This window comes from Tenrec ecaudatus, chromosome 6 (genome assembly GCF_050624435.1).
Source record: "Tenrec ecaudatus isolate mTenEca1 chromosome 6, mTenEca1.hap1, whole genome shotgun sequence".
NCBI classification, from domain to species: Eukaryota; Metazoa; Chordata; class Mammalia; order Afrosoricida; family Tenrecidae; genus Tenrec; species Tenrec ecaudatus.
Window position 1 is genome coordinate 76,920,696 of NC_134535.1, and position 72,089 is coordinate 76,992,784.

At 37.9% G+C, this 72,089-nt stretch overlaps 5 protein-coding genes across 5 annotated transcripts; all 5 read right to left on the reverse strand.

Annotated features, from left to right (window-relative positions):
• Positions 1 to 28,420: 28,420 nt before the first annotated feature.
• On the reverse strand, positions 28,421 to 29,395 carry LOC142450918 (olfactory receptor 6C2-like). The gene has a single exon (XM_075552853.1). The coding sequence runs from the start codon at positions 29,354 to 29,356 to the stop codon at positions 28,421 to 28,423; it is 936 nt and encodes a 311-aa protein (XP_075408968.1). The 5' UTR covers positions 29,357 to 29,395.
• Positions 29,396 to 32,677: 3,282 nt separating this feature from the next.
• LOC142450919 (olfactory receptor 6C2-like) lies at positions 32,678 to 33,649 on the reverse strand. The gene has a single exon (XM_075552854.1). The coding sequence runs from the start codon at positions 33,611 to 33,613 to the stop codon at positions 32,678 to 32,680; it is 936 nt and encodes a 311-aa protein (XP_075408969.1). The 5' UTR covers positions 33,614 to 33,649.
• A 3,258-nt stretch (positions 33,650 to 36,907) lies between these two features.
• On the reverse strand, positions 36,908 to 39,742 carry LOC142450920 (olfactory receptor 6C2-like). The gene is made up of 2 exons (XM_075552855.1): positions 39,726 to 39,742; positions 36,908 to 37,868 (listed from the first exon to the last, which is right to left on the reverse strand). The coding sequence occupies exon 2, from the start codon at positions 37,841 to 37,843 to the stop codon at positions 36,908 to 36,910; it is 936 nt and encodes a 311-aa protein (XP_075408970.1). The 5' UTR covers positions 37,844 to 37,868; positions 39,726 to 39,742.
• A 15,025-nt stretch (positions 39,743 to 54,767) lies between these two features.
• Positions 54,768 to 55,762, reverse strand: LOC142451463 (olfactory receptor 6C2-like). Its single transcript, XM_075553255.1, has one exon. The coding sequence runs from the start codon at positions 55,737 to 55,739 to the stop codon at positions 54,768 to 54,770; it is 972 nt and encodes a 323-aa protein (XP_075409370.1). The 5' UTR covers positions 55,740 to 55,762.
• Positions 55,763 to 69,866: 14,104 nt separating this feature from the next.
• LOC142451465 (olfactory receptor 6C2-like) lies at positions 69,867 to 70,805 on the reverse strand. The gene has a single exon (XM_075553256.1). It carries the CDS (start codon positions 70,803 to 70,805, stop codon positions 69,867 to 69,869), a length of 939 nt encoding a protein of 312 aa, XP_075409371.1.
• Positions 70,806 to 72,089: the final 1,284 nt, after the last annotated feature.

Genomic DNA, 72,089 nt, shown 5'->3' on the forward strand with positions numbered 1-72,089 from the left:
CAAAACATCCCTGGTGATTACATTCAAGAGACATTAATGTATTTCTGAGTAATAGAACTTGGCAAAGAACAAGTAACATAAGTTTCAGGGTAAAGGGTCCTTGGAGACAAAAAGATAATAAAGTAGTACCAGACACATGGGAAACAAGATATGGTATTATTTAAATTACATAGTTAATTAAAATTTTTATACACCTACTGAAGAATAGGAATATTTAAAATTCTTTACTATGTCATTGTAATGTTTTATTACATTATACGAATTATTTATTAACTCTGTCTAATTTTACTCATATGTGCAATATATATATATGCAAGCTTATATAGTTATAAGAGACATCTTCTTATATTACAGACAATATTTCCAACCTTTGATTTATTCAAATACACTATTACTGCCATTACCCACAAATACATAAATTTTGCAATTATATTTTTTAACTGGATACAAGAAATGCTTCTATATATTTAAATACATCTTAATTTGTTATATACTATATATTAATTCTTTCAAATTTTAAGCTATCAGTAAAGTTATTCATTTGATTGTCTATCCTTCATTGAAACATTGCTTGAATTAAATTTCTAATGTTTTCCATTTTTCATTATTATTAACTATTCTATTAAAAGTCTCCAGATACTGATATTTCACATAGGCATCAGTGTCAAAATAATTTATAAAAGTGAAATTCATAGGTAAAAAGTATTTCATACTAACAAATGCTGGTTAATGTCAAAAAAGACCCATAGTATTAGCTTAGGTCAAGCATTTAAAATAAATCAGTTAACTAATATTTTATGTTCAGGTCTATTCATATTTTATTTTAATATGTTAATTATATATTTTAAGATGATGCATAATTTAAAATATCATCGATGACTTTTGAGGTATAGAAATGCCTTTATAAACCAAATCTATCTACTTTTTCAAAATATTTTTCTTTTACTTATTTGAGAGAAGTGCAAGCCTTTTGATTGTGTCCTTGAAGGCTTTTTAATTTGGTTGTTCATCGGGGTTTAAATGAATGGGTTCAAAGTAAGAGAAAGAAGAAATGAGGAGCAAAAACATGTTATTAGCACACACTTCGTCCTTTGCTGCAGGATTCATATAGATGAAAATGCATGTTCCATGGGTAGCAGAAACCACACTCATGTGGGAAGAACACATTGAAAAGAGGCCTTTTTTCTTTACTGCACAGAAGGGAATCTAAAATTGTTATGATGATACCACCATGTGACAGAACTATATAATTAAGAGTCCTATTCCGGGTCAGCACAGCCCAGTTGATAATGTCTGTTCCATGAACCACTGCTGTGTATGTGGTTTTCACAAGCAGAAATGAATCACAGCAGAATGGTCAATCATATTACAGTCACGAATTTCTAGATTTAAGCCCAGGCTAAGGGGTGGCATTATTGCACATAAACCAGCTACCCTGCAACAGATAATGAGGATGCTACATCCTGCTGCTCATGATGATCACTTAATGGAGAGGTTTGCAGATGGCCACGGAGTGGTCATAGGAAATGGCAGCCAGGAGGGAAAACTCTTGACTGTACAGAGGTCGGTAAAAAACACTTGGACAACGCAGGCATTATAGGTAATGAGCTTGCCACGTGTTGAATTATACAAATGTATACAGAGATGAAAAAGATTTCTAAAAAGAAAAATAAAAGTTAAGAAAAAGTAATTAGGTTTTTTTCAGGTGAGAATCTACAAACATGAATGTGATGATTGTCAGGTTCGAAATTACACACCATAACATGTTGATGAGAAGAAGAAAGAAGAAATCAGAACCTACAGCCAAGGGTCATTTTTCGGTCCCAGATGATTGTTCCTCATCACTGACTTCTGGCTTCTGTCTAATCTGTATGTTGCAATCAGAAAATAATTTTTACAACCTGAATCATATTTAAGGTGATATTCTTCATTAGCCTTTTGTATGTGTTAGTTTCATCTTTGGTTAGGGTTTTAACATGTGATTGCTGATGAGGTATAATTTTATAGATAACAAAAATATCCTTTGATGCTCAAGAATTCTTCACTTTTCACAAACGAAATCCTTCCAAGCTTCTTTTCCTTCTTTAAACAATGCTAATATACAAGAGACAATTCTGCCTTACTATATGGGCTCTAGAGCAGAACCTGCTTCTGGAATGGAGCTCTTTACTGACTCGATATTATATTTACTGCAGACTCTTGGTCCTTTTACTAATAATCAATAGTATCTTGAATCTACAATACAAAAATGTTCAGATTCTAAGTTTTTGATATGCTACTCCACAATTTTCACAAGCTATAATTATTTATTTTACTGATAGATACTGAGAAGTTTCCAGTATACATTCAATATCTCGAAGTTTCTTACATTCACAATAGAAGAGCATTGCTCTTTCAGTACCTAGTTTGCTTTTTTAAATTTTTTGTGTGGGTATTTTGTTTTGTTTTTAAATAATTTTATTAGGGGCTCGTACAACTCTTATCACAATCCAAACATGTATCCATTGTGTCAGGCACATTTGTACATGTGTTGCCATCATCATTCTCAAAACATTTCCTTTCTACTTGAGGTCTTTGTATCAGCCCTCATAATTTACAAATTATTATTTTTTCTGTCTTGTTTTTAACAAGAAGTTTCACTCCACTTTATTCTTGTGTTTCTTACCGAGATGAGGCAGAGTCGGCTGTGACTGTTTTCCCAGCTCACAGTTACCAAGACAAGGACGAAGCACTGAAGAATGCTCATCATTTTTCTGAAAGTTATAAATTTTTAGCAAAGTTAATCTCTCATATAACAATGAGAAACTATATGGAACAATTTTTTTTCTTCAGCCTGATGACCCACTTTTGTTTCATTCCTGGCCCCACCTACTACTGGCTGTTCTTTAATTACAGTGAAATGCTGTCAATTCTTTTAAATTTTGGGCATTGTTCAATCTTCAAGTTTTGTGTTTTATACCTTGGATATTATGACTTATTATATAATGGAGGTTAATGTATTTTTATAAAATGTACTGTTCTATTTATTTTAACTTTCAAATAAAAATTTTAAAGAATACAGTTCATTTTGAGATTTTAGTATTTCAGTCAAAATGATGCTCAACACATATTTCTATACATATAGAGATAATTTACTATTTTTAATTTGTAGTTGAGCCAAAGTTTCTCTCTTTATTTCTTATGTTAATTCAGAGAAAGAATTTCTCATATATCCTATGCATTAAAAATCTCCCAGACAATAACATTTATCTAAAAAAGACAAATAATAGTATAATAAATGACATCTCCCCAATCTTTTAAAAATATATTAGGAAATGTTATTCTTTTTTTAAAATGATTATATTGAGAACACTTAAAATGCTTATTACAATCCATACAACAATTGTATAAGGAATATTTGTACATATGTTCCTATCTTTCTTTTCTAGCCAGTTACTTTGTATTGAGCCCTTGGTATCAGCTCCTTTTTTTTTCTTTTCTCCCCCACCCACCCTCACTGATAGATCATAAATTATCATTTCCATGTCTTACACCGACCACTATCCCTCTTCCCCCATGGTTTCCATTGTTCTTTCCCCTGCAGGGGTTTGTGTATTTGTGTGTCAATCAGTTCCTCCTTCTTCCGCCCCCTCCACCTTCACCCTTCCAATCTGGTATCTCTCTTCCCATTCCTGCTCTTGGGTTGCGTGTGACCCTACCTCTTATCTGTTATCTACAGCTGTGTATATGCTCTAGTCTAACCCGAAGTGAGAGGCATCACTGGGGTCATGGTGGTAGGGATTAGGAAGCCTCAAGGAACCAGAGGAATATTGTGTGTTTCATCAGTGCTTTACTTCACCTTGGTTGACCCATCCTTTCCCTGTGACACCTCTGTGGGAGGATGTTCCATTATCTCCAGATGGGCTTTAGGTCTCTGCTCTGATCCCCCTCATTCTTAACCATATGATTTTGTTTGTCTGATTGCTAAGGGTCTCTTAATGCTTGTTACCTGGTCCTGATGACACCTCATGCTTGGACAGGCTGGTGTGCTTCTTCCATGTGGGCTTCTTGTTTCTCTGCTGGATGACTGCTTGTTTCACTTCCACCATTTAAGACCCCAGATGCTATATCTTTTAATAGGTGGGCACCCTCTGCCTTCTTCACCACATTTGCTTATGCACCCATTTTGTCTTCAGTGATTGTGCCGGCAGAGTGAGCATCTCAAATTGCCAATTTGTTAGAACAACTGGTTCTTGGGTTGATGGCGGGAATGAGCAGAGGCCCAAAGTCCATCCACTGCCTCAGTTTATTGCCATATAAATACATGTACATATGCCAATACTTCTATTTTTATGGATTAATGTAATTACCGACGGACATCCCTATGCTCATGCTTCTATCCATAGTTTTGCTTCCTAGATCCTTCCTCTGTTTTCTTTTACCTTTCTTCTGCCCCACCATAATGCTCACTCTATTTCTGCCTCATAGTACTTTTTCAGCTAGATTGCTATGGGGTCAATGCTCCTAGAATCTCTATATCCACCTCGTTATTGTTGTTTTTTTTTACTCACTAGTTGTTCTGTCTATGGCGCTGTTTGCCCATCGCACCTTTCTCCCCACTCCCTTTTCCCCGAAATCCCTCCAGGACCATTGGCCCCATTGCTTTCTCCATGAGCTTGCTTCCTATGGCTGTCTTGTGTAAGTAGGCATACTAACAATGGCATAGTCTAAACAAATAGAAAACAAATGGTTGACCCCCTAAAAAAAAGAGAAGGAAGAGGGAGAAAAATAAAAAGCTCAAAACAAAACAGAAACAAAAAAAACCCCAAACCGTAACTAACTCCTCCTCCCCCCAAGAAAACACAACCACTATATATATATATGCATGCTTCCAGGTCTGTCCACTGACCTTTATGGCTATCTCCCCACTGGTCCTGGGGGAATTCCAGGAACTGCCGTTCCTATCCTGAAATCTATTTTTAGGAGCTCTTTTGGGGTTTTGTGGCTTTGCTTTGCTCCCGTTACTGATCTGTTGTGTTCCCTTCTTGGTTTACCCCACTGCGGAGGGTTCAGACTTCACTTCCTCCATGCGGTGTGTCCCCAGTATTGTCCTCTGGTACAATATGCTCCAAAAAGGGGACAACATGCGGTGAGCTGTTATTGGCCCAAAAGTCATCTCTGTGCCTTAGCAGTTACGTGCTGATATGTTGTCCTCCAGGCTTGGTGTGTCAATATGGGGTCTGGAGCGACCATTCCTTTCTCTTTTTCCTTCTTGGTTTCCTTCTTTGTGGATGTGATATGCCGACCCCTCGCCCCAACCTGTAGGATTAGTGTTGTTCTCTGTAGAAATACTTCTAGGGAGGGGTTCAGTTTACCTTAGGCTGGAGCCGACCCTGTAGCCCAATCTTTTCCTCTTCATGGTTACATTGCCCTTGTGGTCTGGTGCATTGTGTTGGGGTCTATATATGAATTCCCAATTCTGTGAAAACATAACCAAGTGCCCTATTCCCCCCGCCCCAGTGCCATCTTCTCACTCTCACACCCCTTTTTCTCCCTCCTCTCTCCCCGCTTTCCCCTAATTTATGTTGGATTAGCATGTACCTCCTTGGGTTTGGTCTGACCTTCACCTGACTGACTGCACCTCAATCTGTACATTGTGAAATAAGTGGCTTTTCTTCTATACCTACTGTTATACTTACCTCAGAGAACCCATGTTGTACTTGGCCTTTTGTGATTGGCTGACTTCATTTGGCATAATTTCCTTCAACTCTTCCCATGAAATGACGTTTCATATGATCATTGGTGCTTTTTAGGGACATGTAGCACTCCATTGTGTGCATGTTCCAGAGTTCACTAATCCACTCTTCTATCTATGGAAATTTAAGTTGTTTCCAGCTCTTTGTGATTATGAATTGTGCCACAATAAACATTGGAATACAGACAACTGGTTGTGGTCTATTTCTTACCTCTTCAGGGTATATGCTCACTAGAGAGATAGCTGGGTCATAAGGTAGATCAATTTCCATTTGTTTTAGAATTGCCAGATTGCTTTCCACAGAGGCTGTACATATCAACACAACAACCATCACTGGAGGAGCGTTCCTGTCTCACCATACCTGCTCCAACATTTGTTGCTCTCTTATCTTCTGATTTGGACTGACCTCAAGGATGTTAGATGGCATCTCATGATTGTTTTAATTTGCATTTCTCTGATAAATAATGATTGGGAGAATTTTCTCATGTTTATTGGCTATATGGGTCTCCTCCCTAGTGAAGCTTCTTTTCAGTTCTTTTGCCCATTTCCTCAAAGAGATAACTGTTTTCCAGTTTTTGCAGGCTATGACATTATTGTAGATTTTAGTGATAAGCCCTTTGTCTGTTGTGTCATTGCTAAAAATCCTCTTCCAATCTGTAGGCTGCCTTGTTATCCTCCTGGTTAAATCTTTTGATGCATACAGGTGTTTTATCCTTAGGAGATCCCACTCATCAATTTTAGGTTCACCTATGTGTGTACCTTTCCCGATTGCAGTTAAGTGTATGTATCCCCTGGGCGGAAGTTCTTAGGTTTCTCCTGAATCCTTCATTGATGGTCTTGATAGTTTGGGTTTACCTCTAGTTCTGTGATCTATCTTGAGTTTGTTCTTATGCATGGGGTGAGATGTACATCTTGTTTCATTTTTCTGCATTTGGATATCCATTGTTTTCATCGCCACTTGTTAAAGAGGGCATCTGCCTCCCACCTGATGCTTTTGGAGCCCTTGTCCAAGATCAATTATCCATATGCTGGTGGTTTTCCTTCTGGGCTTTCTGTTCTTTTCCACTGGTCTGAGTGTCTGTCATTATGCCAGTACCACCCTGTTTCAATCACTGTTGCTGTGTAGTAGGTGTTAAAATCAGGTTAAACTATTTCTCCAACTTTGTTCTTCTTGATGATTTCTCTGAAAATTCTGGGCTTCTTCCCTCTCCATATGAAATTGGTAGTCGATTTTTTCCAATTCTTTGAAGAAGATCATTGGTATTTGAATCCGAATAGCATTAAACTTATAAAGTGGTTTTGGTAAGATTGTCATCTTTACTCTGTTGAGTCTTTCAATCCATGAGCATGGAACATTCTTCCATTCGTGGAGGTTGAATTTGGTTTCCTGTAGTAGGGTCTTGTAATTTAACTTGTATAGGTCTTCAGTATTTTTAGTTAAATATATTCCTCGGTATTTCAATTTTTTTTTTGCTATTGTGAAGGGAATTGCCTTCTTGATCTTATCTTCCATGCTCCTGTCTGATGTATACAGCAATCTGATAGACCTCTGTTTGTTGATCTTGTACCATGCCACTCTTCCATATTCCTCTATCACTGTGAGTACTCCCATTGTGGAGCTTTTTGGGATTTTCAATATACAGAATCATGTCGTCTCCAAATAGTGATAGTTTCACCTCCCCCTCTCCCAGTTGGATTCTGTTAATGTCCTTCTGCTGTCTAATGTTGTTAACTAGGACCTCCAGTACTATATTGAATAAAAGTGGGGACAAGGGGCATCCTTGTCAGCTACCCTTTTTCAGTGGGATTGTTTACATCTTTTCTCCATGGACTATGATTCTGCCTGTTGGCTTTTCATCACTAGTTTGTATTAGCTTGAGGAATGTAGCCTCCATTCCTATCTTCATGAGTGTCTTAATTAGGAATTAGTGTTTGATGGCAAATGTTTTTCTGCATCTATTGATATTGTCATATGGTTCTTATACTTTTTCTTATCAAAACGGTGTATAATATTGATGGATTTTTGGATGTTAAACTATCCCTGCATTCCTGGGATGAACCCTACCTGATCATGGTCGATGATATGTTTTATATATTTTGAATTCTGTTGTCCAATATTTTGTGAAGGATTTTTGAATCTATGCTCATTAAAGATATCCATCTGTAGTTCTCTATACCTGTGGGATCTTTGCCCTGATGGGGATCAAAATTATTCTGGCTTCGTAGAATGAATTTGGGAGGTTTCTATCCTTTTCTATGCTGTGGAATACTCTGTGGAGGAACAGTGTCAACTCTTCCCTGAATGTTTGGTAGACTTATGCTGGTGAAGCAATCTGGTGCGGGGGCTGCTTGTTAGTAACTTCCTGATAACCTTATCCATTTCTTCTTTTGCTATGGTTTTGTTGAGGTTCTTGACCTAATCCTGGGATAATCCAGGAAGGGACAATTTTTCCAAGTATTTATTCATGTCTTCCATGTTTCTGAATTCATTAGAATACAGTCCTTCATAGTATTTTGTGATTATCCTTTTAATCTCATTGGGGTCTGTTGTGATTTCCCCTGTTTCTTCCCTCATCTTGGCTATTGATGTTTGCGCCTTCCTTTCTTTCGTTAGGTTCACCAGCAGTCTGTTAATTCTGTTGATCCTTTCATAGAATTAACTATGTGCTGCATTAATCTTTTGCATCATTCTTTTGTCTTCCCACTGATTTAACTCGGCCCTGATTTTATTATTTCTTTTCTTTTGCTGTTGGAGGGGTTGTTCTGTTGAGACTGTTCTAGTTGCTGGAGATTTTGTGGTACCATATCAATCATAAGCTGCTCTTCTTTTTTCATATATGTATTTACTGATATCAGGCTTCCTCTGATTATTGCATTTGCAGTATCCCATAAGTTTTGATATGTTGTATTCTCATTCTCATTAGTTTATAGGAACTCCCCAACCTCCTCTCTAATCTGGGCCAGTTCCCAATCATGTTGCAGAAGATTGTTATTCATCCTCCAATTGTTTGCTCTTGCTTTTCTGGATGTCCTTTTGTTCATCTCCAGCTTTATGGCATGGTGACCTGAGAAAGACATCCGGATAATCTCTATTTACTGAAGCTAAACTTGTGTCACAGCATGGGGTCTATTCTTGAAAACAAGCCATGTGGACTTGAGAAAAATTTGAATTGTTTTGCGTTTGGATGGAAAGTTCTATAAATGTATATCAGATACAGTTGCCTAATTGTATTGTTTAACTCTATAGCCTCCTTGCTGAGCTTCTTTCCCAGTGATATATATTTCTCTGGTCACAGTGTATTAAAGTCTCCTACTAATGTTGATTCTATGATTTCTTTTTTCATCTTTTGAATAGTTTGACAAATTTCACCAATCCATTGTTATGGGCATAAATATTTAATATGATAACAGGTTCCTGGTTTACTGATCCATTGAGCATTACATAGTGCCCCTCTTTGTCTCTTTTTATGGTTTGAACCTTGAGGTCAATTTTGTCAGAGATTAGGATTGCCACCCATGCTTATTTTCAGTTGCTGATTGCCTGGTAGACTTTCCACCAGTCTTTTATTCTTAGTTTATTTTTGTCTGTGTGCTTAAGATGTGTCTCTTGCAGGCAACAGATTGTTGGGTTATGTTTTCTGAGCTACTCCACAAGCTTTTTATTTTAATGTAATAATTGAGTCCATTGGATTTCAGAGTTATCATAATCTGTGGATTCATTGTTGTCATCTTGTGCCTTGTGTTTTGGGTGTTTTCCTATCTCTCTTCATAAAAGTGTGCTATGTTTGTAGGGGGGACTTATTTTTGTCTTTTTTTTCTCATAAGGCGTTATCTTGATAATTGGTGGCAATTTGGCTTCTGGATGGAGTTGTGTTATATGGTGTTATCCTGCTTGTGTCTGGTGGATGCTGATACTCTGACCATAGTGAGTAGGCCAGTATCTTCCACAGGATTGGGTGTCTTACAGCATATTGTTTTAGTTTTTCTTTGTCCTGGAAGACCCTTATCTCCCCATATATCTTAAAGGATAATTTGGTAGGGTAACGGATTCTTGGGCAGCCATTTTTTTCTTTCACATTTTGGAAGATGTTGCTCCACTCTCTCCTCCTATTCATGGTTTCTACTGATAATTATTACCAGAGCTCCCTTGGATGTGACCATCTTCCTTTCTCTTGCTGTTCTTAAAATTTTTCTCTTGTCCTCAAAGTTAGATAGTTCCACTATTACATGTTATGGTGAGTTCTTCTTGGAGTTTAGTCTAGTTGGTGTCCTTTATGCTACCTGTATGATTATTTCATTCCCATTCATTAAGATAGGGAAGTTTGCTTCCAGAAAATCTTTCGCTAATTTTGCTGTAGACTTGATTATAATGTCCTGTTCAGGTAGACTGTTTATTCGAATATTGTTCTTCTTAATAACATCTGTCATTGATCTCAGGCTATCTTCTGCCTCTTTTTATTTTCTTATTTGATTCTTTCTGTCGTTTGCTAAGGTCTGTTGAAGTGTCTTTGAGATCACTGATATGGTTCACTGCCTGCTAAAGTCTAATTGCAAATACTGTGATCTTGTGTATAGCTTCTGCTACCTTGTCCATGATCACCTGTATTTACCATTGGTGCATGGATTTTATGTCTTCTATTGTGAAGTTCATCCACTCAATTGTGGACTCCATCTCTTCTATCATTGCATCCTTGTTCTACATTGCTTCCCTCAGCTCCTGTATTACACCAAGCAGCCCTCTGAAAATGTCATTTTGTAGTACATGCACATCTGATTATTCTGAGAGTTTTAACACTGCGATTGTGTTTTATTGATCTGTTTTTTATTTCTTGAGAGTGATTCAGCTTGCTGATGCTTCCTTAATCCCTTTGTGGAGGTAGGCACCATGTTTCTGGGAGACAGGGGCCCTGGGATATTTCTCTGTGTTACTGAAAGGGTGCTTTCAGGGAGCTAATTATAGTCTATTATAGAGGTGGGCCAGTCTGCTTGAAGGCAGGGGTTACCCAGCAATTCAGTGGCCAGAAATTTTGAGCAGTTTCAGTGACTGGAGTAGGGTCTGGGTCACTGAGACCCTGGGTTCTGGAGCTAGGTAGTAGTGGGTGAGGAGTGCCTTCTGGACCATGAATGAATGTTCCTCTACTCCTTGCTGGCCTGAAGAGACTATGGGGGTGCAGAGATTTGCCAGGCTCCTCTGGCTTACAGAAAGTAACACTGGGATGTGTGTTGCTTCGCTTGGCCCCATGGGGACTTGGTGAAATGTGCTCAGTCCTTGGCGCTCTGGGTAGACAATAGGAGGAACCTTAACTTGGAAGCTGAATTGCGGACACATATGGGGGGAATTGTGGCAGGAGGAAGCCACTCTCTTATGTGAGTTCCTTGAGTGGACAGCTGCTCTTTGTGGGTCTAGCTGTGACTGTGAGTGTCTTGACAGGGTAGTTACCTAGATCCTGACCTAATGACCAGGCATCGGGAATGCCGGTGGTGGGGAGGGGCTATTGGTGAGTGGTGGCTGCAGTGGTGTGCTGCAGCATCACTGTTCGCTGGGTCGGGAGAACCCTGGTACAGATCACAGTACTCCCAGACCTTCAATGTGCTGGGTAGTCTCCCGGGGGGGAGGGGGGAGTGCTCTGTGTTGTTTTGGGAGCCCTTTTACTCACCAGAAGCCTCCCAATCATCCTCCTGGCCGCCCGAATCACCACTCGCCTCAGAGCTTCCAGCATGGGTTGCTTACCTGGGCGCCATCATGAATCGACTTCTCTCTAGTAATTGTAATTTTTAGAAGTAAATTTATAAGGTAGAGGAAAATATGATCTAGATTCTACAAAGGGAATTATAATTTGATAAGACATATTTTATCATACATGACTGTAGTATTTTAGATTTCCTTTCGGGTATTTTAGCACAGCAATATTAAAACTGCAATGTGAAAAATAATGTATTTATAAAGACCTTAGTTTGCAGTTTCAGCAGGAAATACAGCTGCATGTAATTCCCATTTCAAGAAACTGTGTTGACTTCCTTACAATGGGCTAGTACTAATAGCAACCCTCTAATACTGGCAATAGTCTTACTATGTCTATCCTAGAAAAGCAAAGAAGTTATCTCTGAATACTAGGGGAGTATCAGAAACTCATCCTGATATATGGAACCATCAGAACAAGTTCCATGTATCAGGACTATATCAATGAGATGGTACTCTAATTCAGCAAGAGAGAGAGAAGGAATCTTACACTATTACGTGTAAGGTATTTTTTCCTGTGTTAGCTGGAAATGCCATTAATTAAAAAACAAATCTACATTTAGGAGTCATTAATGAAGTTCTAATCATGAATTATGGCACACATGAAAAATTTCAATTATACTTCATTTAAAGTGCTTGGTCCTTTTAATGCACTATCCATTTTCTGAAATTTTAGCATTAAACTTCTGGAGTTCTATTTTAGTTTTGTATGGTTTCCAATTTTTCATTTGTTTTTATCAATTAGCTCTTATAGCATTTTCTGATTTATTCTCAAGTCCTGTGTGTTTTGCTTCATAATCTGCAGCTTTCTTATTCTTTCTCTAATTCATTGGCAGTATCTGAATGTGATTCTTCAATATTTCATTGGTATTTAATTCACATATCACACATTTAATAGTTCAGCCATATTAAGAATAATTGTGTAATTATAACCACAATCAATTTCAGAACATTTTCTTCTTTCATGTGCTCATTGTTGTTGTTTCTATTTGCTTCCAAATTCTATTGTCATGAGCCTTAATGCTTATTAATCCATTAACTGTCTATAGATTTACCTTTCCTGGTTTTTATTAAAAAAATCATTCAGAGTGACTTTCGGGAAGATGGCAACAGACTGACACATACCAGAGGGACTCTGCAGTATAAGCCCAGAAGAGTTGCTTAGAGGGAAATTCAACACTGCTGGAATGCAGAAGGAGCATTATAAATATAAGTAGGCACAGCCCCACAGGTTATGAGGGCATGGGGGCTTTTGGCTTACCTGAGTGGAGGCCGGCTGGGGCTTGACCTTGGCCCCACCACGGTCTTTGCTGAACCAGGACCATTTGGAGCCCAAGAGCTGCCTTTGTCTTAACACAGCCACGGTTTTCCGTCATCTGCATCAACCCAGAGACTGGACCATTGCGGCTCCACAGGTAGGGATCATGGCTCAGCTACATTGTTGCTTTTGTTTCCATCTCTTCTCTCTGTCTGTCCACAATCTTGGAGGGATGTGCAGAGGATTTTCCTCAGCACAGCCACTGCTTACTGCCACCACCTTGGGGCAGGGACTAAAACCTTGCAGTTCTATTGGGGGGATAGGGACCCAACCACATTGTTGTTTTTGTTTCCTTGTCTTTATTACATCTTCACACAGACTCAGTGGGCTGACTTTTTCATTTTATTTTCTCCTCTTTGTCTCTTTTCTATTTTCTCATACTCCACTGCGGACCTCCAGTCTACTCACACTAGCCTAGGGAATTTTTGCCTGGACCAGACCCAGCTAGGTGAGCTCCACTGTATCAAGATAGCCTGAGGCTGGTGAAAGCAATTCTGACTCCCACCAGGGTATTCTCTGCCCAACTTCTTAACTGGGAATTCTTGCCTTTGTGCCTGGAACCCTAAGACAGATTGGCCAACACTTGTCAACATTCCAAGCTGATGCAGGAGCCTCTTCCCAGCCTCCATAACACCAAAACAGGATACCCACCAGCCTTCTGTGGCACTCCTGTGAGAGGTAAGGCACATCAGGATAAAGTGGTAGTTTAATTCCATAGTGAAATTAGTTGTAGGCAGTTCAAAGGGACATTCCTACAAATCTCCGAGAGAGAACCAGTGCTCTTTGACTTCCTGGAAAATGACACCTGGATCCTCTAAAACAAAACAGCACAGAACAAACAGCCATCAGCCCCAATGACTGGAATGAAAAATCAGGATAAACAAAAGGCAATGGCAGAAGATGTCAATAACATAACAACATGCATCAGAGAAGCAGACACTGAGCTGCCACAGAAATAAATTTTCAGAATGCTGCTTGTAGTCATACAGGATATGAGGGAAACAATACAGAAAAACAAGGTAATGATAGAGGAGATAAAGACCATACACCAAAGGGAAATACAGTAGCTTAGGGACGAGATAACAAAAACCAGTTGCACAAACATGGACCTTGAGAATCAACTGGAGGAAGCAGAGAACCACATCAGTGACTTGGAGGACAGTCAAACAGACTCTAAAAAATGCGAACAAAAATCTAATAAGATCATCAGAAAAGCTGAAGAACACTTAAGAGCTATGTCTGATGCTATGATGCAGAACAACATTAGAACTATTGGCTTACCAAGGAAGACACAACAAAAAAGTCATTTGCAACAATAATGAGAGAATTCTTGGAGGAAAACATCCCAAGCTTAATTAATGAAAACCAGGCAACAATTCAGGAGGCTGAAAAAATACCAGCTAGATTGAATCCCAATAAGTCACCAAAGCACATGATAGTTAATCTATCCAACTTTGAGGAAAACAAGAAAATCATGAGAGCAGCTAGGGAAAAACCAGCAATCACATATAAAGGTTCCCAAATAAGAACATTCTCAGACCTATCAGAAGAAACTATGATGAACAGGAAAGAGTGGAGTAACATATTCCAAAATTTGAAGGAAAACAATACAAATGCAAGAATACTCTACCCAGCCAAATTATCGATCAAGATAAATCGAGAAATAAGAGTCTTCCTAGACAAGGAAAAAATCAAGAATATGTTAGAAGAAACCCAGCCCTACAAAAAGGAACTGGCGACCCAGTATGGGCAGAAGAACATCACTTACTAATCAGAAATAAAAGACCGCCACATAGAACAACCTACCCAGAGGGCAATAAAGAGATAACATACCCCAAGATAGCATTGGCTTAAGGATGGAAAGGCTTCAAGAATGATACACACACACACACACACACACGCACAACACACTAATGAGAAAAGAAAGTAGGAAAACACCCAACACAAATGGTTTAAGATGACATCATAGAGTCCGCAGATGGAGATAATAACCCTGAAAATCAATGGCCTGAACTCGGGCATTAAAAGACTGAGACTAGTAGATTGGCTTAGCAAACACAACCCATCAATCGGCTGCCTACAGAAGAGACATCTCAAGGCTACAGACAAAAATAGGCTGAGAATCAAAGGCTGGAAGAAGGTATATCAAGCAAACAACAATTCAAAAGAGCAGGGGTTGCAATCCTAATCTTGGATAAAATTGACTTAAAAGCACAAACCATAAAAAGAGATAAAGAGGGACACTATATAATGCTCAAGGGAATAGTAGACAAAAAAGTACTAAGCATTGTAAACATATATTCCTGAATGAGAGAACCACTGAATACATCAACCAAACATTCCAAAAGATGAAAAAATAAATTAGAGCCTCAACCATTATAGTGGGTGACATCAATACACCACTGTCTGCGAACAATCACAGGAAAAGAAACTCAACAGGAGGCTAGAGATCTAAACACTACAAGTAGACAATTTGACCCGATAGATATTTACAGAGCTTTTCATCCAAATAAAAATAAATTCACATTCTTCTCAAGTCCACATGGCACATATTCTAAGATAGACCACATGCTGGATCACAATGCAAATCTAAATAAATTTAAACACATTGAGATCATATAAACCTCTTTCTCTGACCACTGTGTGATAAGGTTGGAAATCAATAAAAGGAAGATAAAGAAAACATGAGAAAATAATTGGAGGATGAATAACTCTCTACTGCAAAAGGAGTGCATACTGGCACAGATCAGAGATGAAATTTGCAAATTTCTAGAAACCAAAAAGAATGAGCACACGATGTACCAAAACTTATGGGACACAATAAAGGTAGTTATCAGAGGAAGTTTCATAGCAACACATGCACACCTGAGAAAGGAAGAGAGACTTATGCTTGGTATGCTGGCACAAAATTTACAACAACTAGAGCAGAGTCAGCAGGACAATCCTACTAATAGCAAAAGAAAAGAAATTATAAATATCAGGGCTGACATTCAGGAGAGGGATAATAAGAAAATTCTGGAAAAAGTAATGCTGCTAAAATTGGTTCTTCATTAGGATAAACAGAATCGAGTGACCACTGGCAACCAAAGAAAGGAAGGAACAAATTTCAATACCAAGAAAAAGCGATGAAAGAGGGGACATTACAACAGACCCTAATGAAATAAAAAAGGATAATTACACAGTACTACAAAGGATTGTACTCCAATGAATTAAAAATTTTGGGCGACATGGACAAATTCTTGGAAAAACAATCCCACCCAAGACTCTCCTGGATGGATGGCAAGTATTTCAACAGACCCATTGCAATAGAAGTAATAGACAAGGTTATCAAGTGATTATCAATAAAAAAAATCCCCTGGACTAGATGGCTTCACCTGAGAATTCAACCAAGCATTTAGGGAAGAACTAACATCAATCCTACCCAAACTCTTCCGGAACACAGAAAAAGACAGCAAATTCCTGAACTCCTTCTATGAAGCTAGTATAACTCTGATACCCAAACCGGGTATCAAAATCCATGGTGTTGGTACAATGACAGACACTCAGATCAATGGAAAAGAACTGAAAACCTAGAAATAAAATCATCAGCATACAGACAATTGATGTTTGATAAGGACCTAAAAATATCCAATGGGAAGCAGATGCACTCTTTAACAAGTGGTGGTGGAAAAAATGGTTATGTACCTGCAGAAAAATGAAGCAATACCCTTATCTCACAACATGCACAAGAATAAACACAAGGTGGATCACAGACCTTGAAGTTAAACCCAAAACTATTAGGTCCACCAATGAGGGAATTGGGACCAACTTGAGAACTTTGGCACAGGATATCAGAAATTGGGAAGGACACAAACACAGAGGATATAATACAAATTGAAAAATTCGATATACTGAAGATAAAACACCTGTGTACATCGAAAGAATTCACCAAGGGAGTAATAAGAGAGTCCACGGACTTGGAAAACATCTTTAGCAATGACACATAAGACAAAGGCCTTATTACTAAAATCTACAATATTCTACTAGCTTCCAGAAAGAAAAAACTAATTGCCCTCTGAGGAGGTGGGCAAAGGACCTGAACAGAAGTTTCACAGTGGCAGAAATCTGAATGGCGAACAAACATATGAGAAAAAGTTCCCAATATTTAGCTATAAGAGAAATGCAAATTAAAACAACAATGAGGTGCCACCTAACACCCTCAAAGGTAGCCCAATTCAAAAAATCAGAAAGCAACAAGTGTTGGAGGGGCTGTGGGGAGACAGGAACTCTCATCCACTCCTGGTGGACCTGTAAGTATGTACAGCCACTATGGAAATCAATCTGGCAATATCTAAAACAGATAGAAATCGAGTTACCATAAGACACAGCATCCCCCTACTGTGCATATATCCAGAAGAGGCAAGAAACAAACCAAGACCAGACAACTGTGCTCCAATGTTCATTGTGGCACCATTCACAATTGCAAAGAGTTGGAAACAACCTAAATTTCCATCAACTGATGATTGGATTAAAAAGCTGCAGTATATACATACAATGGATTACTACACCTCACTAAAAAGCAGTGATGAACATATGAAGCATATTGCTGCATGGGAAGAACTGGAGGAAATCATGCTAAGCATAGTAAGCCAAACACAAAAGCACAAGTATAACGTGAGCCACTGAGGCAAGCTTTTAAAAAATGCAAAAGGGACATAGGGAAAAAAGCTACTGTATACAAACATTCCGGGGTGAGGTCCAGGTAATATGGCAGGGAGCAGACCACATACAGGGATACACATGGTATACAACTAACAAGGAGATGGGTAAGGAAAAGTAATAATAACAATAATAAAGGGTAGCTGGGGTACAGGGCACTAACCCACACAAGGGGAGGGTATTGTTTATATCTCCACAGGGAAAAAGGGAGCAGACTTCAACCCAGTGCTCCAAGATGTGAATGCAACATGCTGGCGTGGAGTAGGGAACTGGTGCAGAGGTCTGGGGGGCCGGCCCTAATCCCAACTACTAAGTGGACACCTGCCCCTCCCCCCAGAAGAATTTATTTCAAAGGATGTCATTGAATCTACAGCTCCAGGAGAGGGACATATCTGATTGGAGCACATGGGAGCAGATGAAGGGGGAGGTGAGAGAGTGGAGCATTTCCTGGCCCAATAGGCCATGAGGACGACCGATGTTCCCAATTAGAGGATCCAGTCAACAGAGAGGACCACATGGCCATCCCCACTAGGAGTCATGACAACTCTGACTAACCCATAGCCCTACAGGGGACAACACCAGAGACACAGTGCGGGAATTGCACCTGATCTGAGTCTGCTACACTGAGGCAAACACTAAGGGTGTGCACCAGAACCAAGGGAATAGAGCAGCGAGGTCCCCAGTGAATGCTGAAGGTGGACTTTGGGGCCAGGGCGTGGTGCCCCAAAAGACTGGACTGGAAAACACTCCTAAAGACCAACAAACAATCTTTGAACTTACTACTAGCTTTTCTTTCTTGTATTTTGTTTTGCTTTCTGTCATTGTTCTGTTATTGTTTTGCTGTATATTGTTGCTTGTTTTTGTGCATGTTATTATCTTCACAGGTCTGTCTAAATAAGATAGGCTAGATGAACAATCTGGAGGAGAAAACAATGGGACCGACAGTTCCGGGGGGATTGGGATAGGGGGTAAGTGGGGGAAAGGTAGTGGTGTTTACAAACCCAAGGACAAGGGAAAAACATGTGACCAAAATCGGTGGTGAGGAGGATGTGGGTGGCCTAGTAGGGCATGTTCAAAGGTAATGTAAATAAGAGGAATTGCTGAAACCCTGGTGGGGACTGAACATGATAGAGGGACAGGAGGAAAGTTAAAGGAAATAGAGGAAAGAACTGGGAGGCAAAGGGCATTTATAGACGTCTAGATAAAGACATGTATATATGCAAATATATTTATATATTATCATGGGGAAAAGATCTATGTGCATATATTTATAGGTTTAGTATTGAGGTAGCAGAAGGACATTGGACCTCCACTCAAGTACTCCACAATGAAACAATACTTTCTTCTATTAAATTGGCATTCTTTGATGCTCACCTTCCTGACACAAACGTTGAAGACAAAGCAGGCTAATAAACAAATGTAGTGCAGAAATCTGATGGTCAGGCTATCAAAAGATACAGCATGTGGGTTCTTAAAGGCTTGAAGGTAAACAAGTGGCCATCTAGCTCTGAAGCAACAAAGCCCACATGGAAGAAGCACACCAGCCTGTGTGATTACAAGGTGCCAAAGAGATCAGTTATCAGGCATCAAAGAACAAAAAATCATATCATTGTGTGCTCATCTCCATGATATGATCGCTGAAGACAAATGGGTGCAGAAGCAAATGTGGCAAAGAAAGCTGATGGTGCCTGGCTATCTTAAAGGCTTGAAGGTAAACAAGTGGCCATATATCTCAGAAGCAACAAAGTGCACATGGAAGAAATACACCACACGGTGTGATCACGAGGTGTCAAAGGCATCAGGTATCAGGCATCATCAGAAAAAAAAACTTACCATAGTGAATGAGGGGGTGAATGCTGAGTGGAGACCCAAAGCCCATTTGTAGGCCACTGGACACTATCTTACAGAAGGGTCTCTGGGAGGAGATGAACGAGTCAGGGTATGATGTAGCAACGATGAAAAATATAACTTTCCTCTAGTTCCTAAATGCTACCCCTACCCCCCACTATCATGATCCCAATTCTACCTTGCAAGACTGGCTAGACCAGATAATGTACACTGATAGAGAAAGGGACTGGAACCACAGGTAAACCAGGGTGGATGATCACTTCAGGACCAGTGGTGTGCATAGCAATACTGGGAGGATAGAGGGAGTATGGGTTGGAAAGGGGGAACCGATTACAAGGATATGCATGTTACCCCCTTCCTGGGGGACAGACAACAGGAAAGCGGTTGAAAGGATACATCGGACAAGGCAAGATATGACAAAATAATAATTTATAAATTATCAAGGGTTCATGAGTAAGTGGGGTGTGGGGAGAGGGGAAAATGGGACCTGATGACAGAGCTTAAGTGGAGAGCAAATGTTTTGAGAATGATGAGGGCAATGAATGTACAAGTTTGCTTTACACAATTGATGTATGTATGGATCATGATAAGAGTTGGATAAGCCCCTAATAAAAAAAGAAAAAAATATCATACCACAAAGATAAGAATAAAAAAAACCCCTCTAAAACAGTGACAAAACATACTGAGTGAAACCTCAATTGAAAAGAAAGCAGAAAATATTAAATCTGAACAACTTTAAAATGGGTCAAAACAGAGATCAAATGATAAGATGTTACCTTTTAACCTAACTACATTTTCCATTTGGAGTAAAATGAGGCTTTCTGCTCCTGTAATGGGTTATACTTTTATAACTCTACAGGGCAATTCTACCCCATCCTATAGGGTCTCTTTGAATTAGAATTTACTTGGTGCCAGTGGTATATGCCATAATCGACTTTCCCACGTCCTCCTGATAGCAAGGCTCGTCTCAAGCCTGGATTATGCTCAGAGAAGACTCAATGGAGACTTATCCATATGGGAACCCTGCAAATGGCTGTTGGGCTTCCAATGTCTTCTATGTCTTTCTGTAAACCAAGTGGTCTGAATTAACACTCGATACCATTCCCTCCTTCATTTTTGGATTTTATTATTTACAATTCTTGGATCACACAGGCTGGTGTGCTTCTTCCCTGTGGACTTAATTGATGCCACCCTTAGATGATTGCTTATTTGAAGACAAGCCTTTAAGGCTCAGACACAACTATTTATGATAGCCAGGTGCTATCTGATTTCTTCACTACACTTTCCTATAGCACCCATAACTTCTGTGACCTCTTCACAAAAGCAAGTATCCATCAGGGCCAAAGCAGAAGAGCAACTTGTTCTTAGATTGGGTCTAGGATTAAGTGCCTGGAGAAGGATATCATGCTTGGTAAAATAGAGGCGCAGCAAAAAAAACAACAACCAGGAAGACCTTCAATGAGAGGCAGTGACTCAGGAGCTGCAATAATGGGCTCCAACATAAGAACAATTGAGGGGCTGATATATGACATTGCAGTGTGCCCTTCGGCTGTGCATGGTGCAAATAAAGGGGGTGGCATATTGTTCATCAGCACTAAGGCTCACTAACTTGTTGTTTGGATTTGAAGCCTGGGTTTTAAGATGACACAACTTCAGAGCAGAAGCCCACCTTTGTCTTAGTGTGCATTCTTTTAGTAGGAGACTCATAGTATATTTATCCTTTTATGATTGACTAACTCCACTCAGCATGATTTCTAGGTCCATCCATGTTATGAAGTGTTTCACGATTTTATCAGTGTTTTGGAGATGCATGTATTCCATTGTATGTATATACTAGAGTTTCTTTATCCATCCTTCTATAAATGGGCATTTGAGCTGTTTCCATCATCTTGTTACTGTGACCTGTGCTGAAATGAACATGGGAGAGCGTATGTCTGTTTGTGTTCTGTCTCTTATTTCTTTGGGTTACATACCCAGCAGAGCGATTTGTGGGGTATATGATATTTCTATTTCCAGTTGTTTTAGGTAGCACCATGCCACTTTCCACAAAGTTTGCATATATTTACAAGCCATTAAGTAGTATACAAGAGTTCCATGTGTTTTTTAGTTATTTGATTGTGTTTCCAGCTGAATTGTCTATTCAGGTCCTTTACCCAACTTTTAATAGCATTATTTTTTTTTCACGATGTAAGATAAGAGCTGGTGTCTATATTATCTTAGAGTGAGTTTCTTTGGTTGGTTTTGAGTTAGTTTTTGTGTGGCTATTGTAAATGATATTGTTTTCTGCAAGTCTTCTTCAGAATTCTGCTTACTGTTGAATAGGAATACAACTCATTTCTCTTAATTTTGTATATTATTACTCTATAAAGTACCTCAATTGCTTTAACTAGTTTTAGTGATGTCTTGGGGATTTTCTCTGTAAGAAATCATATTCTCTCCCAATAGCAAATGTTTCACTTATTTTCCATTTTTATTTCCTTAATTATGTTTCAATTGTCTAATGGTCCTGTCTAAAACCTCCAACACAATGTTGAATAAGAGTGATGATAACGGGCATCCTTGTCTAGTTCCCATTTTCAAAGGATTTTTTTTTTCAGTTTTCCCATTGAATGTGATATTGGCCATTAGATTTTATATATGGACTTGATTATGCTGAAGAATTTCCCTTTGATTTGTACTTATTGATTGTTTTTATTGGAAATTTGTGTTGGATGCTGCCAAATGCTTTATCTCCGTCTACTGATATGATCTTGTAGCACTAGTTTATATGGTAGACAACCTTGATTAATTTTAAAGTGTTGAACCATTCTTGCATACTTGATTTGAAGCCCACTTGGTTATGACTAATTATTTTTATGTTGTTTTATTCGACTGGCCATAATTTTGTTGATAATTTTATATCTATGTTCAATAAAGATATATGTATTTTTACAAATCATTTTATTGAGGGCTTGTACAACTTGTATCACAATCCATTCATCCTTTTTGTGTCAAGCACACTTGTACATCTGTTGTCATCCTCATTTTCAAATCATTTGCTTGCCACTTGAGCCCTTGGAATTAGCTCCTCATTTTTTCTCCTCCCTCCCTGTTCCCCCATCCCTCATGAACCCTTGATAATTTATACATTATTATTATTTTATCATATCTTACACTGTCTGTCTTCACCCACTTTACTGTTGTCCATCCCCCCGGGAGGAGGCTAAATGTAGATCCTTGTAATTGGTTCCCCCTTTCTACCCCACCTTCCCTCCATCTTCCTGGTATCGTCACTCTCATTACTGGTCCTGAAGGGATCATCTCTCCTGGATTCCCTGTGTTTCCAGTTCCTATCTGCACCAGTGTACATCCTCTGGTTTAGCCAGGTTTGTAAATTAGAAGTTCAATACAGATATTGATCTATAATTTTGCCTTTATGGAGTCTTTGCCTGGTTTTGGTTTAAGGCTGTGTTAGCCTGGGTGGACTAGAGAAACAAATTCATGGACATTTATATGTGTATTGGAAAGAGCTTTATATAAAAGGGCAATTGTATATTGAGAAAACATTCCAGTCCAGATCAAATCCATAATTCCTATATTAGTCCATATGTCTGAAACTAGTGTATAAATTCCTCTTCACACTCACACAACACATGCAATGACACTGAATGCAGGAAGATCACAGGCCAGTGGGTGGAGAGTCTTGTGGATCCAGTGGCATTGGAAGTATCTCAGTGCTAGCATGGGTCTCCACATGGCTCTGCCAGCTCCAGGGCTCTGGCTCCACTAGTATACCACCATGTGGTTTGTCAACAGGAATGTCTCACAGGGAGAAAGCAGAAGGTGTACCTGGCCTCCATAGAGCTATTGATCTCACTTTCAAATGCGGTCATCAAACTGTGAACTGACTGAAAGGCTAGACTCCACCCCTTCTCAAGTTGACAGGAGCTTCTGTAACTGTCACACAGGGTTATACTCACTTCAGAGAATTCATTTGGGAGTTTGCTGTTCCTTTCTAATTATGGAATAGTTGTAGAATTGGAAACTCTTTTCTGAATGTTTGTTAGAAATCCCCTGTGAAGCCATTTTATCCTGGAGTTTTCTTGATTGGAATTTTTTTTTATTACTTTCACTATTTCTTATTTTTTTATGGGTATTCCCACTTTTCTACATCTATATGCATTAGTCTGGTTAGTTCATGTACTCATAGGTATTTCTCCATTTCTTCTAAATTATCAAACTTGAATGAGTACAGTCTTTCATAGGATTGCACTACTACTCTGCTTAACTCATTTATATCTATTTAGATGTCACCCTTTTCATCTATAATTCTGGATAGTTTCATGTTCAGTTTATTTTCTTTTGTTAAATTGCCAGTAGTTTGCCAATTTTGTTAATCTTTTCAGAGAAGCAATTTCTTGTCTTCATGCTTTTTATATGGCAACCATGTTCCCCCAGAAGTCTAAATATTATTCTTTTGAATTCCTTCTCACGAGTTTCAATGTTATAACTTTTAAAGTAATGTTTATGGTTCTGAATTTAAATCAGGTATATGATCCACTCCCCTAGTGAACTGTATTGTCTGTTGTGTCTAGGACATTATGCTTTTTTATCTTTATATTTAATTGACAATATTACATTGATGTGGTCTTAGGAACTACCACCTTATGGATGTAGTGGAGAATTCTAGTATGCACATAGTTTATCTAGCAGAATTGAGGGTGAGTTTGGCTAATTTTGGCAGATGTCAATGACTGATTTGGTGGTTACAAAAAGAGAGGGAAAGTAGAGTAAACAAAATTATGCAAGTAGAATAATAGTATAGAAAATAGTAAAGAAAAAAAGTAAGTGAAATATAAAGAAAAAGAAGGAAAGAGAAAAAGCTGATCAGTAATAGCTGCCCAAATCAGTGAAGCCTACCCTCTACTGTGCTACATCAACAGCAAAGAGGAAGTATGAACATACTAGTATTCTCTACTATCCCTACAAAGTGGTGAGTTCATACAAACACACCTACATACAAGTGTCAAATAAATATAAAGACAAACACTATAAAGTCCTAGACACAACAGCCAACAGTTCACCATAGAAACTATTGTGAGATGATTGAATTTAGAGAGGAAAAGCTGTAGAGAGCAAGGCACCCAAGATAGGTGCCCGCGGCAAGTCCAGGAGCACACAGAGGTTAGGAAGAGATGGAAGAGGCCTTATTTCCTATTTAGAGTTCCTGCCAGTTTAAATGGTATCTGGAATGAAAGCAGCTGATGTGGAGATAGGTTTTGTGCCAATTTAGAGGGTGGTTTTGGTCAAGGTTGTTGCTACAGGAGGAAATTTTTAATTCCATATTGTAACAAGAGACAGGTTGCTTGCTATATAAGGACTTACTGTTTCTCTAGGGTTGGTTGTATTAAGCCACCTGTCTGGCATTGTTCTGGTCTAATGAAGTACAGTCATGTGATTTAAGAAGTGTGGATGACACATGAGAATTTGATTCAAACCTTAGCCAGAGTAAGGGCTGTACCATATCAACTGAACAACCATATCAACTGAATGAAGGTGGGAGCTGATCACCCTGTCAGTTATCAAGACATTTTGGAGAACAAGAACATTTCTCTTTTGCAAAAAGAAAAAAAACAAACATAAAAACAAATGCACAATTAATAGTAAACAAAAAGGATAAATTAAAATTTTGTGTTCATTAAGATATTCTATCATAAGATTAAAACAACAAATGACATACCCTATAAATATATGATCTCTAAAATTTCTATAATATTTCAACAGAAAAACAAATAACAAACCATTACAAAAATAAAAAAAGAGAAATGAACAGAACCTTTATTAAAAGAATATCTAGAGAGCTGATACAAATGTGAAAAAATGCTAAAAATCATTAATTATTGCAGAGTGGCAAATAAAAATTACAATGAAATAGCATCTCACGTACCTAAATTCTCATTCAAAAACTCACTGCCATGGAGTTGATTCTGACTCAATTACCCTGGAGGGCAGGGTTGAATTTCCTCTGTGTGTGTGTGTTTCAAGTGTGTTTGTTGTTGTTATTATTTTCCAGTGTCATCTTAGGCACTTAAAAAAAAAGTTAACAAATGTTGGTGAGGATATAGGGATAGTGGAACTTTCCTGCTACTGTAAATGTAAAATAGTACAAACACCCTGGAAAATGTTGTGGTGTGTTCTGTAAAGCCAGAAATAGGAATTACATATGATCCAGCAATCCCACTAAGTATACATGTAAGAACTAAATAAAAGGAGTACTATGAACACAGGTATACATACACCTATATTCAGTATAGTTTCTTCACATGGAATAGTAAAAACATGGAAACAACTGAAGTGCCATCAATGGGTGAAGTGATAAGTAATGTGTGGTACATACACACAATATATACCAAGCAGCTATAAAACAGTTAGATATTTTATTCAAATAGTTGGATATGTATATCCAAATCCATATATATAAATGATTTAATATGACTAATGCTTTTACTTTTTGGAGGGGTAGACACATTTTCTGATTCAATTACGATTTTCTGCTACAGATAAACTTAAATAAAATGTGTCTTCATTTACTATAAAGTCAATGGTTGAAACATACCAGCTACTACATAGAAGAGCTATGAGTCTCTCTGCTTCCATACATACGGACAGTCTCCGAAACCCAAAGTGTCAGCTCTACTCTCTGTATAGAGTCACTAGGACTAGAGATCAACTTCACAACAATTGGTATTTGATTTGAGTTTTCCATTATTTAATATTTTATATGCTTAGTGAATATATATGTGAATAAAATTTAATAATTATAAAATATTACTTGGACAATATAGAGCATATACATGCATGAAAATAAACACACATGTATTAACATTCTTATTTTAAAATAGTGATTGCCATCTTTTGGTTTAAATTATATTATATATGAACTTAAAATAATTCTAGTTTTTTAATATGATCCTTTTAGGTATAATTAATTCTATTTGAAATTAATTTTTATAACTCATGATAGCAATATTTCCTCTTTGATTTCTATGCTAATGCAATGATAGTCCATTAAAATTTGCTATTTGTTCAGCTGCAGTGCAAAATTCTTGTACTTGTACAGGTTTCCTATTGTGTTGTTTTCAGTTTTATGAATATGTAAGAATATCCTCAGGAGAAAAAGAACATGCCACAATTAATCAATTTAAGGCACCATCAATGGTAAGCGTTGCTATCAATTGATAGACTACTAATGAAAATGTTTCCCATTCAGTTATCAATGATACCAGATGATATTCTTTGGTGAAATAACTTCACTTCAAAAAATAAGACTCTATAACTCTTAAATATAATACACCCACTTCTCACATATTGACATCATTAGGTTCTAAAAAACGGGTCTCTAAAGAAAAGTTGGTGTCATGTGAAATGGAAGATGACCACACCATATCACAAAAGGTAAAATGATGACATCATTATAAAACTGACAAGTTATAGTGTTACATAACTGCCCAAACTACTGAGAACCATGGACCAGTCAAGTTGATGCCTAACCTTAACTATCAAAGTCAGTATTACCCTTGTCTTGCACCTGTCAGGTGCACATCATTAATAGTTGAATAGTAGATTTTTGACCATTATCATGGTCAAATAAAAACTATCAGATAAAAAAAATTCACTGAGTGAGTATTAGGAATAATTTCATATGTTAGTTCCCATTTTTATATTGATTTTTTTTTCCTGCTTACCCATTTCCTTTCTAAGAACTTCCCATGAACCATTGAAGAACTGCTTTAGGAAGATATTTATTTCTGCTTTTGGACTTTTCAAGAACTGGACATGGTTAACAATTTATTTCATTTTCTACTGTTGATAAGTTACAGCTTCCACTTTCTTTCACATTTATAAAAACACATTATTCTCCTTTGTTCTAGTTTACATTGCTGTAAATAATGAAAATGCATAAATTTTTGGTATTTTAAATAATGCACAGCATGCTATATTTTTGCATATACATGGATAGTGTGCATAGGAGACAATTGTCTACATTTCATTGCATTCTGGATTGTAGTTAGTTAACTAATTAGAATGAATAATTTAACAATAATGAATTACATATGTAGTCTTTTGATTTTTAATAGCATAATTTAGACTAATGAGATAATTTGGACAATGATAGTTCCATTTGTGCTATATATATTGAATACACTTGTAATATTTCCCCCATGAAGAAAAGGACAATATCTTACAGAAAAAATAGAATGCTTTTTTGAAAACGAGCATAGATATAATCCAAAAAAGGGAAATAATTGGACAGTTTTGACTTTATGCTATTATATAATTCCAAGTGCCTTTACCACTTAAAATTTGAGATTTCATCCTACATTTCTAGGAGCCATAATGCAACTCCACCTCTACTCTCTTTTATGCTCCATTTTATCACCTACAGAGATTTTGTCAATGAATTTACAAATTATTGCTGTATTTTTAGTTGCATCTTTATTTAGGACACCTCCAATTTAGAGTTTCTAAATGCACCCAGCATAGATTCAAAAGAAGGTTTTATTAGTTTTCATTCAGCATTACCATGTTTGTCAGTGTAATAATTCAAGCGTTCTCAAACCTCATGTTTCTCAATACTGAAAGTATTTTTATTCTCTTTCTAAAATCCTTTTCACATTTTAAATAGGCTATACATATCCTGTTAAAGGCCTTTACATAAAGTTCCTCTTATTTCACATGCTTTTTTATCCACAGGTATATGTTGAGTGAAACAAAGATAGAAAGGTTTTCCTTACTTGTGTCCGACTGAACTAGTGGTTTTATTGTAATGAAGATTTAATATTACAAAATTAGTTCTATTCCCAAAACAGAGTTCATGAGCTCTGTTTACCTAATCTCTTAAGGAGATGCAAATCATTCTCAAATGTTGTTTTGAAAGCAGCAATAAGAGAAAAACTTCATGAGAGTTCCTGGAAGCTACTTCAAAGAAATGTTGACAATATTAAGGTTGAAAAAAATACATTGCTAAAAATAAATTAGGTTATAGATTTGGAGAAGAAACTGTGTGGTGCCAGTTCTCTTTCCTTTTGAGAATAACATGAGGTCACTTACTTGAGATCAATGCAAGTCGTCTAAGTGAAACTTTGAAAGCATTCTGAACTTGGCTGTTCCTCAGGGTATAAATGAATGGATTCAAAGTCGGAGAAACAGAAGAAAAAAGCAGTGAAACCACTTTGTTAACAGTCACTTGGTCCTTCGCTGCCGGGTTCATATAAATGAAAATGCAGGTGCCGTAGGTGATTGATACCACAATCATGTGGGAAGAACAAGTGGAAAAGGCCTTTTTCCTCTGCTGGACAGAAGGGAATCTAAATATTGTCTTGATGATACTGCCATATGACAGAACGACACAAGTGAGAGTCAGATTTAGGGTCAGCACAGCGCAGATATTAACTGTCTGTTCCAAAGTCCATGTGTCGGAGCATGCGATTTTCACTAGGGGAAATGCATCACAGCCAAAATGGTCAATCATATTAGAATCACAGAATACTAGATTTAAACCCAGGCTAAGTGGTGGGATTAATACACACAAACCAGCTACCCAGCAACTGACAATGAGGATCCTACAGACTCTGATGCTCATGATGGTGACATAATGTAAAGGCTTGCAGATGGCCACATAGCGGTCATAGGACATGGCAGCCAACAGGAAAAACTCTGTGACTCCACAGAGGTCGATAAAAAACACTTGGATCATACAGGCATTATAGGTAATGACCTTGTCACCTGTTGCTATGCTATACAAGTATCTGGGAATACAAGCAGAGGTGAAGGAGATTTCCAAAAAGGAAAAGTTTTTTAAGAAAAAGTACATAGGAGTTTTCAGGTGAGAATCCACAAAGGTGAGTGTGATGATGGTCAGGTTCCCTGTTGTACTCAGCATGTAGGTGAGAAAGAGAAAGATGAAAATCAGGACCTGCAGCTGAGGGTCATCTGTCAGTCCCTGCAGAATGAATGTTGTCACTGTGCCATTTTTCATCACTGACTTTTGACTTCTGTCCAATCTGTATGTGATAATCAGGGAAAATGTCAAAAAAATTTTAAAAAGTCAATAAGTGAGACTTTTATTCTACATCACTGTTTTAAAGGTCTTGAGGTCTTAGTTTATCAATTTTTAAGGTTTTTCCCACGTAACAGAAACAGATAACCGGTGGAATATAACTGCGAGTCGGATCTCATCTCACGACATTTAACAACTAACAAGTATATATAATTAGGAAACATGTGTTTACTACACACATTCTAAAGCAAAGCTTGACGTCTTTGTTCAAAGTAAAAATGATTGCTTTTAGGTTGAGTGTTTATTTTTACAAACAACCCTAAATATGGTTGCTACACTCAACACAATCTAGTTTTTTTCCATATGTGCATTACCTTTACAGATTATATGCTTTACACATATATCTTACAAAATAATGTATGTCCTTGTTCCCTTCGATCTTTCCATCTAAAACATAATATCTTCTTCTGCTGATGCTGCTTTTCTCTAATAATAGATATTTAATCCATAAGTCACATTCCTGTAAATGTTTAGCTTGTAATAAACATCTTCGCATTTCTCTTTCAGATTTCAACCATTAATTACAGCATTAAGGATGAAAATTTTTACAATATAGTGTCAACCCATCAAAGTTTGAAGTTTTCTGATATTAATAAATGGAAAATTTTTCCTTGTGCTCCAAGTTCATTTGTTTATAAGCATTTTCTTTCCGTTACTTAATTCATTGTATCTTTACTGAATTAGGGACAGAATGAACTGTTAGTATTTTCCCTATTCATAGTGTTACTAAGATAAAGGAGAGGTTCATAATTTATCTGAAATTAGAATAGTCTTATAAAACTTAATCTCTCATTTAGAGAAAATTAAGAATTTATCAGATTTTTGTCAAATAACTGGAGCATTCTATGTTTGATTGCCAACTCTATCTACTCCCTCTCCTTTCCCGGCCCCTAATTCTCCTTAGAAACTTTTGTCTTGTACTTCAAAATTAGCTACAGTAACATAAACTTAGCATATTTCGAACAAAATACCTTGAAGGTGGGGTAGTTGGTAAGTAAATATATGAGGCCATGTGTGATAAATGTGTAAACACATAATATCAAATTGATATATAGAAGTTTTCATTTTTGACCGTCTTTTCTCCAATATTTTCTCCAAATTTTTCAAGTAACCTGTTCACCATGGTAAATCTTTTTTCCATTATTAAAACTTCCTGCATTTAAAAATAATCAAAATATGTATTTTTGCCCAAATATTATTGTTTTCTTGCTCATGTTGATGTGTGAGATTGAGGGAACATTTTACTATATAACAAAGTTTATATGAGCCCTGGTGAGGTTGTGTGTTCTATGCTGGCTGTTAGCCACTAAGACAGCAGACTGAGACCCCAAGATTCTCATAAGAGGAAGAGGAGGCTGGTTACTGCCATGAAAAAGCACAGACTCAGAAACCCACAGGACCCGCTCTACTCTCTTCTAGAAAGTTGCACGAGTCAGAATTAACATGATGTTCCTGAGAATTTTTTTCTTAAAAAAATTATTATACAGATCGATACTGATTTCTGTTTATTCTTACTTTCAATTAACTTTTCAAAATAACACAACATCTGTAATAAAATTCTGCCATTTTAGCCATTCTATTTTTCTTTTGGGGAGTGAACACGCAGGGCTATTCTTCTACATGTCTGCGCACACACACATACTGGACTGCTGTTAATTTGGTTGCGTGTAGAGCCAGAGCTTCCCTTGATAAATCTTAAATTAAATCAGATTCAGAGAGTTTATATTATTCATAAAACCTTCCCAAATCAAGGCATTTATCAATACAAGAGAAATTTATTCTGAAAAATGACACAGTATATCTTAGACATATACGAAAAATATAAATCATCCTGGAATTCCACTTTATTTTCAGAGGTAAATGTGACCTATATATTACAAAGGGACATCCAATAAAAGAGACAAACTTTGTCATACTTACTCATCTGCTAGTAAATAAGGATTTATGATGATTGTTACAACAAAGCAATATTGAAAGCGCAATGGTGAAAGTGATATTTTTATAAAGACATTTATTTCTTTAAAACCATTGGCAGTTTCAGTAATTGTACTTCCAGGAATTGTCATGCATAGCAAGGTGGACAGATTTTGTCACAATGGGCTTAGTGCAATTAATATCCCAGGCGTATATTCTTCTATCTCCATCACATTATAAACATAAATTACTCTAAGGGATGGGGAATGTCAGGCACTCCACCTGGACATTGGTGAAGGAGACAATAATCTCAGGAACATCTGAGAGCAAGAAATGCTTCACAATGGCATGTACATCTCTTTGTAAGAACAAAAATTGCTGAGCATGCCTTAAAGTGATTATACAAGACATCCCTGGTGGGTACATTCAAGAGACATTAATGCATTTTCTGAGTAATAAAATTTGGCAAAGTAACATTGGTTTCAGGTTAAATGTGTCCTTAGAGACAAAAGGATGATGCAGTAGTACCAGACACTTGGGAAGGAAGACAGTGTGTTATTTTTAAAAAGGTAGCTAATTAAAAAAGTATTTTTTGATTTTAGCATATATAATATATATTTTTCTTTATTGTGTGATTATAGTCCTCTATTAAATAATGTAAACTCTTTTATATCATTGGATAATTTTACTCATATATGTAAAATGACACTTTATAGTTGCATGAGACATCTTCTTCATTACAGACTTAATATTTCCATCTCTACTTCTGTAAATACACAATAATTGCCTTTACTCATAATACATAAATATTTGCATCTACATCTTTTAACCGGTTACCAAAGCATGCTTTCATATATTTAACAACATGTTGGTTTAATACATACTGGAATATACATTTAAGTTACATCTAATTTTCAGGTATTAGAGCTATTCATTTGATTGTGTATCTTTTATTTAATTAATGTTTGAGTTAAACATGTAATGCTAGTAACCTCTCTATCAACAGCCTCCATGTGCTGATATTTTTCATGGATGTGAGAATAATTTATAGAAGTGAAATTTCTAGATAAAAATGTTATTTCGTACGTACAAATACTGGTTAATATCAAAAAGGACCCAAAAGATTAGCTTATGTCAGACATCTGCTAATAGATTAATTGGTAGACATAACTTTTGTTTTCATGCTCATGCATATTTTCTTCTTTTAAATATGTACATGTGTATTTAAAGATAACACATCTCTTAAAATATCATTGATGATTTTAGGATTCTAGTTCATGGCTTTATAAATCTGATCTATCTACTTTTTCAAAATGAGATTTTCTGTTACTTAGTTGAGAGAAAAACAAGTCTTTTGATTGAGTCCTTGAAGGCTTTTTTAACTTGGCTGTTCCTCAGGGTATAAATGAATGGATTCAAAGTCGGAGAAACAGAAGAAACAAGCAATGAAACCACTTTGTTAACGGTCACTTCTTCCTTTGCTGCCGGGTTCATATAGATGAAAATGCAGGTGCCGTAGGTGATTGATACCACAATCATGTGGGAAGAACAGGTGGAAAAGGCCTTTTTCCTCTCCTGGACAGAAGGGAATCTAAATATTGTCTTGATGATACTGCCATATGACAGAACGACACAAGTGAGAGTCAGATTTAGGGTCAGCACAGCACAGATGTTAACTGTCTGTTCCAAAGTCCAAGTGTCTGAGCATGCGATTTTCATGAGGGGAAATGCATCACAGGCAAAATGGTCAAGGATATTAGAGTCACAGAATTCCAGATTAAAACCCAGGCTAAGTGGTGGGAGTATTACACACAAACCAGCTACCCAGCAACTGACAATGAGGATCCTACAGACTCTGATGCTCATGATGGTGACATAATGTAAAGGCTTGCAGATGGCCACGTAGCGGTCAAAGGACATGGCAGCCAGCAGGAAAAACTCTGTGACTCCACAGAGGTCAATAAAAAACACTTGTATCATACAGGCATTATAAGTAATGACCTTGTCCCCCGTTGCTATGCTATACAAATATCTGGGAATACAAGCAGAAGTGAAGGAAATTTCCAAAAAGGAAAAGTTTTTTAAGAAAAAGTACATAGGTGTTTTCAGGTGAGAATCCACAAAGGTGAGTGCGATGATGGTCAGGTTCCCGGTTACACTCAGCATGTAGGTGAGAAAGAGAAAGATGAAAATCAGGACCTGCAGCTGAGGGTCATCTGTCAGTCCCTGCAGAATGAATGCTGTTACTGTGCCATTTTTCATCACTGACTTTTGACTTCTGCCCAATCTGTATGTGGTATTCAGGAAAAATTTTAAACATCTTTAAAAAAGTTAATACAGTGAAATTTTATTCTACATCACTGTTTTAAAAATCTTGAGGTCTTAATCTATCATTTTTTAATGTTTTTTCTCACTTAACTGAAACAGATAACTGATGGAATATAATTTTGTGAGTCGGATCTCACCTCACGACATCTAACAACAAATAACAATATATAATAGGAAATGCATGTTTACTACACACCTTCTAAAAGAAAGCTTGACATCTTTGTTCAAAGTAAAAATGATTGTTTTTTGATTGAGTGTTTATTTTTATGAACAACCCTAAACATTGCTGTTACACTCAACAAAATGCAGTTTTTTTCCTTATGTATATATCCTTTATAGATTATATGTTTACACTTATCTCTTACAAAAATAATGAGGATCCTGGTTCACCTCAATCTTTCCATTTAACATATTATGTCTTCTTCTGCGGATGTAGCTTTCCTCTAATAATAGATATTTAATCCATAAGTCAAATTCCTGTAGACTTTTACTTTGTGATAAATTGCTTGGCATATCCGTTTCAGACTCCTGCCATTAATTACAGCAATAAGGATTTAAAAGTTTCCAATATAGTGTCAGCATATCAAAGTTCGAAGTGTTCTGATATTAATGAATGGAAAATGTTTCCTTTGTGCTCCAAATTTATTTGTTTTATAAGCAATTTCATTCCATTACTTAATTCATTGTATCTTTACTGAATTAGGGACAGAATGAACTGTTAATATTTTCCCTATTCATAGTGTTACTAAGATAAGGAAGAGGTTTATAATTTATCTGAAAGTTAGATTAGTCATTAACTTTAATCTCTCATTTTGAAAAAATAAATTATCAGATTTTTGTCAAATAACTGGAGCAGTCTATGTTTGATTGCCAACTGTACCTGCTCCCTCTCTTCCCCCTATATCCTCCTTAGGTATTTTTGTCATGTATAATACAACTTAGCTACAGTAACATAAAAATTAGCATATTTCGGAACAAACTACCTTGAAGGTGGGGTAGTTGGTAAGTAAATATATGAGGCCATGTGTGATAAATATGTAAACACATAATATCAAATTGAGATATAGAAGAGTTTTCATTTTTGACCGTCTTTTCTCCAATATTTTCTCCAAATTTTTCAAGTAGCCTGTTCACCATGGTAAATCTTTTTTCCATTATTAAAACTTTCTGTGTTTTAAAATAATCAAAATATATATTTTGCCCAAATATTATTGTTTTCTTGCTTATGTTGATGTGTGAGATTGAGGGAACATTTTACTATATAATAAAGTTTATATGAGCCCTGGTGAGGTTGTGTGTTCTATGCTGGCTGTTAACCACTAAGACAGCAGACTGAGACCCCAAGATTCCCATAAGAGGAAGAGGAGCCTGGTTACTGCCATGAAAAAGCACAGACTCAGAAACCCACAGGACCCGCTCTACTCTCTTCTAGAAAGTTGCACGAGTCAGAATTAACTTGATGTTCCTGAGAATTTTTTTCTTAAAAAAATTATTATACAGATCGATACTGATTTCTGTTTATTCTTACTTTCAATTAACTTTTCAAAATAACACAACATCTGTAATAAAATTCTTCCATTTTAGCCATTATACTATTCTTTTGGGGAGTGAACACGCAGGGCTATTCTTCTACATGTCTGTGCACACACACGTACTGGACTGCTGTTAATTTGGTTGCGTGTAGAGCCAGAGCTTCCCTTGATAAATCTTAAATTAAATCAGATTCAGAGAGTTTATATTATTCATAAAACCTTCCCAAATCAAGGCATTTATCAATACAAGAGAAATTTATTCTGAATAAAATGACACATCATAAGTTAGATACATACGAAAAATATAAATCATCCTGGAATTCCACTTTATTTTCAGAAGTAAATGTGACCTATATATTACAAAGGGATATCTAATAAAAGAGACAAACTTTGTCATACTTACTCATCTGCTAGTAAATAAGGATTTATGATGGTTGTTTCAACAAAACAATATTGAGACTGCAATGGTGAAAGTGATATTTTTATAAAGACATTTATATCTTTAAAATAACTGGCAGTTTCAGTAATCGTGCTTCCAGGAATTGTCATGCCTCACAAGTTGGACAGATTTTGTCACAATGGGCGTAGTGCAATTAATATCCCAGGCGTATATTCTTCTATCTCCATCACATTATAAACATAAATTACTCTAAGGGATGGGGAATGTCAGGCACTCCACCTGGACATTGGTGAAGGAGACAATAATCTCAGGAACATCTGAGAGCAAGAAATGCTTCACAATGTCATGTACAGCTCTTTGTAAGAACAAAAATTGCTGAGCATGCCTTAAAGTGATTATACAAGACATCCCTGGTGGGTACATTCAGAGACATTAATGCATTTTCTGAGTAATAAAATTTGGCAAAAAACAAGTAACATTGGTTTCAGGTTAAATGTGTCCTTGGAGACAAAAGGATGATGCAGTAGTACCAGACACTTGAGAAGGAAGAGAGTGTGTTATTTAAAATAGGTAGCTAATTTTAAAAGTATTTTTGATTGTAGCATTTATTATATTTAATTTTCTTTATTATGTCATTATAGTCCTATATTAAATAATGTAAACTCTTTTATATCATTGGATAATTTTACTCATATATGTAAAATGAAACTTTATAGTTACATGAGACATCTTCTTACATTACACTTAATATTTTCAATTTCCAATTTCTGAAAATACACTATTTCCATTACTTTTAAATACATAATTATTTGCAACTACATCTTTTAACTGGTTACCAAAGCATGCTTTCATATATTTAAAAACATGTTGGTTTAGTACATACTGTAATATACATTTAAGTTACATCTGATTTTGAGCTATTAGTAAAGCAAATCATTTGATTGTTTATCCTTTAAATAATGTTTGAGTTAAATATATATTGTTAGTAACCATTCTATCAACAGCCTCCATATACTGAAATTTTGCATGGATGAGGGAATATTTTATAGAAATACTTACAAATGCTGGTTAATATCAAAAAGGACCCAAAAGCTTAGCTTATGTCAGACATTTGCTAATAGATTAATTAGTAAACATTACTTTTAGTTCCTTGCTCATGCATATTTTCTTCTTTTAAATATGTTAAATGTGTATTTTAAGAGAATACATCTTTTAAAATATCATTGATGATTTTTAGATTCTAGTTAATGGCTTTATACATCAGATCTATCTACGTTTTCAAAATTAGTTTTTCTGTTACTTAGTTGAGAGAAAAGCAAGTCTTTTGATTGAGTCCTTGAAGGCTTTTTTAACTTGGCTGTTCCTCAGGGTATAAATGAATGGATTCAAAGTCGGAGAAACAGAAGAAACAAGCAATGAAACCACTTTGTTAACGGTCACTTCTTCCTTTGCTGCCGGGTTCATATAGATGAAAATGCAGGTGCCGTAGGTGATTGATACCACAATCATGTGGGAAGAACAGGTGGAAAAGGCCTTTTTCCTCTGCTGGACAGAAGGGAATCTAAATATTGTCTTGATGATACTGCCATATGACAGAACGACACAAGTGAGAGTCAGATTTAGGGTCAGCACAGCACAGATGTTAACTGTCTGTTCCATAAACCATGTGTTGGAGCATGCAATTTTCACCAGAGGAAATGCATCACAGCCAAAATGATCAATCATATTAGAATCACAGAATACTAGGTTTAAACCCAGGCTAAGTGGCGGGATTATTACACACAAACCAGCTACCCAGCAACTGACAATGAGGATCCTACAGACTCTGATGCTCATGATGGTGACATAATGTAAAGGCTTGCAGATGGCCACATAGCGGTCAAAGGACATGGCAGCCAACAGGAAAAACTCTGTGACTCCGCAGAGGTCGGTAAAAAACACTTGCACAACACAGGCATTGTAGGTAATGACCTTGTCACCTGTTGCTATGCTATACAAGTATCTGGGAATACAAGCAGAGGTGAAGGAGATTTCCAAAAAGGAAAAGTTTTTTAAGAAAAAGTACATAGGTGTTTTCAGGTGAGCATCCACAAAGGTGAGTGTGATGATGGTCAGGTTCCCAGTTACACTCAGCATGTAGGTAAGAAGGAGAAAAATGAAAAGCAGAACCTGTAGGTCAGGATCATCTGTCAGTCCCAGCAGAATGAATGTTGTAATCGTATTGTTTCTCATCACCAACTTCTACCTTTCGTCCAATCTGTATATGGCAGAAAAAATTTCTTTCAAATGGTTTTAAAATTCCACATATTTAAAATTATATTCCTCATTACCCCCCTGTATGTGTTCCTTCTATCTTCTGTTATTTGTTTTAACATATGATTGCTGTAGAGGTATAATTTTGTAGATAGCAATAATATCCTTTCATGTTTAGGAGTTTCTCGCTATTCATAAATGAATTCATAAATGTTTGCCATAGCTGTATGACAGTTAGATGCTTTAAGTTATTATTACCTTTTGTTTTGTTTTGTCATCTTATACAATGTTAATACTTAACACAGACTGGGGCTCACCATATTTATTGGAGAGGAGAACTTTACTCTGGAATGGAGTTTCTTACTGTTTCTGCTTTATATTTACTGTTAATTTATGTGAAATCTGTCTTCTCTTTCCTCCCTGATCTTGTAGTGAAATGAGTTAATCTGTCTTCATTGTTGATACTTTTGCTAATGATCAATAGGATATTGGATATTGAATACAGAGAACAAGACTCTTTAGATTCAGATATCATGATACACTGCTCCACAAAATTTTCTCAAGCTTAAATACTTTCTATACTGAAAAAGACACAAATATTTCCAGTATACAGTCCATATCTTGAATTTTTCTTACATTCATGATAGAAGCAATTTGCCTTTAGGTATCTAGTTTATTTGCTTTACTAGCAGGCTTACTCCACTGTATACCTCGTATACCTCTGTTTCTTACCGAGAGGTGGCAGAGTTGACAGTGACTGTTTGCCGAGCTCACGGTTATCAAAACAGAAGCGCTGATGGAAGTTCATGGTCTACCTGAAAGGTATAAACTTCTTAGCAAAGTTAATCATTTTTATAATAACCATCAACTATAAAGAACAACTTTTCTCTTTTTTTCCACCCACGGAACCTACTTCTTTATTAATTTTGTTGCCCTTCCAACTGTGCATTAGTTATTGTGAAATGCTAACAAACTCTCCAACCTTATGACATTGTTCAATCTTCAAGGTATATCCTTTCTTATTCCTTGGATATTTCAACTTATTATATAGTAAACTTAATAAACAGAATAATTTTGAAATATAATTTTCTATTTATTCTCTCTCAAAAGTTTAAATGAACAAAAGGATCTTTAATAGTCTTTAAGTTTCAGTCAAATTATTATCCTATACACATTTTTATACATATAGAGAAACTTTATTACTTTTATTTTGCAGTTGAATATATAGGCCAAATTTCTTTTCATATATCTTAAGCTGATTTAGAGAAAGAGTTACTCATATCCTATGCATTAAAAAATTCCCAGGCAATGCCAATTACCCAGAAAAGACAAATCTTAGTCTAAATAATCACATCTCCCAAATACATCTTAGATGTATTAGTAAATTTATAAATTATTCTTGAAAGTGATTTATTTTATAAAGAAAATATTATCTAAATCCTTAAAAGGGAATTATAAATAAAAAGACAATTTTATCATATTTGGGTTTTTTTCAGAATTTCTTTTGGTTATTTAAATGTAGCAATATTAAACTATGATGTGGAAAGTAATGTTTTCATAAAGACATTAGCTTGTAATGTAAGCCTGTAACTCCTCTCCCAAGAAACTAGGTAGACTTCCACACAATAAGATTAGTACTATTATCAGCCCTCAAATAAATCCTACTATTATCTATCATTGAAAAGAAAATAAATTATCTACAAGTGCTGGGGTATGGCAGGAACTCAACTCTTCCAATGATGGAAGAGGTGATAGTCTAAATCAGCAAGTCAAGAAATCTTGTTAATAACTATTGGTTTCCACCCCCTTTTAAAGTTAACTTAAAATGCCAATAAGTGAAAAACAAAAGGTCCTTGGTGACCTACATGTAAGACTCATTAATATATTCTCTGCTAATATACGTGGCATACACACACAAAACAAACAGGCTTCAGAGGGACTGTGTCCTTGGGGATAGAGGAAAAGTCAGCAGTTTCAGGAACATGGAAAAAGGAGAACAAGATTGCATAAATTTCTTAACTAATTTTTAAACAACTTTCACACATACGTTCTAATGTGCTTGAATGATTATGAAATGAATATATTCATATAACATTATTTTATTATATTAAATACATTTTTAATATCATTAGAAGGTTTAATCAGATGAATTCAAGGAGTAGTTCATACATATGGCATTGTCTACATTATTGACTCTATCCTTCCCATTTTTCTCCAGATACATTATAATATAGATATGATATAGGAATTATAAACATTTGCAAGTATTTATTTTCATTCTGTATGAAACATAAAGAATATTTATTATTTTAATTTATCTTGTAATTATAATTTATGTTATTTCTAATTTTAACCATTAACCAGAATTAGCTACATGAATATCCTGGCTTTTATTTATTTATTTTCTGAATTAAATTTGTAATGTTTCTTTTTTCCTAGTTATCAGAAGCATCTTCATGTTAATGCTCTTGTATATGTGGAATAAATATTTGATAAATGTGAAATTCCTTGATCAAAATTGCATATTTACATATTTGTCTATCATTATAAAAATCCATAAGATTAGGTTCCTTAAAAACCATGCCATTAGAATTAAGTCATTATTGTACATAATTTTAATTTTCATGTCTATTTATATTTTGTTCTTTAAAATATAATAAAGGTGTTTTAACATTGTATTAGATCTTTAAAAGGGTTAGTGATTACTTTTAACCCATGGTTCACGGTTTTAAAACAGTGAAATATGATTTTTTTCTTTTTAATATTTAATATTTTACTAAAATATAAAATTACTACATAAACAGTATGCATGAAGTGTACAATTTGATATATGCTAATTTCTAGAAAGCATAGGCAAATTGAATATATAATAATGCTCCAATATTTTAATCTACCCCTTATTAATTTCTCTTTCTAGGCTACTTGTCTATAACTGTCGTTGATATCCAAGGACTGATAATTTTTTTCCTCCTGTAGATAAGTGTGTATTCTCCAGAATTTTATATAAATGGATCATGCAGCATGGACTGTGCTTGTACCGTTTATGTTATTCAGAATATTTTTATTTACTCATACCACTGTATTATTTATAATTCACTGTTCTATGTATGAGAAGAATCATTTTATAATATGACAAAATGTGTTTATCTATTTGGAATATATGAAATATAAATCTAAGTAGTCAGAGTCAAGATGACATTGAGGCAGAATCACCCACTTGGCACTCTTGTTGCTAGATCAGAAAATTAATAGGAAGGGAGACCAATAATGGGAGACAGGGTGCTAAATATAGATTCAGTATACCAGGGTCTGGTTCAGCCCTCCTCCAGTTATTTTTGTCCATGAAGCAACGCAAGAACTCGCTGAAATGCTCTACACTCACTGCATATGTCCATAGGCTCCACAAAATCCTTACCAGGTCCAGCAGGATGCTATCCACCTTTGCCCAGAATATGAGACCTGCGGTGAGCAGCAGTTTCCCTAGGTTTCTATCTAACAGTGGTTATGGTCCCATCCTCATGGAGAGCCTCTGAGAATTAGCCACAAGACGTCACAATGGAGTTCCACTCTCTGCTATCCTCCCTGTTGCTGCAGTCCAGGAACAGAGTGATTACATTGGCCACATGTTATCCCCCTCTCCCCAGCTCCACACCTCTCAGCCTGGGTAATGAGTGATAATTAAATAATAATTTGAGGCAATTCTAAAGCTGCTGGGATATTTACTTGTGACAGAACACGGTTCCTCAGAGCACAACTGGCAGGCTGTTTGGACAGTGACGGGAGTGACACAAGAGTACACCCGGGAGAGAATTCAGTTCCAGTCAGCCCCAAACCCACTCCACTGATCTGGTCATCTTCCCTGGGGGACAGTGTGGCACCGTCCCAATACAAGGGCACTCCACAAGCTCATTATGAAAAGGGTTTTTTTTCCCCCCGAGTCAAATTATATCCAGCTTCATTAAAGATACTTTTCATAAACAATCAGGGTATTCAGGCAGGACATGGGCAGATGATCATTAACAACATACAACTTTCAAACTCCCTTCTCCAATGGAATACCAAAACCAGAATGTCAGTGTTAAACCAACTGAAGTCTTCAGCTGATGCTCTGAACAGGGAAGGTGGACATTTCACATTTAGCATATTGTTTGAACAACTTTTCACAAGCCAACCCTGACTTACAGAAAATGAAATGAACACAGCAGAATTACCAATCTGAAGAACCACAATCGGACCAAAGGTAGCACTGCTCTTTTGAGGGATGGCATCACTGGAAAGTCCAGATCACCCAATATACTAACAACCAATGTTTTGAGGTCAGGTCCCAACAGGTCTCTGGGTTTGTGGGAGTCAAGTCTATGCTGAAGGCAGAGGGGAGAAGAAAGTATGGAGAAAGAAAAAACAAAACTATACTTTTTCCCTCTCACAAGGTGTTTGTGCCAAGGTGGCTAACGTGGGTCAATGTCAGGGAATCCCTTCTCCTGGGAAACCCAGAGGGAGTATCTCAAAATGAACAGGACAAGGTGTCTTTCACTCCATCCAGCTTTGGAGACAGCTTATGAGTGACATTTGCCTCGCTCACAAAACACAACAATGGAGTGTTCTCTGTGCTAATAACAGCTTAAAAAAAGTAAAACAACCTCAGTGACTAAGGGAGATATAGGGGACAGCACCGGAGACACAGTGTGGGAATTGCACCTGACCTGATCCCACCACACCAAGGCAAAGCACTGGGGGAGTGCAGCGGAACAGCAAGGGAATGGAGTGACAAGGTCCCCAGGGAATGCTGAAAGTGGACTTTGGGGCCAGGGCGTGGTGCCCCAACAGACTGGACTGGAAAACACTCCTAAGGGCCAACAAATGATCCTTGAACTAACTACAAGCTTTTCTTTTGTGGAAAAAAAAAGTAAAACAAAATTCTGCATTTTTATAAAACTTGATAAAATAGAAGTATTTCAAACTGTACAGTCACCAGAAGTACACAGTTATAAAAAATGCACACACTTCACTTGGCATCTCCAGCACCTTCAGCTTTCTGTGCCTGGTCTGTTTTGGTATCTCCATTTTTTGCAGGGCTTTTCCTGTCCTTGACAGGATCAGCTTAAAAGAGGAAGTTTTTTAAACAAACTAAAATGGATCTCAATTCCAGGCTGTGGTCTTTTGTGTTACTTTGACTGTGAGCCACCAGAACCCTGTCTTTTAACATACATTAACATAACAACATGAATCTCCAGAGCACAGCCTAGGACTTTAACAAAACTAAATAGGAAAAGCAAACAGGTTCTGAAAGCTACAGCCACAAATAAAAATTGGCTCTACCAGTTCTGGGATCCACAGAGTTTTTAAAAGGTTTAAAATTGTGGCCTGACAGGTCAGGCCAGTCCTGTGCCCACGCTATAGTCCTGCCCCAACCCAGACAGTGGCAAAACTAGTCTCCTGCCTCAGCCCAGATTTTGAGGCACCCCACCAGCAGTGGTCACTGCATTGACGTGGCCCTCAGCCTACATAGTTGTTCTACCCACCACACTAGAAGGCCACAGGTAGTCCTCAAAAACACTTACCAGTCACGCAGAGAAATTGCTCCGGGTTCTTTGGTCTCCAGAAACATGGCACCTACTTCCAAAATAACACACAAACAGCAACATACTTCAACATACTGGACATGAAAACAAAACAAAAAATAAAACACAACAGTGGAAGAAGTCGGAAACCTAATGACATCCATAGAAGAATCACATGCTGATCTGCCTCAGAAAGAAATCTTAAAAATGCTGCTTAAAGTAACACAGAATATGAGAGAAGCCACACAGAATAAGGATGCAATGATAGAGGAGATGAGGAAATTTTTAGAAGCAAACTTCCCGACCTTAATGAATGCAAACCAGACACTCACACAGGAAGCATAGAGGACACCAATTAGATTAAACTCCTGGAAGAACTCACTTAGGTACATAATAGTTAAATTATCCAACTTCAAGGAAAAAGAGAAATTTTAAGAGCAGCAAGCAAAAAAAAAGGTGGTCACATACAGTGATTCTCAGGTAAGAATATGCTCAGATCTATCAGCAGAAACCATGAAAAGGAGGACAGGTGGAATAACATCTTCTGAAAGCTGAACGTAAAAACACCTGCCTGAGAATCCTCTACCCTGCCAAATTATCTATTAAGATAGATGACAAGGTAAGAGTCTTCCAGGACAAGGAAAAACACAAAGAATATGCCATAAAGCACTCAAACCTGGGAACATCCTTGCCAACTCACTATGGTCAGAAGACCAACATCCAACAAGCACAAGCAGGAGATCACCAAATAGCACAACTCCTCCCTCAAGTGAACAGGCTGAAAACAATTAACAAGATCACATTGTCTCAGAAGGAAAGGAAAAGAATGAATTCCCCACACAGACATAGCACACTGATACTAATGGAAATAGGAAAACGCCCAACACAAAAGGTACAAGATGACAGCGATGAATCCACAGATGGTGGTAATAACTCTGAATGTCAACAGCCTCAACGTGCCCATTAAAAGACAAAGGTTAGCGAACTGGCTCAGAATACATAACTCATCAATCTGTTCCCTGCAAGAGACACACCTTAAGCTCACAGACAAAAACAGATTAACTATGAAAGGCTGGCGGAAAATATACCATGCAATTGGCAACTTAATAAAGCAGGGGCTGTAATATTAACCTCCAACAAAATTGACCTTAAGGGGCAAACAATAACAAGTAATGCTCAAAGGATTAATAGACAAGGAACCAGTGAGCATAATAAATATAAACATACCTAATAAGAGATCCGTGAAATTTTCAAACACATTATTCAAAGATGAAAAATGAAATCAAACTCAACAATCCTAGTAGGTGACTTTAATACACTGCTATCAGAGAAAGGTAGATCAATGGGAAAGAAGCTTATTAAGAGGGCTACTGAGCTAAACACTACAATTAGGCAACTGTATATGATAGACATTTACAGTTATTCATCCCAATCAAAAAAATATACGCACTTTTCAAGTGTATATGACCCATTTTAAAAAATAGACGACATGCTGGGATAGAAGACAAGCCTAAGTAAATTAAAACACATTGAGATTATCCAGACATCCCGCTCAGCCCACCAGGCCATAAAACTGAAGTTAAATAAAAGGACAACTGGGGGGGGGGGTGGAGGGGGAGGGGCACACAATTGGAGGATGAATAAAGACTTTGTGACATGAATTGATACTGGACCAGATTAGAGAGGAGTCTGGGAAGTTTCTAGAAATGAATGGGAATGAGAATACAGCATGTCCAAGTCTATGGGATACAGCAAAAGCAGTTATCTGAGGAAGTTTGTTATCAATTAAGAGACATATGAAAAAGGAATAGAGACATATGATTGATTTGCTATTACAAAACCTACAGCAGCTAGACCAGAGTCAAAAGAGCAACCCCTCCATCAGCAAAGTAAGAGAAATAAAAATCAGGGCAGTATTAAATGAATGGTAAGACAAGAGAACAATGAAAAATCAATGCAGCAAAAATATGGGTGTTTGAAAGTACCAATAGAATCGACAGTCCATTGGCAAGTGTAACCAAGGAAAGGAAGGACCAATTATCAAATGCCAGGATGAGTGATGAAGCCAGGGAACTTATAATAGACCCCAATGAGATGAAAAGGATAATCACAAAGCACTATGAAAGTCTGTAAACTAATGAATTTGACTACGTGGATGACATTGACAAATGCTTGGAAAAACAATCCCACCCTAGATGATCCCAGACAGAGATCAAGCACCTCAGAAGGCCCAAAGCAAAAGAAGAAAGAGATATGATCATCAAGAAACTACTAAATAAAAAACTCCTAGCACAGATGGCTTCAGAGGAGACTTCTACCAAGCATAAAGAGAAGAGCTGACACTGATCCTCCACAAATTATTCCAGAGCATATAAAAAGAGCAAGCTCCAATTTCATTCTACAAAGTCAGTATAACTTTGATACCCAAACAGAGCAAGGATCCCACAAGAATAGAGAACTAAAGACTGATACATATAATGAACATAGATGCAAAAATCCTTAACAAAATATTGGCCAATAGAATACAAAAGTATATAAAACATATCATGCATCATGATAAGGTGGGATTCATTCTAGAGATGCAGGGATGATTAAACATCTAATAATTCATAAAACTTACTCACCACATTGATAAAGGATAAGAATTTCATAATAATATCAATAGATGCAGAAAAAGCATTCGATGACACCCAACACCCGTTTCTAATAAAGAAACTCAAGAAGATAGGAATGAAAGGAAAATTCCTCAAGTTAATATATCTACGAAAAGGCATTAGTTAAAATCATAGTCAATAAACAAAAGACAAAAAAATTCCACTGAAAAAGGAGACAAGACAAAGGGTACCTTTGTGCCTATTTCTATTCAAAATCATACTGGAAGTCTTAGCTAACAATATAAGGCAGCGAAGGACATTAAAAGTATCCATCTGGGAGAGGAGGAGGTGAAACTATCGCTATCTGCAGACTACATGGTTCTATAATTGAAAACCCCAAAAACTCCACAACATGAGTACTGGCAGCAATAGAGGAATATGGAAGAGTGGCAGGATACAAGATCAACAAACAAAAGTGTATTGGTTTGCTATATATATTGGACAAGACTATGGAAGAGGAGATCACACAGGCAGTACCCTTCACAATAGCCAAGAACAAATGGAAATAGGGACACATTTAGCCAAAAAACAAAAGACTTATACAAGGAAAACTACAGGACCTATGACAGGAAACCAAAAGCAAACTCACAAATGGAAGAATATTCCATGCTTATAGATTGGAAGACTCAATATAGCAAAGATGTCAATCTTACCCAAGGCAATATATAAGTTTAATGCTATATTGATTCAAATACCAACAATATACTTCAAAGAATTGGAAAAACTGACCACCAATTTCATATGGAGAAGGAAGAAAGGCAGGGTTAGAAGAGATCTCCTAAGGAAGAAGGGCAAAGTTAGAGGGCTCACCTTATCTGGCTTTGACACCCACTCCACAGCCACAGTGGCCAAAACAGCATGGTACTGGAATAATGACAGATACACAGAGCAATGGAAAAGTACAGAAAGCACAAAAATATAACCATCAGCATATAGACAATCGATCTTCAACAAATGTCCCAAAAGCATTAAGTGGGATTTAGATGCCCTTTTTAACAAGTGGAGCTGGAAACAATGCATATCCACCTGTAGAAAAATGAAACAAGGTCCTTACCTTACATAATGCTCTAGAACAAAATCAAAGTGGATCACAGATCTAGAAGTAAAACCCCAAACTATCAGGACCATCAACAAAGGAATTGGGACAAACCTAAGAGCCTTGGCTCAGTGATTACATAGGCTAACATCAAAAGGGAAGGGCACACACAGCCCCCCTCCCCCACAGGTGAACCTGAAATCAACAAGTAGGATATACTAGGGATAAAACTTATGTGTGTCGAAAGTCTTCACCAAGAGAGTAACAGGAGAACTCACAGACTGGGAGAGGATTATTAGCAATGACTCAATAGACAAATGGCTTATTAATAAAATCTATGTTACCTTCCTAGTCTGCAAAAAGTGGTAAACAGTTAACCCCCTGATTAAATGGTCAAAAGACATGAAAATAAGTTTCACTAGGGGGGAAACTCAAATGACCAATAAGCATATGCGAGAATGCTCTTCATCTGTAGGCCTTAGAGAAATTCAAATTAAAGCAACCATCAGATACCATTTAACACCCTTGAGGATAACCCAAATCAGAAAACCAGAGAGCAACAAATATTGGAAGGGATGTGGCAAGACATGAAATTTCCTCCATTGCTGAAGGTCATTTGGATACATACAGCCTCTTTGGAAAGCAATCAGGATTATTGCACCAAAATTCACAATCCCAAAATATTGGAAACAACCTAAATTTCCATTGATAGATGAGTGGATTAGGAAACTGGCACATACACACAATGAAGTACTACACAATCTGAAAAAACACAGATGATTGCATGAAGCACATCGCCTCATAGGAAGAGTTGGAGGATGTTATGCTAAGTGAAGTCAGTCAATCACAAAAGGGTAAGTACCACATGAGTCCACTGAGGTAAGTATAATCAGCACAGTAAGTATAGAAGAAAAGCCACTTATCTCACACTATAAGGGTTGAGGTACAGGCATGCTGGTGTGACACAAGCCAAACTCAAAGATATACATGTTATTCCAACATAAAGAAGGTGCAAGGAGGGTAGGGGTGGGAAAAGGAGAGGGAAAGATTGGGGGGTAGTGGCACTGGGGCCGCGGGGGTGTGAGAGGAGTATTGGTTATGTCTTCACAGAATTGAGGGTGTGCATGCAAACTCCACCATGGTGCACCAAACCTTGAGGGAAACATAACGATAAGGAGAAATACATGACCAGACTGGGCTATGGGGCTGGCCCCAATCAGAGCCAAACTGACCCCATCCTAGAAATGTGTGCCTTAGAGGATAACAGTAAACCTACAGGTTGAGGAAAGGTGCAGGCCTGCTGTGCTACCATGGAAGGAAGCTGTGTTGGACAGGGTTCTCTAGAGAGACAAACCAGATTGCTAGTAATTATATATAAATATATTTATAAAGATAGATATAGAATACAAGAAATGAACCGTTAAATTATATACAGATAGATAATACAAGAAATTAACAGTTAAATTATAAAGCAGTGAGACACTGGCAGTCCTTTAAGGCTTGAGAGCTGCCAGTGCCAGTCCCCTTCTGTAGAGAGAGCTGGGCTATATATATCCAGGCAGCAAACAGCAAGGCAGGTCACCAACTGTCACCAACTGTCGGTCCCCAGCTCCAGAGACAAACATTCCAATCCTGTGGGATTAAAGGGACCTCAGTTTACAGCGATACAGTCCACAGGCTAGGCATCCCACAGGTAGTGTACCCTTTTAAATTGAGTCACAGAACAAGCAAGGTAAGGCTCACCGAGCCATTTATCGGTTCGCCCTTCAATTAATCCTACTTGTGTTTATCGGCCAGACTGGCACAATAAACTATCGCAATCCACCCGTGGACACCTGGCACCTGTACACAATTCTTTACCCATACATACTTATATAATTTCCAGATATTAATGAAATCACACTTATACTTATCATCAATCATCTATCATACATATAAATGAAAACACACTGAGTCAAATTGTATCTGCTATATCATACTTGAACAAAGGAAATATATGCAATAATCACATACAAAGAATATACATTGACAATTACAAGCCTCGCTTTTGTAATTGATTACGTGGTCATAATTGATAGGTAGAACTACCTTCTACTGCTACCCATTCTGTATTACATTTGTCCTCAGCAAGCACCTCAGCTGGCTGTGGTTTTTAGCCTGGCGGTGTGACCCAGGCCTTCATTCCTGAGGGTCTGGTTCATTATAATTCCGGTCAGGATTGGGTTGCTGTAACTTACCATTTACTTTAATAATAGGGCATGGTAACACTAAGAGTCGGCCTATGGGATCTCCTGGATTCCAGACATATTCTTCTTTACCTCCATTATGTAGTACCAGTCCAATTTCTCCTTGGTAATCAGGATCAATCACACCACTTAGTACAGTGACACTCTTCCTGACCTGTTGATTCAAAGGCATGAGAAGTCCAAAGTGTCCAGGGGGCATTCTCAGCTGCCAGTTCAGTGGAATCCATGCTGTGTTTCCAGGTGGGAGAGTTCCTTTCTTTGGGACCAGGACCTCCAGGCCTGAGGAACACAGGGTTGCTGGGACAGGAGCACAAATGCTACAAGGGGATCACTAGGAGTAATAGTGAGTGGTGCTACTCCAGCTACCACCCCTTGGTTCCTGGACCCATGAATTCTGGCTATTGGAGACACAGCACCATATATTGGCCGCTGGTTTAGAGTGTATGCAGCTTCCTGGAGAACATTGCCCCAGCCCCACAAGTTGTTGCCACCTAGTTGGGGCCATAATTGAGACCCCTCAAGAATGAAGGTCTGGGTCAGAAACCAAGAAGAAAAAAAGAGAGAGTGAGGGCCTAGACCTCATATGGACACACCAGTCCCTACACGGGGCTGCTAAGGCACAGAGAGGACTGTAAGGCTGACAACAGCTGAAGACGTCATGTCCCCTCACTGGAGCATATTGTGACAGAGGACAACATTGTGGGCACACAGCGGGGAGTGAATCCAGTCTGAATCCCCACAGCATAGAGAACCAAGAAGGGGACATTACAGATCTAAGGGGAGGAAAGCCAAGCCAGAATATCCCTGAGGAGTGTCCAAAATAGAGTTTGGGATAGGAGGGAGAGTTCCTGGAACCCCCCAGGACCAGTGGGGAGATGGTCAGAATGGTCAGTGGCCAGACCAGGAATCATCTATGCTTTTTATTGGGGGGGGGTGTCATGTTGTTAGTTATAATATATATAATTTTAATTATAGTTTAATACATAATATATATTATCTTTTTATCCAATTTGTTTGTGTTCTTTTTGTATTGTCTAACTTATTGTCCATTTGTCTACCTATATAAGGTAGGCATTGGAACCAAATCTGAGGAGGAAGCAATGGGACCAAAGTTTCCAGAAGGACTTAGGGAGAGAAGGAGACAGAGGAAGGGAGTGGTGAGCAAGCAATGCCATTGACAGGGGAACAACTAGGGAATTAAAATCAACAATGAGGAGGATATAGAGTTCCTGGGGGGTGTTGGAGCAACAAAAATCTAGCCGAGAGGAATTACTAAAGGCAGAAGAAGGCTGAGGGTAATGATGGGAAAGGCGGAAGTTAAAAGTGAACTGAGGAAATATCTAGGAAGCAAAACTCTGGTTAGAAGTACAAACATAGGTGTACACTTATGTAAATATATTAAATCATAAAAATAAAGGAATTGGCATATAAATGGCATTATATTGAGGAAATGGAAGGACTTTGGTCTTCTGCTCAAGCCCTCCCTCAACGCAAGAACAGTTTTTTTTCTAACAACCTGTATTTGTTATGCTCACCCTCCCTACACAATCGCAGAAGACAAAATGGGTGCGCAAGCAAATGTAGTGAAGGAAGCTGATGGTTCCCGGCTATCAAAAGATATAGCATCTGGTATCATAAGGGATTTAAGTTAAACAAGCAGCCCTCTAGCAGAGAAGCAGCAAGCCCACACAGAAGAAGCATACCAGTCTATGAGATCCAGAGGTGTCAACAGGATCAGGTAACAGGTATCAGAAGACCCAAACAAACAAACAAACAGACAGACAGATAAAACATACAGTTGAGAAAGAGATGGATCAGAGCAGAAATCTCAAATCCATTTGTCGACCGTGGGACATCCCCTCAAAGAAGGGCCACAAAGAAGGAATGAGTCAACTAGGGTGAAGTACAGCACTTATGAAACACACACTACTACTCTGGTTCCTTGAGGCTTTCTCACCACCCAAACATGCCCCCCAGGCCTGCCTTTCATTTTGGGCTGGGATGGAGCACATACACAGATATAGAAGAGCTCAGGACACATGGAATCCAGTCCAGGTAAACCCCTTAGGAACAGTAATCAGAGTAGTAATACCAGGAGGGTAGGGGGAAGGTTGGGAGAGGAGGGGGAAGATACTGCAGGGTAAGGAGACATTGGTTGGTGTAAGATGTTAAAATAATAATTAATTAATTATCAAGGGGTCATGAGGGTGGGAGGAGGGGAGAGTAAAAAGAGAAACTGACACTATGGCCTCAAATAGACTGTAAAATTTTAGAAAATAATGATGGAAGCATGTAAAACTTTGCTTGATAAAATTGATGTATGGATTATTGTAAGAGATGTAAGAGCCCCAATACAATGATGTTAAAAAAAACTCAGTAAATGGAACACTATGGATAATACAAGAACCCCAAATTTTCACTAATTGTAGTCCAGGAATATGAATAAACCTCGTATCAGACAAAGAGCACGGGAAGTGGATTTGGGCAACTGCCATCAGTCTGCACTGTAAAAAACGCTCAAACTCAAGTCCGTATATCCGATACAAGTCCATAAGCCCGTTTCTAGTCCATAAGTCCCTCTTCAGACATAAAGCCATATCCAATGATACAAAATGAAGGAAGATGCAGCCTGGTGGTTGAAAAGTCTTGTGGATTCAATGGCAATGGAAGCCTTACAGGCGTCGCGCAAGTCTCAATGAAGTTTGTTGGCATGAAGGTAAAAGCAGAGAGAGCTGAGGTCTCCTTAAGAAAAGGTCACCACAGGTAGACACCAGGCTGTGACCTTACTGACAGGCTGGATACCACCCCTACACTTTCATATCTTTATGTTGATACATATTTATGTAACTACCACAGACCAACCCTTGTCAACTTGACACCTTTACAGAACTCTTTATCCATACATAGTCTGTAAACAAAGACAATAGCATGATCATATTTATGCCTAACAGGATAAAATGTATATAACTCAAATTGTACCACCCTCATTGAAATATAATATTCCATAAGTGAACAAAGCAAAAATATTCAATGCCTAACCATTGAACTTGTGAGAACCCCATAATCCTATACTCCCATTAACATATTCCTCAACCAACGAAAGTTTGTAAACCAGCCACTTTATGTCCCCCACTCCTCAATTATGGGTATCCTGTTACTATACTGCCCATTTGTAATTCCCAGTGGTCTGAGAAGAGAAGCATGTCTTTGCTGTGAAGAATCTTTATTCTACTTGGAACCTTCTGATTTTGCCTCCATTAGCAAAGTCAAATCAATGGATTCATCATTAGTATGCACCAATTCACAGGCTCAAAAATCTTATCTTCATCTGGTTTGATTCTGGTCAAATCAATGTATGCTGCCTCATTTGCCCTCATCAAGAAAACCACTGGCCGCCTTGTCTTTCGACCATGGGGCCCTTCACAAATTCTCAACTACTCTAGCCCCTTGGACTAAGTCATGCCTTTGGCTCAGGTTCCACACAACTCTTTAACTTGAGGCCAACCAACCTGCTCTCATCTTCACACCCCATGTTTCTGTAGAACAGGTCCATGGGAATCATTGTTCAGACTCAACCGGTTTCTCCCACTTACACTCACTTGTGGATCCAGGTGATCACCCAACGATCCTTTCAGGCTGCCCTCGTGCTCTCTTTAACATTTAGTCCTAGAACGGAGAATTTCTTTTTTGTGTGTACAAGTAAGAGATTTATATATAAAAGAGCATTGAGAACATTGAGAAAACATTCCAGCCCAGTCCAGATCAAGTCCATAAGTCAGATATTAGCCCCTATGTCCAATACCAATCTATAAAGTCCTCTTCAGACTCACTAAACACGTGAAATGACACCAGATGTTGAAGACCACAGACTAGTGGGTAGAAATTTCTTGGGTCCAGTGGCATTGGAAACATCTCAGTGCTGGCAGGAGTCTCTGCATTAGGGTGGGTCCATGTTTCTTGTCAGCTCCTATGTCTCCCTGGATGTGAGCAGAGAGTATCCCACCTCCGAGGAGGAAATACGAAAGGAGAATTTGTTCATAGCTCCAGATTCCTCCAGCTTTATGAGCAAACCCACAGTTCAAAATTGAAAAACAAGATACTCCTTTTGTTCCTTCATCTACCAACAGCAATTTCAGCAAGTCTTTTAGGATACTGATTCCTCAAGGCACTGGGTGGAGCCTTCTCAAGGAGCTATGGTGTCACTGTGGTTAAGTTCTTGACAGGCGACCAAAAATTTCCACCATTAGGGACCCTGTAAGTAGGAATTGACTTGCCTCTCCACCATTTGATTTTACTAGGAACCCAACAGTAATAGATTGGATTATTTATCTAAATTTCCATTTAATCTGCATCTCTGATATCTTTCCATTGATAGAATTTTTATATTTACTTTCAGTTAAAGGTCTCAAATAGTATTTGTGAAAATTGATTCATTTTTGTGCGCTTTTAATTTATTTTTAAAGTCTTAGAAATGCCACTGTCTTTTTCTTTTCTAAATTATTTTTTACATCATGCCTTTATGCTGTTCAGCATTTTAACAAACATTACAGGTATTTCTTGAATTTTTGTATTATATTATCAATGTTTGAATATTGTAATTAATAGCATTATATCATTAATTTTATGCAAAACCAAATGATATTCCATATAATATGGCTATAGTGAATTATGAGATTATTTATTTAAAAATTGGATTTATCATAAATATATTTTCATGTCTACATAAATATATTTTCATGATTTCAAGTTGATAAATAGGTTATAGGGGTGGAGTCCAGCCTGTCAGTCAGGTCACAGTCTGATTGATGTGTCTTGGACTTCTCAGAAGGATTCTGGGAGTTTCCTCTCTTCCTCCCTGGAGGCGGGGCACACCCTCTCGGCTTCAGCTTCCCATGGACAAGCCAGATGGAGCCATGCTGATGGCAGTCAGACCCTTGGAGATGCTCCCGCCACCGCTGGATGCACAGGATTTTCCATCCACTGTGATCTTACTGAATTCAGCATCATTGCATGTAATGCATGAGTCTGAAGAGGAATTCATGAGCTTATGGGTTAATATTGAATTTGTGGACTTAATTTGGACTGGGCTGGGATGTTGATTGATGAATAATTGCTTCTTGATATAGTTATCTCATACACATATATGAGTGTCTCTGAATTTGTTTCTCTAGTCAACCTGGACTAAGAAATATCTTTACTACGATAAAAATCCTCTTCGAAAGTATGAGTAAAAAGCAAATGAAATTAATGAGTTTATTAACATGCAACAAAAGTCAATTTAAAGAGGAGTCAAGAAAGCTAACATAACTGAAATATAAATTAGCAGATTAAGATGATTACAAGTTTCAATGGCAGGTTATTTCAGGCATTAACCTTTTATTTTAATATTCTTTATTCACACCTATTTTAGTTATATTTCTTTAAAAATGATGCCATTCTTTTGATTGAATCTTTGAAAGCGTCCTTCACTTGCTTATTTCTCAGGGTATAAATAAATGGATTTAACATGGGTGAAATAGAAGAAATGAGGAGTGTTAGCACTTTATTAACGGTCACTTCTTCCTTTGCTGTAGGATTCATATAGATGAACATACATGTTCCATAAGTGATGGACACCACAATCATGTGTGATGAACAGGTGGAAAAGGCTCTCTTCCTTTGCTGGACAGATGGAAACCTTAAAATTGTCTTGATGATATAAGCATAGGAGAGAACTACACACATAAGGGTCAAGATGAGAGTCAGTACTGCACAAATGATAACAGTTTTCTCCATAAACCATGTATCTGAACACGAAATCTTCAGAAGAGGAGAAGCATCACAGAGAAAATGATCAATAACATTTGAATCACAGAACGCCAGATTCAGTCCTAGACTAAGTGGGGATATGATGATCAACAATCCAGATAACCAACAGCAAAGCACAAGTTTCTTGCAGACTCTGCTGCTCATGATGGTGACATAATGTAAAGGCTTGCAGATGGCCACGTAGCGGTCATAGGACATAGCGGCCAGGAGGAAAAACTCTGTGACTGCAAAGAGGTCAGTAAAAAATACCTGAACGGCACAGGCAGTGTAGGTGATGACCTTGTCACCTGCTGCTATGCTATACAAGTACCTGGGAATGCAGGCAGATGTGAATGAAATCTCTAAAATGGAGAAATTCTGTAAAAAAAAGTACATGGGGGTTTTGAGATGGGAATCCACAAGGGTGAGTGTGATGATGGTCAAATTCCCAGTTACACTTAACATGTAAGTGAAAAATAGAAAGACAAAAATCAGAACTTGCATATGAGGATCATCTGTCAGTCCCAGTAGTATGAATGCTGTTATTGTATAGTTTTTCATCACTGGTGGCTTCTTCAGTCCAACCTGCATGTCCAACAATTCAGAGATTATTTATGGAATATATAATGAGAATAAAGTCTAATGAATCACTTTATCTTCATTCTGATTTAATACTACATTTTAATACATGTTATAGAAATGATTCAATTTATTTACTAATATGGTATGATTTGTAGTATAAAAAGCTATTGGCTCCCATGCTGAATTAAAATTCACATCATTAGCGATAAATTTTTGTTTAAAGTTTTGACCCTTATCATTAAGATCCTGTCATATTATTTAGTTTGGACTCACTCTAAAATGTTTTGGGTACAATATAAGTTCTTGGTTCCAGCATCAGTTATTTTTGTTTGCATGTTTGTTTTGGAGAAGTGTATCTTTTCTCATCCTACAGAAAACAAAACATATTACTCATGAGCAAACAAAGAAGCTTCATTCTTATTTTCATCTTTCTTGTCTTAGTTTCCCTATGAATACATAATTTACTTTTCACTCACTGTCATGTGTAATACTATGTCTTAACACATAATTTATTTAATTCATAGTATTTATAAAATGCTTTGACAATTAGCTGTAAAACAACTACTCTCATATTTATGCATTTCTTCACCTTTTCCCTGCTTGATTCTCATATTTGTTGTTATCCACTGTTGAGTCCATCCTTGATTCATGAAGACCCATGAACAATCGGTCAAACCTCTGCTAGATTGGTTGCTGATTTGTTTCATTCCCAGGGTTTTTTGTTGATTGTTTCCCAGTAGATTGCCAGATCTTTTTCCTTAGTCTGTCTTAGTTTGGAAGCTCTACCCAAACCTGTTAAATATCAGGTTTCTGAAAGCATTTCAGGATATTTTCTCAAGACTTTAAGCAGCAGCAGGCAAGCCTCTACTAACCAAGGCATCTTGGCTGTTCCTAAAGCACATTGGGTGGGATTTGAACCTCGATGCTATGCATGAAAGGTAGAATGCTACCATTGAAATACCAGTTACTTCTATACTTTAGCCCACAATGCACTCTCCTGGGATCCTATAGCAAACAGTACTTTTCACTATCTCAGTGGTGAATTTAGAATGTATTTGATAGAATCGTGTTAGGGTCTTCCTCACCGATAGACAAAAGAACTAACACAATATCTGTTACATGGTGAATATGTGAGGAATCCTTACTGAAAAACTTTACATATACTAATATGCATACAAACATAGACAAAGGTGCTTATTCCTACTTGGACTCATATTCATATTCTTTGATTTGCTTATTACATTTCTGTATCTTTAATTCTATTTTCCATAATTTCTGGGAAATAGAACGAAAGAAACAGACGGTTTATGTATCCTTGTGCCCTCATTTTTGCTGCTTTTATTTTAAAGAAGATCTTGTTAAAAATTAGTTAATATTTTTAAGTGATTAACTCCTCTGCTTGTTTGAGTTACTTTTACTTTTGACAAAAGGTATTACTATCTTCTCTTAATTAAAATATATATTCTAACAAGGAGAAGCACATATGGGGTTGCCCTGAATTAAAAGCAGCAGGATGACTCACAACTAAGAACAAGAACCACGAAAAGTGCTGCAATGTGCTTACTTCTCTGCGATCTTTTTCCCTATCTCTGAGGCCACATGTGTATCGTTGTGCCCTAAAATATTTCTAAATTACACAATGCCACAAGATATTCAATAAAAATAATTGCCACTAATGTAAGTGACTAATTTCTGTTTTATTGTCCAATAAAGGACTAAAAACCTGAAAGGATTCAGAGACAGATATAAATATAGTGAGTTAAGCAATGGGCCGTGACCTGCAGTGTGGGATTGGGTTGTCTGATTGTGTAGAGGTTTGCAGTCTCAGTCCTGCATCGTTGCTATGAGGTGGAGTCCAGTCCTCAGTGGATGTGTTTTGGTGGGCTAAATATACATACACACACATATAAAATCTACAACCTAACATTTACATATCTCATCCTTAATATAGATAAGTGATAATATCTTATTCTCCAAAATATGGTCAAGGTTTTATTCTAAAGAAAATATCATAAATATTTTAAATTATATAATACTTACTTTTCTGTTCAACCAATCATCATTTCTTAAAGTTGTTTAAATATTGCAATTATTAAAGCCATTTAGTTGCATATGGCATGAAGTGACAAAGGCTTTCATGTGAAAGTCCCTTTACTTTTGCACATGCATTCATTCTCACACTCAGAAGTTCTCTGAGTATGGACAGAGCAGTCTCGCATTGCCATCAACAAATAGCACACGTTTTTTTTTCATAATAGGCTTTTAGCATTCTTGACCTAAGATATAATTAATTGAATAAGCTAGTATTTAAAAGGAAAAATAATCATTCTAATGACAGTACAATGCTGGAAATTCTTTTATTTTCCAAGAATTGTTATAACAAGTTCATAGGACAGAGACCCAGATACTATAAACCTTGGCTTTCTATTTTTTAATATTCTCTACCTACAAATAAATGAAGAAGCTAACAATCCCTGGTGAGTTACATTTGAAAGTCATTAATGACTCTTTGGAGTAATTTTATTAGACAGTAGCAAAACAAAGTCTCTTTGGATTGAGTGTCCTAGGAGACAATAAGAAAATCAGATTATTTAGTTAACTTTCCTATTAAAAATAAATTTTACCAAAGGAAAATGGCTATACAACAAATATTCACAGTGTTTTCATAATTTAAGTTAATAACTATCAAATTTATTAATATAAGAAGATTTGATCAATACTTTTGTAGATGTTGCTATTATGCTTGATTTTGGTGTTCTTGATCCCAGCATCCTGAAATCGTTATATCAGTTTTAGAATATATCCGTTCCTTCAAGACCTGGGGTCATATGGGTTAATGTTGCACTTGTACGTTTGGGAAGCACTGGTTGGGATGTATTCTTGATGTGCACTTAACCATTATACAAAACACTCTCTTATACATGAGTTTCTGAGGATTTGTTTCCCTAAAGTACCCAGACTAACACACATTATGGTACCTTGGGAGTGGAGTCCTGGAGAAAAAAATCATAAGATGGAGAGTAGATGTTTGTTTGACCTTTCCCACATGGTTGTTTTCTTCTTTGTCTAGCCAGAGGTCAGATAAAGTCAGTGTTTTATTGGTTGTTTTCTAGGGAAAATATGGAAAGTATGAAAATAGAAAGTTTGTGAGCCCACCTGATTTCAGCCATTAAAATTCAATCTTTAGATGGGCGGGCTTAGGACACACCTGTAAAGAAAGTTTTGAAAAAATATGCCCAACCCAGTGCTTTGGGGTACTCAGGAACCAGTAGTCTTTGTCAGAAGCTCGAAAAATCTGAAACAATGAAGAAAACTCCGCTATAGGACTGAATGTTAAAGGGAGCTTTTGAGCCTAAATGCTTGCTAGGTGACCACCTGGATCTACTTGTTGAGTGGAAGTAGGGGAAATGCAACAATAAAGCGACAGGTTGAGTTTGGCTACTGACGCCTGTGGACTTGATTTACAGGAAAAAGGAGGAGAAGACAAGAGCAGGTTGACTGGTCTAAAGTTCATGACCTAGCACAAGGGGCTTAGATTTGTTGAGCATTGGTGAGATACAATGGTCTAAAGGCAAGGCAAACAATGGGTACCCTGAGGAGCCTGAGAGAGGCAGCCCATATTGAGTTTACCAGAACCCAACCAGATGAAGAGACTTTTGAGCCTGTGAACTGGTGCATATTGTTGCTGACTTTATGGATGGCCTGTCCAGATTTGACATTGCTTATGGACGCGGACTTCACAAGGTTTCAAAATGGAATGAAGATTCTTCACACTGAAAAATGATTGTCTCCTCAGAGCACGGGGTTGATGTAAGTAGGCAGTATATAAATTGGATACCCCAAATTGGAGGGATAAAGGCATGAAGTGGTTGGCTTACAAACTTTCATAGGTGGAGGAACATATTCACAGGATTATAGGGTTAAGGTGTAGGTGTTACTTAATTGCAATTGTGAAGCTAAAGAATTATGTACACGTGACAAGTTGGCAAGGGGTGGATTGTAATATTAAAGTTTATTGTGCCAACCTGGCCAATAAACACATGTAGGGCTAATTGAAAGAGGAGATATAAATGGCTTGGTGAGCCTTGCCTTTCTAGTTCTCAGGTCTCTTGCTTTGTGATGGCCAGACCAGAGTGCAACTGCCTTAGTCAGTTCCTTGCTTTAGCCTGTAAGGCTCACTTCCTGCAAGATATCCCTAGAAGCCACATAGATCTACCCCGATGCAACCCTGAATGCTAAGGCAGCCTTGTGGCGACCCCTTCCAGTGCTGAGATGCTTACACATTCACTGACTCGGCTTTCCTCTTGCAGTCAGCATCATAGTGTGTGTTTTGAGATGGAAGAGTACTTTGTGGATTGGTGTCAGACATGTGGGTTAATGTTGAACTGTGGGTTTGGGCAGCACTGGGTTGGGATGTTTTCTTGATGTGCACTTACCCTTTATATAAAACTCTGTCTTATACATGAGTTTCTGTGGATTTTTTTCCTCCAAAGTACCCAGACTAATACAGGGTCATTTATGACATAAATTGGCATTATACTAATTTGTTTCATTCCTTTTCTTCACTGCTACTTGATTATTTTTTGTTGCTTTACTTAGGTATTACACACCAACCTTTTTCTGTTGGTTTTACTATCATAAATAAAAAATGAGCAGATAACATGATACACTTTCCAGTAAAAAGCTATGTATTGTTTTATAAATATATATTATTTTAAAAATAATGATTGCTATCTATATTATGTAAAATTAACTTGATATGCTGATGATGAAAAAAAATTTAATTTAATCATAGTGAACGAAGGGGGAAGTGCAGAGTGGAGACCCAAAGCTCATTTGTCAGCCGCTGGAGATCCCCTCACAGGGGGGTCTAGGGGAGGAGATGAGTCAGTCAGGGTGCGATGTAGCACCGATGAAGAATACAGCTTTCCCCCAGTGCCTAAATGCTTTCCCCCTCCCTACTACCATGATCTGAATTCTACCTTACAAATCTGGATAGAGCAGAGGGTGTACACTGGTGCAGATAGGAGCTGGAGGCACTGGGAATCCAGGGCAGATGATACCTTCAGGACCAGGAGTGTGAGGGGTGATACTGGGAGGGTAGAGGGTGAGTGGTTGGAAAGAGGGAACCGATTACAACAATCTACATGTGACCTCCTCCCTGGGGGATGGACAACAGAAAAGGGGGTGAAAGGAGACGTCGGACAGGGCAAGATATGACAAAATAATAATTTATAAATTATCGAGGGACATGAGGGAGGGGGGAGTGGGGAGGGAGGAGATTAAAAAATGAGGACTTGATACAAAGGGCTTAAGTGGAGAGCAAATGTTTTGAAAACTATGAGGGCAAAGAATGTACAGATGTGCTTTGTACAATTAATGTATGTATGGATTGTGATAAGTCCCTAATAAAATGTTTTAAAAAATTAACTTGATCTGTTATACTTTAAGTGTGCATCTTAAAACAAATGCAGAGTTCCCTGGTTCATTGATATTAAAAGATGAGCCTCTAGAGACATATTGTCCTTTTGTTAGAATGAACATATAGAATGAACACATAGAACACAACATAAAGCTTGCACGTGTTGTTGCCAGTTACTGTCAAGTTGATTCTGGCTCATGGGGAACATATATGTATACAGTAGAACTGCACTATAGGAATTTCAACCCTGGAGCTATGTAACAAATTACTGGGTCTGCCTTCTGTGGAGACTTTGTGTGGGTTTGAACCCCTAACATTTGAGCACTAAACTATTTGTGTCACCCAAGGCCCTTTGTTTCCACATATGTTAAAGCTAAGCAACTGTAAAATAGCTTGTAGAGCAAACACATGTATTTTTCCTCAACCTGTGCAAATTAACCAAAACAAAAGGATTGCAGTCATTATAAATTTACATATGGAAAAGAAAAAATGGTGTAGAAAATGGGAATAACAGGTATAGTTAAATCAGTAAAACAACAGGTAGTACATGTGGGAGTAAGGTTCCTTGCATGGTACTGATGGTAAAACACTCAAAGTTTGGAACTTCAGACTCAACCTGGGGCTCCTCCGGAGACAAATATGGCAATCTGTTTTTCATCATTTCAGGCTGGAAAATTCTACTTTCTGTAGAGCAGGGTGACATGAATCAGAATCATTTCTCATAAAGTGAAGTTCAGATTGCTACCTCTATCTTCTGAGGGGTCCTTGGTTTACCCAAATATGGATAAAACGAAGTTAAGAAAGTAGCAAAATGTGGAAACTGTATATTGATAATAATGTATGATGAACGGAGGTACATGACTAACTCCACAATCTTTACCTGAGTATTCACACAAAAGCTTTCTGAACTTCATTTTATCTATATTTGGAATAAACATTTTTTTAAAAAGGTTTAAAATACATCTAGAGGTGTGTGTGTGTGTGTGTGTGTGTGTGTGTGTGTGTGTGTGTGAAAAAGGAGTGTTTTTTTTTCTCATTTCTTTTCTGGAGTTATCTAAATTATAATAAATGATTAAATCACATGTTAATTAATATACCATTTTGGTAATAAAGTTACTTATGCACAGGCTACATTTTTCAGAGTATATATTTTTACATTTTTTCTTAATATTTCTTGATATTGTTTATCAACATGTTTATGTGGATCAAAACTGTCTATGTCATATCTATCACATACAAACACATCTAATATATTTGCTGAATTAGTAAAACTGGTTTGGAAGTAAGATCTGGCTTGTTTTCCTGAGAATTCTCTTAATGAGAGATCTCTCTGTAGCACAGCTGTTTTCTAAGGTGGGATCAAAATAAGGTATAATCTGTTTTAAGCAGACGGTGACTACTAGTTTGAACACTTAATCCCTATCTAACTATAACTACAGGTATAAAATAGGTTAGAAGTGTTACTCTCACTCATTGAAATGGCATTGATTCTGACCGATTAGACCCTATAGGACATTATGAAACTGCTCCTATGGGTTTTAGAGGCTATAAATTTCTATGGGACAGAAATTCTCCCATGGAGCAATAGGTGGGCTCAAACTGAAGACCTTGTGGTTAGCAGTTCCACACACTGGTTGTGTGAACCTTACGTTTCTCATCTAGGGGTCTTGTTGGCACACTGGGTCAAATTAAAGAAGATAATTTTACCATGTTAATAATTTTATAAAACTAGTGCTTTTCTTAATCCTTTATTCCTCTAATTATAGAATGTGAACACCTAGCACTGAGTATAACACAACCTTGCTATTAATGTTCTAATTTTCTTACACAATTATTTAATTTCAATATAAACTTAATTTTAAGAAAATTATAATACACCATTAAGTGTATACTTTCTAATTTATGTTTCTACATTTAGTGTTATGTGAAAATTGTTTTGACTCCATAGTTATTCCTATAGATTTTCAGTGTATTTCTTTATTATTTAATCATGAATTACACATTTCACACCAAACAATGCCATTTTATATTTTAGAATTAATCTCATCTTTGTAAATAAAATTATCTATCTCTGTTATTGAAGAGCGTCTTATGCATTATTGTTTAAATTTATTGTTTTCCCCCAATATGTACACATTTCACTGAAAATATGGGAACTAGAGAAAAGTGTGGTGAAAACAAAGCATAACAAAGAAAGTAGATTGTCTCCAGGTATCAGAAAGAATAGCATGTGGAATCTCAAAGTCTGGTCATCAAAGAAGCCGTCGTCTAAGTGAGGAGTGCACTAAGTCCATTTGGTGGGAGACGCGCACCAAATGTGTGATCCAAGAATTGTACATAATAAGTTAAAATCCATTTGCAGTGTTCCCTCACACAGCCACATACAATAGTACAGAACAGCCACATACAATATAGAGAACGCAGGAGCATCACCGGCCGGCGGTGGATGCAACATCCCGGGAATCCAATGGCGTTGCTTCTGTCGCTCTCCTAGTGACTCCATGGTAGAAAGGTGAATGCAGAGAGAGGGGAGGGTCTAAGACACTCCTTATGAAAAGGTCGCGCTCACAAGAGGTCCATCAGGCTGTGACCTGATTGACAGGCTAGACTCCATCCCTACACTTTCATAGCTTCAAGGTAACACAGCATTATGTAACTACCACAATGGTTTTCTTTGTTTTACTTTGTTATTGTTGCTAAATTAATTTATTTATGTATTTATTTTGTATGTTTTTCTGATCCAGGATGGGTAAATCTATAGAGGCAGGAGTAGCTGCATTAATGGATTCTTGAAGCAATGGCTGGGAGGGTAGTGGAAAATGGGGAGCAAATAGCAATGAGCACAAGAAAGAAGAAAATGTTCTAAAATCAGTTGAGGAGATGCCTATGCAGCTCTGCTTAATCTGATTGAACTATTGAATTGTGTGATATGTGAATTATAAACCAATAAAACTGTTTAAAAGGGTTAAAAGTCATATTGAAGTGAAACTGGGGAGATTTCCCCAAGCACTGGAGTGAATGTGCTCTTTGCAGGTAGATATGACAATAAGAGGGTGGCCTGCAGGGACAGCCAGCAATTTCCAGCTAGCCCTGCCTGGGAATCGTTAAGGACAGAGTACACCGCATGGAGCATGGAAAACAAGGTGAGAGGCATACGGGTTGTTAGGAAGGACTGTGGGCTGGCTTGGGGAGTATCGGGAGTCAGCGAAGGCTTTGGGCGGTAGGTAGGAATAGAGTGGGGTGATTGCAGCGTCGGGTCAGGTGCAAACAATGGATCTGGTGTATTTTCTAGCAGGCCAAGAAGCTTAGGAGGCCAGAGCACAAGTTCTGGTATCCTTTGTATGATGAACTTCATAATTTGAAATATGGAGGCAGAGGCCAAACGTTAGTCCAGGATACCAACAGTCAACTAAAGGGTTAATATGGTTAAAAACATCGGTTGCAGATCCATTTGCACAAGGCTTTTGCATTAGTTTCAGTTTTGTTAGGTTCTTTTGCTCAGATTGCAACATCTACACAATCCCAGTGCTGGGACAGATATTCCTCCGTGTCAGAACACCCTCTATGTCCATTGCGGTCCCTGGGCAGAGATAACGGGGTGGCTTGGAGGTCAATTTCATATTTAGAGAGTACATACCCGGCATGTTGTAGGCATTCTGTGCCTCTTGAGGGTCATGTGGGTATCCTGCTACATACCCTATGCTAAGAATGTAGACGTAGGGTGTGTAAATAGCACACACGACAGCCTGGAGAAGGGCCGGCTGCCCGAGAGTCCAGGAGATATGGAAGCAGGATATCTTTGTGCTGATTTGAGCGAAGTAAGGCAAAACCAGCAAGTAAGTTTACAATCACTGGTTGGGGTTTTATGAGAACCCATAACAGGGGAAGCAAGAGGCAGAGTGGCATGCCGGCCAGAATTTAAGGCAGGACGGGTGGTTATGGCCCCAAACAGTCAAGGAGGACGCTGCAGCTGGCTGACCAGATGAGGTGTTGGTCTTCCACTTTGTGGAGGGCGCAGGCTGGGCTCGGGACAAGCGGATCCAGGAGGGCTTTCCGGCAACCTTCCAGGCGGTTGGGGTGTCAAAATCACAGTGAAAGGGCCCTTCCAGGTCGCTTCTGGTCCTTCTTGATGTAGATGGATTCCCAGCTGGAACAAATGGCAGGGAGTGGAGACAGGAGGGGGAGCCTTGGTTGCACCTGACTGTGCACCTGGATGGCACTTGCAGGAGAGACTGAAGATACTGGAGCGGGGTTGGTTAGTTAAACCAGCAATGGTGGGACTGCTCAGTTGAAGCAACAGAGGCAGGGTCACCCAACCATAATTTCAAAAGGGGTGAACCTTTTCGATGTACAGAGTGCATTGGGCTGCAATAGGGCTAGATATAGGAGCACTGACCACCTTTCCCGGTCTCCAAGGTTTGCTTAGTTAATGTGGGCTTAATGGAGCTCCCACTTGATATTGAGTACCTTCCTTAGACCTTAAGAGATCTGAGAAGTGAATGCAGGACTATTCTCAGATGTACCAATGACAGCAGAAGTTCACACCTAGGAATAAATTAATTTAAAAGGAATTTAGTGACTAAATTTAGTGACTAAAGAGGCAGTTTCTTTCTGGTGGGGAAGGCTTCTGCCCACTCAGGAAAAGTATACAAAAATACTAACAAAACTTGTATCCAAAATTTGTTGGGTTAATTTCAGTAAAGTACAATTCCCAATGTTCGCCAGGGGTTCCATGAAGGCAGATTCCAGGAGAGGGATTTGGGCCCTGTCTGGCATGTACCTGGAAAACTCTGGGTTTCTGACACTGCTAAGTGCTGACGGTTAGGTGGATAGTATGTTGAAGGCAGGAGCTGGAGCAACTTGGTGGCTCCCAGGTGGGTTGTGCTGTGGAGCTGTTTTACCAACAGCCTAACTAGGGCTTCTGGCAGGAGTACCTTTCTGTCAGGGAGCACTCTCCAATCGCTTTTCTCTGGAGCAGCTCCAGCTACTGGCAACTTGGAGTTCCTCTGCTGAGCACTTGGGTGAGTCTGCCAACCCTGGTAGCAGGAAGCTGACCAGAAGGGCCATGAGAGGCTTCACAGATTTTAGGGTGACTTCCTGAGCAGCAGAGTCAGCCAGGCTGTTACTTCAACCCTCTAGTGTGTTAGTCTTTGGTGGTCTCTAAAATGCATGATGGATACCCGTGTGGGCAGCCACACTGCTTCTAGGAGGGCCAGAATTTCTTCCTTATTTCTGATTTGTTTCCCATCTGTGGTAAGGCCTACTCTTTGCTTGTAGATTGTGGCATGTACATGCACCGTAGCAAAAACATACTTGCTATCTGAATATTGATTGGTTTGTCCTTTTACCACCTTAAGGCTTGTGTGCAGGCTATTAGTTCAGCCTTTTGAGCTAAGTGCCTTTCGGTAGCGCCTGGGCCCAAATCATAGAGTCTAGGATAGTTACAACAGCACCAGGTTTTATTTGCCACTGCACAAAACCGCTCTCATCTATGAAGATGGCGGCATCCTTTTTCAGCAGGGTCTCATTAGTCAGGTCTGCCCGGAGACCTGGGACACATCCAGCAAACCTTCCCACTTGTGCAAAGGTATCAGGATTGCAATTAGAGAGCAACCTAGCTGGATTTTTGCTTGTTATAGCAGTAAAGCTAAGCCTTGGGTAGTCTAGTAACAGGCTTACATATTGTGTTAGTCTGACATTTTACATTCACTGAGCTCGCGATCTCTCTATTAGGCACTCAACAGTATGGGGAGCTATTATGAGCAAGTTCTGGTCAAGTGAGGGTTTGTCAATATTTTGACCAGCAGGGATCTAAAATTGCCACTGATCGGAGACAGGCAGGCCACTCAGAAGCCACTGGGTCTAGTTTTTGGACAGGTAGGCCACTGGCTGCTTACTGGGACCCAGTGCTTGGGTAAGGACTCTTTTTGTCGCTTTATTGTGTTCCTATACAAACAGATGTAATGACCTGGTCACATCTCAGAGGGCAAGCACAAGGGTGAAATGCCAGGGTTCCCTTGGGGGTTTGAAATGCCTCATACTGAGCAGGCACTCCCAGTTAGTGTCCCTTTCCTGTAGTAGCTTGATAAAGGGCCGTACAATGTCTGCAACCCCGGGCACCCGTGGTCTGCCATATTCATCCACTCCCAGAAACTCCTGGAGCTGTTTCCTGGTCTGCTGGGGCAGGATTTGCAAAATGGCCACTTGGCCAGGTAAGTTTAGCTCAAGCTTACTGTGCAATAGACAGTATCTAAGGAAGGGTGCTTGCTTGATACACAGCTAGGCTTTTTCCTGGAGATTTATAACTCTTTTCCTGTAGCAATTGCAATAGATCCTAAGTGCTTTGTAAGCATCTAGCTAAAGAGCTGGCAGCTAGGAGCGAGTCATCAACATACTGAAAAAGAAGCAATTGTGGATGAGCAGAAACAAAAGGAATTGAGCAGGTGGCTGGGATTGGCTGATCACTTGGGGGTGGGGAGTTAGGTGGGGTGGGTGGTGGTAGACAGGGCTGAGGCTTGGAGAGCTGAGACCAAGATTTTTGATTGACTCATGGCTGTTTTATTTGCTGTCAGGGCATCTTGTATCAGTTTTTCCATTTGGAATATTTCTAGAAGTTGGCTGGTGTTAATACTTGCAAAACCTTCAATTTTCTTCAGCGTTTTTCTGGATCTTTGGGCAAATTAAACACAATAAAGGCTGGGTTTGCATGCCGTACATTATCAGGAGCTAAGGGATCACAAGGGGGAAAGAGTGCAGGACACCATGCAGAGGCTTTCCCAGAAGTTGTCAGGAGACTCTGTGGGCAGCTGCACTACCTCAATAGGCTTACTCACATTTGTAGGTTTTTGATCCGTAGCTTTGATACCAGCTGGGAGAGACTGGTAATATGTGACCAGTGCCTGCCTCCCACCTGGGGAATGGGTGTCCCAATTTGGCTGTGACAAGGGAAAATATCTGAAAGGAATTGAAGATTCTCTACCATTGTCCCCTGCAAAGAAGACACGGCAGTGTGTGGGTCCCCTGTTGGGATCCCTTCATGCTCCTGTGAAGTGAAGAGGGTGAGAAGGAGCTGCTGGCTGTCATCCCAGTGGGACAGTGAGGGTGAGAAACAGTTTCCATGAGGGACAAAAGGACCTGTGGCTTTTCAGAAAATGGGGGTTTCTCATTTTTCCAGTCACATAAATCAGTTCTGAAAGGGGAACATAAACAAGGTAGAAGTGGCCTTTAGCATCTGGCGGGGGGGGGCAGTTTCTCAGAGATATAATATTGGATGGGAAGAACTGGTTGGTTGGTCTTTAAATACAGGTTACCAGTGATGGGAATGGAGGCAGAAGGTCAAGTTGAAGGCACAGGTGAAGGTGACGAGGAATCTTGGGGTCTGGGAGACACTGGTGGCACAGTGGGACAGAGTCCTGGTGAGATTGTTGAGGAAACCTGAGGAGGGGAGGTACAGATGTTGCAGGGGGAGGCTATTCAGGAATGAGGCTATTCAGGAATGAGAAAATGAGAAAATCCTCAGGGGTAGAAACGGAGACAGGAGGTTTGACTTTGGCTTTGGGCTTGAAATGACAGGTTTTAGAAAGCAAAATTCATGTTTTGGGTGCAGATGCCATACAGGTTTTCAGACGTAGAGCAGGAGATTCTACCAGGGCAAACCACTGGTCAATATGTAGGAACTGGTTGGGATGGCTTCAGTCTCCCTTGAACACAACCTTCACCACAGTGACTGTGGAGGGGTCAAAGGTTTCTTCCGGGGCACCAAAAACCTTGAAGATGGGCCACTCAACTCACAGAGGATACATAGACAGCCAGAAGAGAACTTGACCCCATAGTCAGTAGTGAAAGCTTTGAAGAGGTTCTTAATGAGGTAATGAAGAAGAGGTTGGGGCCAGGAAAAGGTGGTACTCATTATTGGAGTCAAAGAAAGAAGCATAGGAGATAAATTGAGTTAGCCTGATGGGAAGTCAATTGAGTTACATTACTAGGACCTATCGCACAGAGGAACACTGCCCTTGTTGGCTCCTGAAATTATGACTCTTCATGGAAGTAGAAAGTCTCATCTTTCCCCTGAGGGGGGCTCCTGAGTTAGCGGATCAACACCAACCCGCTACGCCACCTCTCCTCCTGTCCTTTCTGAGAGAACCTAGGAAACGTCAGCTCTCAAGTTTTCTTTTTCTAGCTAGATGTTTAATTGTTCTAAATTTGTGCTCTTCACTTATAGTGTTAATATATGTTCCCTATACTTATTCCAATTTATTATCTTAACAAAGTATTAAATACTACACTGAGAAGAATTTATAAATATATTAAATCATTAAAGGATAATTAAATTATTCTAGACTATTTGAAGCATATATATATATACACTGTTTTTTGTCACATGGATTTTTCATTTAAAATAAAAATATATGATATTTCTCCCTTTTTGCTGATAATTCAATAATTTATTAATATCTACTTTCATTTTGCTTAAATGGAATATCTTTCCACAATCTGAATACTCATTGAGTTATTGACCTTTACTTAACACTATTATTTCATGTACTCTGAGATATATTACTTTGGGGGTGTTCACTTTTAGTAAAATGAAAGATATGCAGTAGGCATAACTAACAAGAAAACAAACAAATAAAGTAATAAAAATATTAACACTAGAACTTTATTAACACATTGTTTTGTTCCTGATAAGGTGAACATGCAATGTTGACATTCTGTCATGTTTTGGAGATGAATGAAGTTCTTTTGATGAAGTCCATGAACGCTTGTTTCACTTGCTTGTTCCTCAAGGTGTAAATAAATGGGTTTAACATGGGGGCAAATGTAGTAGTCAGCAGTGCCACCCCTTTATTGATGGCCACTTCATCCTTTGCTGAAGGTTTGATATAAATGAAGATGCAACCACCGTATGTTATAGAAACCACAATCATGTGGGAAGAGCAGGTAGAAAAGGCTTTCATCCTTTGCTGGGCAGTAGGGAACTTTAGGATGGTCTTGATGATAAGCGAATAGGACAGAACTACACACAGAAGAGTTGTGAGCAAGATGAGGACAGCAAACACTATAGCCATCTGTTCTACAACCCATGTGTTTGAACAAGCAATCTTCAGGAGAGGAGAAGCATCGCAAGCAAAATGATCAATGGCATTAGAGTTACAGAATTCTAGGGAAAGACCTGGAATTAGTGGTATGATTATGAAAAAAAACCCTGCTGTCCAACAGCAGAAAACTAGCCTTCCACAGACCCTACTATTCATGATGGTCGCATAGTGCAGGGGTTTGCAGATGGCCACGTAACGGTCATAGGACATGAGGGCCAGCAGAAAAAATTCTGTAGCTCCCAAGAGGAGGACCAAAAACATTTGAACAATACAAGCAAAATAGGTAATCCTATTATCCCCAGTTGATAAGCTGTATAGAAATCTTGGAATACATACAGTAGTAAAAGAAATCTCTAAAAAGGAAAAGTTTTGGAGAAAAAAGTACATGGCAGTTTTCAGACGGGAGTCCACCACAGTGAGTACAATGATCGTCAGGTTTCCAGTTACACTCAATGTATAGGCGGCAAACAAAGCAATAAAAACAAGGACGTTCATTTGAGGATCATCTGTCAGTCCCAGAAGTATGAAGGTAGTTACTGATGTATGGTTTGTCATCGTTGACTTGTATTTCTGCTCTACTTCTCCTAATTAAGGTTGGAATTAGAAAAGTTGGTGAAATCACATGACCTCGGCATTTGCTAGAAAATCCAGTAATTGAAGTTAATAGTTATCTTCTTCTCTGACGTCATAGTTGATCTTATTAAACGCCTGAGAATCTCACCTTCATTGATGTACAGTAAGGTCTGGTTAAGAATAAGGTTTCTGAAATATTAGTCAAATTATGTAACAGTTAATCTTGTTGTGTAGTTTCTTGCACTTTCCCACAACGGTTTTTCAATTAATGTAATACTGTTTTTTATTATTTGAAACTCATTTCATTATAAGATAAAAAAAGGACTCTGGTTTGTGTGATAAAATACAGTGGATATTATAATGTCTTTTGGTCCAATTAGTTCTTCGCTACATATATGTTGAATCTAATGTCCTTACTTGAAATATTGGTTCCTGTTCATATAGGTGAATAACTAATGAATTCAACTCTTTATACAGATTTTGGTATTTGATTGTTTTTTGCACTGTTTTGACCAAATAAGTCATTTTGTTTTATTTCAGGTAGCAGAGCAGTCATTGAAATTACAAATATCACTCTCTAGTTCTTCTGTCTATCTCTAAATTTTGTACTAATTCCCAATATTACTCCAAATGTATTTACATTTACAGCTTACTGTTTTAAGTATAGTATATACATATATAGCAATATTACATATATGTATTAAAAAACCATTAAATCAATGAAGACTCATTGTTACCTCCTGTGAGGTTCTGATACTGAAACTGTTTACAGGAGTAGAATATATGCATATTCTCATATACACACATAAATATATATATTGTGACATATATGAGTGTATATACGTGTAAGTGTATATATATGTGTGTATGTATACTATAGCATTATGAAAAGTATTCTTGGTCATAAAGTGAAAAATATTGCAGGTTATCACCTTTATTATGTAAAATTCATATGGATATTATTGTCATTGTTGGGATTCATTGAGCCAATTTCCTTTTACAGCAACTCCAGGTGCAGAGTAGGTTGTAATCTTTTTGGAAGAAGATTTCCATGTCTTTCTAATGCCTAACAGCTAGGTGGGCTCAAATCACCAACCTTTAGGTAAGCAGTCATGAGCATAATTATTACATCACTAAGATACACGCACTAACACATACACACACTAAAATAGTTCTCAACATAAGACTGGACTCTTCTTATTACTATGCTCTCATATGTCAGTTCTGATGTGAATTGAATGCCTTCGTATTTTGTTTATTGCTATT

What these genes read in the sequence shown, in the direction of transcription:
- LOC142451465 (XM_075553256.1), bottom strand. Translation starts at nt 70,805, where the DNA reads ATGACAAACCATACATCAGTAACTACCTTCATACTTCTGGGACTGACA.
- LOC142450920 (XM_075552855.1), bottom strand. Translation starts at nt 37,843, where the DNA reads ATGAGAAACAATACGATTACAACATTCATTCTGCTGGGACTGACAGAT.
- LOC142450918 (XM_075552853.1), bottom strand. Translation starts at nt 29,356, where the DNA reads ATGAAAAATGGCACAGTGACAACATTCATTCTGCAGGGACTGACAGAT.
- LOC142450919 (XM_075552854.1), bottom strand. Translation starts at nt 33,613, where the DNA reads ATGAAAAATGGCACAGTAACAGCATTCATTCTGCAGGGACTGACAGAT.
- LOC142451463 (XM_075553255.1), bottom strand. Translation starts at nt 55,739, where the DNA reads ATGCAGGTTGGACTGAAGAAGCCACCAGTGATGAAAAACTATACAATA.